At 41.2% G+C, this 72,089-nt stretch overlaps 1 protein-coding gene across 4 annotated transcripts; it reads left to right on the top strand.

Moving 5' to 3' along the window:
• The first annotated feature begins 21,306 nt into the window (after positions 1 to 21,306).
• Positions 21,307 to 62,104, top strand: Hmgn3 (high mobility group nucleosomal binding domain 3). Of its 4 annotated transcripts, XM_057768779.1 has the most exons (8): positions 21,307 to 21,491; positions 51,253 to 51,303; positions 56,758 to 56,787; positions 59,687 to 59,737; positions 60,841 to 60,954; positions 61,075 to 61,174; positions 61,289 to 61,404; positions 61,491 to 62,104. In XM_057768779.1, exons 1-7 carry the CDS (start codon positions 21,477 to 21,479, stop codon positions 61,369 to 61,371), a joined length of 444 nt encoding a protein of 147 aa, XP_057624762.1. In that variant the 5' UTR covers positions 21,307 to 21,476; the 3' UTR covers positions 61,372 to 61,404; positions 61,491 to 62,104. The 4 variants fall into 4 exon arrangements, with proteins under 4 accessions (XP_057624762.1, XP_057624764.1, XP_057624766.1 ...); XM_057768781.1 differs by lacking the exon at positions 61,289 to 61,404; XM_057768783.1 differs by lacking the exons at positions 61,075 to 61,174; positions 61,289 to 61,404.
• The last annotated feature ends 9,985 nt before the right edge of the window (positions 62,105 to 72,089 follow it).

Here is a 72,089-nt window from a genome sequence, read left to right as displayed (position 1 = left end):
TCCAAATATATTGCTTAAAATTTTTTCAACACTATCCTTGATACTAGAAGGAAATCGGAAAAAGTTTTACAGCACAGGGGCAGGCATTATGGGGAGCAGAAGAAACCCCAAGTGGGTGAAGTCCCGAGAGACTGTGTACGACTGACATAGGCACCGCCGTGGGAGTAGAAACGCGTTCCCAGGGTAGGGCTCAGGAGTACGGCAAAGCTTCCTGGGGTTCAGATGCTGACGAAGTGTGCAGAAAATGTAAGCTTCTTTCTTCGGGATATTTACATGTAAGACATAAGACAGGAGGCATTTGTCGCAAGTAATCCCCAACTCCAAAGGCCAACTCCCTGAGTTTGAGTCAGCGCCACCTCTTAATGCTTCTTCTCCTCAGGGATCCCTGAACTCTGTGGCTGGCTTTCTGATACATTAAAAAAAAGTGTAAAAATAAGTAATTAATCTCAAAGGACTATAGTTATCTGATGTGGTTAATTCCCCCATCCCTCTCTTTTACACACACACACACACACACACACACACACACACACACACACACACCTATCGGAGGAAGAAATTTCTATTGTGTTTCTAACCCATGCACCTTCTCTGAGCTCCAAAGTCTCACATAAACTTTGCAATACTCATTTCTGTTTGCATTTCTAACAGGTCCTGTATTCGTTTCAGTTTCCTTCTGCTATAGCAAATTACATCTTGTAATTGAAAAGAACTTAAAATGATTATTTTGTACTTCTATAAATGGGGTGGTTGGCACAGGCCTCAGAGGAGTAAAATCAAAGTGATGACAGAATGGATTCAATTTCTTGAGGCTGAAGACAAAACTCTGCTTCCTGCTTCCTCTAGTCTCTGGAAGCCAGTTTGGAGTCATGAGCCCCCACTTCATCTCCCACTGCATCTCTCTCCGACTCACTCTATCTCCCCCTACACTTTTTAAAAATAATTTAAGCTCTAGTTCACATGCCATAAAATTAACCTTTACAGTTGCCCAAACATTATTGCAATCCAATTCTAGAATAATTCCATCATCTCAAGAGGACAACCTATAACCCCTATTTCCCACTCCCCAGGTTTGCATCCCGTAGTCCTTGGCAACCATGGATCTTTTTGTCCCTATAGATTTGGTCATCTGGGACTGTTCACACATGAGGTAGCATTAGTTGTGTTTACAACTGGTTTCTTTTAGTTAGCAAAATGCTTTCAGAGTTCATCACCTTAGAATGAATAAATATTTCATTACTTTTTATTGCAAAATAATATTTCATTTATGGATACACTACATTTTGCTCACTTGGGCTGATTGGCACATAGATTGTTTCCATGTTTGGGCTACTATGAACATCCATATGTAGGTTTTGTGAGAATATATTTTCAATTATTTTGTGTATTCACTTAGTAGACCCATATGATAACACTATCATTGACTGTCTCTATAAACTCTCAAACTATTTTTTAAAATTTACACTCCCACCGGTAGTGTATGAGGACTACAATTTCTTTATTAGCTTTTTATTTTGTTTGATGTTGTACTGTAACCTTTTGAGACAGAGAGTCATCATACATCCCAGCCTGGCTGGTCCTCCTCCTTTCCCTCCCATGTGTTGAGATCATACACTACCTTACTTGTTACTTATTTCTTTTGATTTTCCTGTGCATTTGTTTATGTACATATGTGCATAGGTTTATGTGCACATGTGTACATGTGCAGACCAGAGATCATCAAATGTCTTCCTTGTTAATGCTCTTTCTTATTCTTGGAGTCAGGATCTCTTGCCGAGTCTATCAATAATCACTTCAGCTGACTGGCTAGCCAGTGAGCCGCAGGGATTCTGCCCCTCCCCAGAGTGGATCGCTGTGTGCCTTATCACATTCAGTTTTAAATGGATCTGGGATCAAATTTTAGTCCTCACGCTTGTGAGCTTTGCTAACAGAGCCGTCTTCGAAAACCATCCCAATGATGCTTCTCATCCTGGGTTTGATAACCCCCATTCCACAACATCCTAGTGACTATGAAGAGGAGTCTCATTATGGTTTTGATTGGCATGTTACAAACACAGTGTTAAGCATCTTTTCACACACTATTGACCATTTACATAAGTTATTTTTTATGAATGTCCCAAACCTCTGCTTCTTTCAAATACTTTCTTGTTTTTGTTCTATACCTTTGTTCTTGTCTTTGTTCTATACCTGAGTTTTATAATTAATTTTATAACATATATTCTGGAGTCTTCTCAGATAGATGAGTTGAAAATATTTTCTCTCAGAATACAGGTTGTCTTTTTACTTTTTAAATGATGTCTTAAGACTTGCAAATGCTTTATTTCAATGAGGTTCAATTTATCTATGTACTTGTGCTTTGGGCTTCAAATCTAAGATGAGTCAAAGGCCATAAAGATCCCCACAGGTTTTCCTCTAAGAATTTTATAATCTTACCTACGCCTATCTCACACATGGTGTGAGAAAGGGCTTCAGATTCTTTCATATGTGGGTGCCAAGTTACTGAAGCAGCATTCATTGATGTGACTGTTCCTTCCTCGTCGGATGGTGCTACAGTCTTCTCCAGAGTAGCTGACCACATATTTATGATTTTCTCTGCCTAACATTGTCCTACAGAACACCATCTGTATTGTTCTTCTGTAACTCTCACTTTGAAGAGCCCATTGAGAGTTACTGTCCCTCTGAAGCAGAGCCTGAAATAGGGAAGTTCAATTTCCTCAAACTCATTCACTTTTTCAGGGTTATTTTGACTACTCTGGGGCTTCTTGTAATTCCATATCCATTTTGGAACTACTGTCCATTTGCAGAGGAAAGAAAAAAGGCATCTGGGATTTTGTTTATATCTGTAATGACTTTTGATGGTATGTGTTGCTAACTTAACAACATCAATCTCTTACTCAGTCATGTCTGCCACTTTTCCACATATAGGTCTTTCATATCCCTGGGTAATTTGTTGCACTGTATTTTATTGTTTTTATTCTATTGGGAGGTTGTTTTCTTAGCATTGTGATTAGATCCTGCACAGCTAGGATATGTCAACATCTTAGTTTTCATCTTGGCCTTGCAAATGTGCTAAATTTCTTAGTTTGAATAGTTCTTGTGGGTTCTTTCAGGTCTTTATTGTAGAAGCCCATGCCATCTCCAGTAGGAGACTGTTCACATCTTCATTTCTTGTTGAACAGAAATGGTGATGACTGATACTCTTGACTTTCTTAGGTGATCTTTCAGGTGGTCATCATACACGTAACTTTAGCTGTGAGTTTTTCATATATGCCCTTGCTCAGTTTGAGGAGGCTCTCATCTATCTCTACTTTCCTGAGTATTTTGTCAAAAAAAAAAATCCTGCTGCATGTGGTTAAATGCTGCTTGTGCATCCATTGTTTGCTCTTGTGTCCCCTAAAATGCTCTATAAAGACTCATATTATCTGCTGACCCAACCTTGGATTCCTCAAATAAGTCTCTGCTATCATTGCATATAATCACAGATGCACATGGGTTCTGGTGAGCAGAATGCATTGAGGATTCATAAAGGCATTGACAACTACTTTTCTCGTGATGTTCCATCTGGATTTGTCAGGATGATAGAGGCTTTAAAGAATAAGTTAAGAAATGCTTGATTGGCTGGGCGGTGGTGGCGCACGCCTTTAATCCCAGCACTCAGGAGGCAGAGGCAGGCGGATCTCTGGGAGTTCGAGGCCAGCCTGGTCTACAAGAGCTAGTTCCAGGACAGGCTCCAAAACCACAGAGAAACCCTGTCTCGAAAAACCAAAAAAAAAAAAAAAAAAAAAAAAAAAAGAAATGCTTGATTCTGATTTTTGGAAGAGTTTTTAAAAGCTTGACACAAATTGCACATTGGTTATTTGGTAAAATTCACCAAGAAAGCCATCTGATCTTGGGCTTTATTTTCTAGAAAATTTTTAGTTTCCAAGTCAACTTTGTTTGTTATAGATGAGTCAGATTTTCTATTCCTTTTTGAAATAGAAGGCTTTTTTAATCTTTCTAAGAATCTATGAATTCTATTTAAATAGTCTAACTTACTGACAAACCATTATATGTTCTTTCAACGAAATCCTTGTGATCTCTGTGAAGTTGATAGTAACACACACACGATTTTTTCCCAGTTTTACTAATTTAAGTCTTCTCTCAATTATAGCTCATCTAACATTTTATCAAATTTATTGTTATCTTTAGAAAACCAACTTTTTCTTTTATTGATTTTTCTGAATTACTCTTCTACTCTGGATTTTTATTGTATCTTCTATAACTGTATTTCAGTTATAGCATTTTTTTGTTTGCTTTGGATTCAGTTTACTCTTAATTTGTCTTGTTTCTGAAACTGGAAGCTTTAGTAAATTATTGGAGCAATTTCTTCTTGAAAATGTAGATAAATTTATGTATAAGTTGTCCTCTGAATGTTCATTTCACTGGCTACCATATATGTTTAGCATATTGTGTTTTCACCTACATTCACCCTAAAGCATTTTTTAATTTCCCTTGTGGCTTTTCTTTGACTCATTGTCTCTTTTGATGTATGTTGCTTAATTTCTGTAATGTGTAACTTTTGTGAATTTCCTTCTGTTTCTGATTTTCATTTTCATTTCATTGTGGCCGAAAGGACAGAATTTATATGGTTTCAGTCTTTTGAAAGTTATGCTTGTTTAATGGTCTAACATATGGTCTAGCTTTGTGAACTTTCACCAAGTGCTTGAGAAGAATATTTACACTGCTATTGTTGGAAGGAGTGTTCTACAGATCTCTGTGTCATCTGGGTTGTATCCAGTCTTTCTCAAGTTCACTTTCCTGCTAGCCTTTGTCTACTGACTATAGGGACTTTAGTTCTCAAATCCTTATATATTGTTGGACTGTCTGGGATTTTCTTGCTGTTATTGTTGTTGTTGAATTTTGTCAGCTTTTGCTTCAAATATACTGAGCCTCTGTTGGTACATATGTGCATAGACATCTATGTCTTTATTTGCTGTTGGCTCCTTCTAGACTGACCTTTGAAAATTATAAAATCCTGGTTTTGTCTATAATAGCAGTTTTTGCTTTAAAGACTATCTTGACTACTCTTTAGATAACCACTGAAGATAAGTATTTCTCTCTCTCTCTCTCTCTCTCTCTCTCTCTCTCTCTCTCCCTCTCCCTCTCCCTCTCCCTCTCCCTACATCTCTCCTTTTTAGCCTTAGCATACAAAATATTAAGTCTCACTGCAGAATTTCCATGCACATATGTCATTAAGCTCTGTTTTTATCCATTCCCCTCCTCGTTGCCCTTTCTCCGCCCCAAACCGCTCTACCTGCCCTTTCCTCCTCTACTTCTACATCACTTTTGTTCTTCTCTGTTCCCTTTCTTTTAAGCTCTTTCTCTCCCCTGGTCTCCATTCGATTTTTCTTGAGTTATGGGCATACATGTGTACACGTGCAGACACACACATGCACACACACACACATACACTAAAACTGAGAGTATAAATTAAAGAAGCGATTTGTTTCCAGAGTCTGGCTTATTTTACTTAACATAATAACTCTCAATTTTAAGATATTTTCCTACAAATGTCATGATTTTCTCTTTTTCTTTGTGACTGAATACAGCTTCATGTGTACTGAATTTTGACTCATTCTTCTGTTGATGGACATCTAGGTCAATTCCATCTCTTAAAAGTTGTGAATAGAGCAGCCATCAACATGGATGGTATTTGAGGTAGCCCTTTTTCATTCTTTAATTTTAGGCTTTGGTGTTGTTGGATCTAAAGAGACTATTGTAAGCAATATATAATCAGATGAAAACTGAAAAAAAATGTTACCTGTCAGTCTCTGTCTTTTGAATGGAAAGCCTGAAAAATTGGCACATTTAAGTGTTGATAACATAAGACTTACATATGTTATTTTCTTTTTTTATACCATGTCTTTGTTCTCTCCAATTGTTCACAATTGTCTTTCTTCATGTTGAGTAAATAATTTAGTATACAATTTGTTATCTTTTATCACTTATTATCTACTTTATATTTCTGAACCTTAGTTATTGCCATTAACATAGTTTCTATTCTTTCTTTTTTTCTTTTTTCTTTAGAAAGAGTATCACTATGCAGCCCTGCTGGCCTGGAATGTACTATCCTCCTGCCTCAGCCACCAGAGTGATGGTATCACAGGTGTGTTCTACCACATCCAGCTATAATGGATATCTTAAGGTCAACTGATTAACAACCTTAATTCTATCTATAACTTTAATTCTTCCTTGGAATAACCTATGCAAAATAAATTTATCTATAGACTCTAAAGATTGGATATGGGCATTGTAAAGGGCCCATTGTTCTGCTTACCACAGGTAACTAGAAGCAATTATGTCTAAGACCCTTTTATTAGGTGTGTGCAGCTAAACACATGAATTGACCCCTCAAAATAAACAAATGAATCATAAGGTTCTGATGTATTTCCTGTGTTCCCCATCTGGCTGGATGTCATCAATATGTAGCAAGACCTAGAAGTCATGAACAACACCTTCCTCTCTCTCCTTCCAAATTATTTATTACTCTCCCTAATAAATTCGCAATCCACTCTGTGTTCTGCATGGCTGCTTCCAGTACCTTAACCTAGGTCTTCATTATCACTTCATATAAAGCCTTATGAACACCTTTACCATAATTTCCTGTCCACAAAATATTAATATTATTAATATACTACATATCTGGAATTTATGCATAAAGGAGTAAATATAAGACTTACTCATTTATTCACTGTAGGAGTGGGAATGACTAGGTACAAACCCAAATTATAAGGTAATTCATGTGTCTGCAAATGATTGGTGCAGTGGGTAAAGGTGTTTGCAAGGCAAGCCTGATGACATGCACACCATGGGACCTATGATCCCCAATCATGCATACATACAATAATAAGTAAATAAATACTTTTAATGTAAATTTAAAGCTACTGTTGAAGGTGTAGCTCAATGTTGGTTTACACCCAGCATGTGAAAGGCTCTGGATTCAATCTTTGGCATCACACTAATAATAATAATCATCATCATCTTTTAACTTAACTTTAAAACTATTACATTTTAGTTGAGTATGATGGTACACACCTACAGTCCCAGCACTTGTGAGGTAGAGGCAGGAGGATCAGAAAGCTAAGATTATCTTCAGTTACTCATAGTTTTGAAGTGAGCCTTAGCGACATACAACCCTATCTCAAGAAACCAAAATCAAAAGCTAAAATAGAAACTTATTATGTACTGACTTTTAGAACAATTTAAATGCTTATAACAATTGTGATGTACCAAATTAAACATGTGAGCAATTCTCACTAATAGATTATTTTTAAAAGCCATCCATGGTAATTTGAGTCATTCAAATTGTATTTTCCAGCAAAAATATAAGTATTTTAAAAAATTAACTTCTTGAAAATTATTAGAATTACTTTTAGTGAGCTTAACTTTTAATTTTTGCTTGATATGAGAAAATCTAACATATTTAACAGCTAGAATCCTATTCAGATATTTTTGACATTTTAAGCATCTGTCAAAACAATGAGTCAACTTTAACCAATTAAATATTATATATAAAACATATCATTTTAATTCTCAAAGCTCAGTGTAAAAGTATGGGGATTGTGCTGGCTAGTGTCTTGTCAGCTTGACACACAAAATAGATTTTTGGAAATGGGGAAAAAATGTTCCTTCCAGATTGGCTTGTGAACTGCCCTGTGCGGCATTTTCTTGGTTAATGATCAGTGTGGGTGGGCCCAGATCACTGAAGCAAGTGCGCCCCTCTGGGCAAGTGGTACTGGACGATATAAGAAAGTAGGCTGAAAAAGTCAGGAGGACCAAGCCAGGAAGCAGCATCCCTCCATGGCCTCTGCTTCAGGTCTTGCCTCCAGGTTACAGCCCTGTTTGAGTTTCTGTCTGATTTCCCTCCGCGACAGAGTATAACCTGAGAGTTATGAGATGAATAAATCCCTTATTCCCCAAGTTGCTTTAGTCATAGAATTGTATCACAGCAACAGGAACCCTAAGACAGGAATCATATAAAGTATGCGGAGCAAAAATAAACACTTGTAGTCCCATAGTGGCCAAGCCAAGGCCAGCCCAGTAGAAGGATTTCACTGAAAGGTTAGGTCAGAGTTCAAGTACCTTGTTTGACATGCATGCATCCCCGAGTTCAGTCCCCAGGACTTGAGGAAAAAGAGTTAAATACTGAGGAGTGACATATTATCAATTAGGACAGAGAACATTGGATGATAACAAAATGCTGGAATCACTAAGTTTGTTGTTGTTCAGTTGTTGTTTTAGTGGTTGGTGTTTTAGCCCTGTCTGACATGACATCATATTCTGTGGGAAAATGATTTGTACCCTCTCACTTGTATTTTTTTTTTAAAAAAAAAAGGGGGGGGGAGTGCTGTGGGGTAATGGTTTTACCCTGTAAAGATTTGTTTCTTGTACTTGTTTAATAAAATGCTGATTGGCCAGTAGCCAGGCAGGAAGTATAGGGGGGGCAACCAGACAGAAAGTAGAGGTGTGACAATGAGAATTCGGGGAAGAGGAAACAGTCAGTCTGCAGCCATTAACCAGCAGCAGATGATGCACACACAATGTAACTGCCTCACTAAAAAAGGTACCAAGCACGTGGCTAACACAGACAAGACTTATGGGCTAATATAAGTTATAAGAGTTAATAAGAAGCCTGAGCTAATGGGCCAATCAGCGTCTATTTAAAATACAAGTGACAGGGTACAGACCATTGTCCACAACAATCATCCCTACCGAGAATTGATGGTTTACAGCCATCTTAACTGTGCATTTTCCCAAAATAGTTACCCTATAACTCTCCACACTTTCTTGCCCCTCTGGTCAGCTCACAATGCTGCTCAGGATTTCCCAGAACAAAGCAACCAATCACTTGCCTCCTTCAGTGCTTTGAATTGCTCTCAAAATAAGAACAAATGCCACAGCACTGTTGAATCATACTCAGCCCATCTTCCAGTCTTCTTTCCAGCTCAGAGGCACAGATCTCCCTTCCACAGAACCGAACTGAGTCACGGGGATACTGTACATGCTGTTCTGCCTGAATGCTTCTCTGCTTTCCTTGCTTACTTTAAAGCACTTTCTTTAGACTTTTACTTAATTAAATTTGCCTTTAATAAGATGATATAAACATAACCTCCTTTCAGTAGCACTCATCACCACTGGAATTTCATATTTATCCGGCTCTTTATTCATTCACCCATTCATTCTCAAACAGGGTCTCATGATGCAGCCCCGATTGGTCTTGAATCTTCAGTGTTCTTGCTCCTGCCTTTCAAGTTCTTAAGATCATAACATCCAACTGTACCACAGAAAGCTGTAAAATCAATTTTTTTTCTCATCACTATCTCTTCATTGTCCATCAGAAATTGGCACATAGGAGTTGACTACAGCATTTGCTGAATAAAGGCAAAGTTGACTCATCGCATTTTGAAGTGTTTGCTAATTAAAAGAAATACAATGTCAATTGCAGTCAGACCCTACCAACCAGAATAATAAACTATGATAATCATTAATACAATTAGACATGGTATTTTCCTTAAACTGCATTCCATTAATCTTAAAGGTCAATTTAACAAATTGCATTTGACTGAGAGCTGCCACACTGTCACCTCAGAATGCAGGCAATGACAAAGCTGTTCCATATACAAAATTTCTCTCTGATATTTCTTGTCACATCCTGAGAACTAGCCATCCCTTAGGGACACCACGTGACTCTTACTTATCATGGTACAATTCTGTGGTCTCAGACAATGCAGGATTACTTGGCAGGTTGAGGGGGTCTGTAAAAAGTGCTGCACCAGCATGTTGCTTCCCAGGCTTCTGTTGTGCTGTAGGCTGTAGATGACACTCCAGCACACAAGCATGCAGGCAGGAGCAGATCCCACAAACCCAGGTGTGAAAGCAGTCACTAACCTCTATCCATAGTAAGTGCACATCATACCCTTACAGTCCAACTGTTTCATGCTGCCCGTGCTGAGGGCTGCATAAAGTACTGAAGACTATTACAGGTTTTAGTCAGAAACTTGGGGCATAAGCCAGCTTCCATCACTAACCAATTGCCTGACTTAGAAAATGCCAGGACCTTCCCTGGACGTCATTATCTCCCTTCTAACCACAGGTAGCCTCTCTCTCTCTCTCTCTCTCTCTCTCTCTCTCTCTCTCTCTCTCTCTCTCTCTCTCTCTCTCTCTCTTTCTCCCCTCTCTTTTCCCAAGACTAGAATCTAGATTCTATTCTGTCTTCAGCTCCTTTGGTGTTGCAGTTTTGCATATCAGATATTTACACTATGATTCATTGTCAGGAGCCATTCCCCCCTCCCAAAAAAAAATTATTATAGGGATCATTGCCCTGAGAAGTTTGCAGAGGGCTCCACTTCCCAATTGTATTGAGAATTGTTTTATTGACAAAGCCTATCCCACACCCAAATTGTCTGCTAATAGAGAGCTATCTTTTGGCAGAGCCCGCCTCACATTCCAAACTATCTAGAGAACTAGGTGTGTCAACTCGTGAAATCCTGGCAGAGGAACCGTCACCTGACCGATAGTAACCTCTTGGCCTACTTGACCGACGTGGACCACGTGGCAAGATCCCGTGCCCCAGTCCCCCAAGCTCCTCATCCAGGGGTTATATAAGCTGCAACCATGACTCTAATAAACGGAGGCTTTGACAAGAACTCTGCTTGGCCTTCTTCCTGTCTCCTGCCCATGTCTTCTCAGGTAGCACCTCTCCAGGACCCTGGAATTACTGGACCTGCCAGGCAGGTTACACCCCTAGACTAAGTAACCCTCCAAGGCGGTCAACAATTCATAACAGTAGCAAAATTATAGTTGTGAAATAGAAGCAAAATAATTTTATAGCTGGGGGTCACCACAACATGAGGGACTGTACTAAAGGGTCACAGTGTTAGGAAGTTGAGAACCACTCAATAGCACTGAGCTTGCTAGGCCAATATGCTATTATTGACCTACATCCCCACCCTTTAAGAATTTATGCTATTAGTTGCACCTGCATAATCCAGGAAAATCCCCCATCTCAGATCCTTACTTTAACTATATCTGCATAGCCCTTGTTTTCTACATGGAAATCCTAGAACTTACGATGTCCACCATTGGAGATAATTGTTCTGCCAGTCATAGCTACTTGTATTTGCAACATAATTTTCCTTTTCTTCAAAAGTAGGAACTCCATGTTATTAAGTTTTCTTCGATGAATTTGATGGAATGGGGAAGTAGAAATGGTAAGTTCAGCTTTCAGAAGTTTCCGCAAAAGGCATTTCTGTCTCTTTTACACTTTCTGCTGTCCCAAATGCACATACGTTAGATGAAGATGGATCTAGCACTCAGCCAGTGACACAGAAGGCAATGTAGATGAGCATGGCCAGGCGATGAGAAAGCAGACGATCTCCATGGGTGGTAGAACCAGTGTGTCAACAGTTTCAGTGCTAAGGAAATTCACCTCCTCTTTTCTTAGTCCCAGTTATCTGAGGGTTTAATGCTTTCAGCCAAATGCAGTCCTCTCATATATATATATAGACTGCAAAGGGGCCAACACACTGAAATTCAGAGGCAAAGGGAAATGAGAAGAGACTTGGGATCTCCCCAAGCTTATACCAGTTAAAGGAGCTGTGGGCATAGACTTTCAGAATTCCAGGATTCTCCCTTTGGCAAGGTTTTACTTAGTCCTTGCCTAAAATGGCCATTGAGACTTGATATATGCCTGCCTTAAAGGTTGGACAACCTTCCCGACCTACTGTGTTGGGATGCTGAGTGTTATTTTAAGTCTCAGAAAACCATGGTCACATGTAGTCTATATTGGAGCCTTCTAATGATGAAACTGTCCTACAAACTTATGCTTCCTCGACTCTCTACCTACTTTCTAGATACAGTTGTGTATTTTCCTGCCCCAGTGTCTGTCTTAGTCTGTTATGCTCCTTCCACCTCAAACTCTCTCTCCTTTTATTGGCAATGGCACTTTTCTGGGCCATTTTAAGTCTTTTCAAGTCATTTGGTTCACTGAGGAGCATGACGGGACATCACAGCTCATGTGATCACTGATCTGACTTTTGTCAAATTTTGTCAGCTTTTGTTTCTCAAGCAGTAATTTTCTTTTTCTTCACTTGGGGTAAGAAGCAGTTGACTCTTCTAACCTTATGAAGTCCCCCAATTTGCAGACTCTCTAGTCTCTTTCATTTATCCTTACAAACTAATTCTTCTCTGAACATATATATCTTTTGTTCTTGCAATAGCTTATCAAGCGAAACTTGGAGCAACCAATAAATAATTGATAATCTTATCTCAACCTTTACCCTAAAATCAGTTGTGCCATTTGATTTTCCAATTTGTTGCCGACAAAAAGTGTCACCAAATGTGTCAACACTAGGAAATGTGGGTCTCTAAGCCACTAGTTCTCAGTGATAGTTTCTGATTCTCTCTGAAGCATCATTCAAACAAAGCATCCTACTTTAAAGTTTACCATTTAAAGACATACACACCCCACTCTTCACTTCTAAGTTCTATGTCACTTCAGGGTAAGGTGCAATCCAGTAGCAACAAATTTCCTAAAGTTCTAGAAGGCTAAATAAGATGTTTATGTTCTTAGATATGCCCATTGGAACGTGGTACTATCTGGTTTTAGGTCTACTTGACGCAAGTTAGAGTCACTTGGGAAGAGGAAACCTCAAATGAGAAAATGTCCCCATTAGATTGGCCTATGGGCGAGCCTATGGTACATTTTCTTAATCTGTGATAGATAGGTAAGGGCCCAACCCATTGTGGGTAGTGCCACCCCCAGCAGTTGGTCCGAGGGTATAAAAGAAAGATGGCTGAGCAAGCCTTGGGAAGAAAGCCAGTAAGCAAAACTTCACGGCCTCCACATTGGTTTCTCCCTAGAGGTTCAACTGTCTTGACTTTCCTGGATGATGGACTGCAGCTGTAAAATGAAATAAACCCTTTCCTCCCCAACGGTTTATTTCTTCCCCCATTGCTTTTGGTCATGGTGTTTTATAAAAGCAATAGAAACCCTAACTCAAACAAGTGGTTTTAAAGGCTCTGTTTGCCACAGGCATTCAAGGACATACAAAGACAATACATCTCTCTACACCCTCTCCCCCAGTCACGGCTTCAGCGGGAAGGAGTGCAACTCATAGAGCTGTAAATACTCGATAAGAAGTTCTATAAGCTGTGATCTCTCTGCAAAGAAAGGATGAGAGAGACTCGATGCTTAGTGGTTTGTAAAGTAGCTGGAGGAACTGAAGAATCAGACTCTAGGTTAGAAGGAAGCAAAACGAAAGAAACAGATTCTAAGTAGCTGGAAAGTCTCCCAAAGTCATACCTCAGACCTGGTCATCAAAGGAAGCCACACCTCTTCTGCTATCAAAACGCGCTACAAATCAAAACACTGTCTCAATTAAGAAGACACCATTTCCGGCATACAATAGGCCTGCTATGCCTGTTATGCCTGCAGAGAGCTGGAAGAGCCATGAGGCTAGTGCCCAGGGTCTTTACTGACACGGAAAAGCAAGAAGCAGTCCACAAATAGACGGAGCAAGTGAAGCTGCCTTTAACCTCCGTTTTTTATTTCTCATATAAGCCTGTCTGATTATCCATATGCAGATAACTCACAGAACCTAAGCTGCAACAGGGACCCCGGCATCTGGGTAGAACAAAGGTGACATAGAACAACTATCTAACACTTCTGTCTAACACAGGGCAGCGGGCCATAACGTGTAGTGGCTGTTTGCCATTTTAATTACCCTCTTCTACTCCAGTTTTAAAAGAATCCTGTTCAATGTATAAAAATAGGTTCTTGGAAATTCAGGAAAAGTTAAAAGTTTCTGGTGTTTTCTGTAGTCTAGGAAGAAATATACTTTCCTTCAAACAAAATATGTCAAGTACTATGTTCCAGGCAAATGTATATGACCATAATTCAGCAGACAACCACTTTGCTTTTCCTGTGCATCTGGGGATTGTTTTCAGATACGCTTCCCAGACACCATCTACGTGGGACAACTTTGATCAAACAGGTGTTTAGTTTTTATATACAGGAAGCGGTGTGCTGTTGAGTAATCCAAAGCCAGGACGGAGACTCAGGAGCTCAGCTTTCGGAACTCACATCCTTAATTTGTAACCCTCATCTCTTTGGACATCAGATGGCTCTGATTCTGACACTGGTAACAGTGTCCAGGACAGAAGGAGCCAAGGAGCTAAGGTTAAAGACTAGCTAATGGCAGGTGGTGTTTACACTAAGGCCCTGTGACTTTTTGCATGCATTTCATTACCACCAGCCTTGTCACTTAGCAACCCGTGTTTGCCATGGAGCTAGGGAACAAAAGTCTTTGTTTTGTTTTGTAGAACTATTCCCAAATCTAAATTCTGTTAGCGAAGAACTTTATGTTGGTACTCCCTCCTGATAAACAATTTTCTTCATTTTGCTAGATAAATAGTTTTAAAAAGCACCATGGAGAATGCCCAATTTAACTCTCGCCCTGGTCTCTCCTGAATCTTCCACAACTTCCCCCGTCCTATATGGACAACACTAACTCATATGTGGAACAGGCAGACTGCACAAGACCCAGGAAAGTCCTTACGCCTACTGCAAGTTCAGACCTGGTTATAAAGGAAAGACTTTTCCCTCTGTGGAATATCTTTTTAAAAAGACATTTATATTAAGAGTTTGGATCCACTCTCCCTACTCTGGTGTGTGTGTGTTGTGTGTGTGTGTGTGTGTGTGTGTGTGAGAGAGAGAGAGAGAGAGAGAGAGAGAGAGAGAGAGAGAGAGAAAGAAATGCATACTGTTCAAACATCCGCCTCTGCTTGAAAAAATTAATCCTTTAGTCTAATTTTTCACCTATCTTAATTGTATCAGCATAGTTTCAGTTGGCTTTTAGTTATTCACATCTTTGGCATATCCAGCCCAATATGCCTTGGCAATTTGTTTTGTTCAGGAAACTGGACCAATTATTAAGATAGTGCCAAACACAATGTTCTTCATTGTCATTTGGAAGTTTGGCTTGGCTCCTCCAAGCTGCCTCTGTTTTGCCATTGATGCAAGGTCCACTTAGGTTCCAAGATGTTGACTAAAGTGACCTTAACTCAGTGAGCTGGTACTTGAACCCACAACTGTGACTGCAACCACTAACACTTTTGATAAAACATTTGCTAAAGTTGCAAGATTGTTCTTGTCATGTAAAGAGGTAAATTACTGAGATAAAGCAGACTATGAAACACCTTTTCCAAAATTGTGTGTATATGCATACATGTGTGGCAGAGCATGAGCGTTGTGGTGAGAAGACAACTTTCAGGAGTCTCTTCTCCCCCTTAACTGTGGGTTCTGGAGATCAAACACAGGGTTTTCAAGCCCTGCAGCATGTTGGTAGGGTCAAACACTGGTTTTGTGGGTCTTCTCTGAAAGACATGTTTATTGTGGGCACTGACAGGGATGGGTTGCTGGATGTATCTGTGAACTCCTAAGGATTCTCAGATGTTCTCTGTCCCTCCTTCCCTCTCTCCTTCCCTCCCTCCCTCCCTCCATCCCTCCCTCCCTCCCTCCCTCTCCCCTCTCTCTTTCTCTCTCTGCTGTTGCTGCTGCTGCAGTTTCTTGAGAGTAGAAGTAGGAGCAGAAATAACCATAGAAAATCAGAAAATTTTAGCAGAAGTTACATGACCTCATGTTTATAAAACAAAAATTTATCCAGACCCAAAGTCTGTATTTTGTTGTCTAGTGATCTTGCTGTGGTTCATGGTCTCTGCCACTTAAAGAACTACAAGACAGGAAAAATCTCAAGTGCAAAAGATAGCGGGTGGGAGGGGAGTGGACATGCATCTCAGACACAACACACAGAATGAGTAAAGAAAGGCTTGTCTTAGGGGTGAGGAAACGCACATACACAGTTCAGGTTGCGAAGACACACACAGAAAAGACCTTCTTCAAAGCAGAGGGGGGCTGGGGGTTATGCCCAGATCACAGTGTCCCCCAAAAACCAACAAAGAGACCAAGTCCCATAGGTAAAAGCAACGAGCCTTTATTCAAGTTCAAACTCAGATTCTTCATGTGTCCAATGTCTCAAGCACAGTTGGGGTAGGGTTTTTATCATAGAAAAAATTGGGGTGAGGGATTTCTAAGGTTCAGAACCCCTAATTGGCTGACATTTGTTTAGGAGTATCTTTGGGTGTGTGCTGGGCTAAGGGACATCAGGTGATCCCATCTATAATGGTTGGGACATTAGGAAGTTCCTTTGGAATGGTAGGTACTTTCCCTTGGGAGAGTCCTTTCCTGGGTGGTCTTTCCTGGAACCGGGTATTGCCTTAGGGCAATCTGAAACTCAGGCTTCTATTGAGCTTATCACAGCTGGGCCCCACATTGGGAAGCTGAAGCCCTGCCTGTTAAGGGAAGGAAGAACCCCTAAAAGACCTTTAATAGGGTGTGGTCCTGTTTGATTGTGGGTTGGCCATGACAACAGCCTCACAGAATGTGTAATTCTGCCAGAGGGTTTGGCAGAAACTCTTACCTGTTCTTTCCCCTAGGGAGATGGGAGCTATCTTTACTTGGTTGGGTCTTTATCATAATCCTTGGGGACTTCCCTGCACTCAGTTTCTCCTTTTTTAACCAATAGGCTCTTTGCATGGGACATATAAAAAGAGATGACTAAAAGATTGTAGCCCAATCCCTGGACCTAACTACAAAGGGTGTCTCTTTTATCCTCACATAGTCGTTTTGTAGTTACAAAGAGTGAATTAATTACACGCCTGTGGGTTCAAGCACCATCAGAAACAAGGAAAGACAAATGCACAGAGACTGGATTTAAAGGGACTTAGAGGTGGTAGAGATGAATAGAACATGCTTGAGGCAAGTTACCTGCACACAGGTTAAATTGGACTGAAGTTGGAAAAGAGAAAAGATGGTTTCCTGTCAGAGGGTCCAGAGGACCTTGCCTCTCTTGCAGCTAAGAGCTACAAGTGTTGGTCTAACTGTTAGCGTGACAACACTACGAAAAGCTATTGCTTGCAGGAATTTCAGGTCAGGTACCCTTTGAGGGTCCCGGAGCTGCCTTGAATGATTCAGGGAAAGACAGGGGTGCTTTTAATCTAGGGGTATACTTGGTTCATTCCTCTTTGGGTGTCTTGAAGCTAAGGAAGAGGAAGAGTGAGGGGAAAAGATCAGTACCAAGCCAAGCTGGAAAACTGAACAGAGGGTGAGGTCTATAGGTCCAGCTTCACTCATAGGACTGTGTTCCCACTTTGGGAAGATACTGAAGAGGGAAGAGAAGTTGACGTGCACTCCTTTATTACCTATGAGATTCTAAATCATTGCCCAGAACAACTATCCTCAGAGTGTCCACACTGTATTAGCCCTAAGAACTGATCTGGAGGTGACTTAGCATATACCAGACAAGATGCCACTTGATAAAGACATTCACGAATGTCTGCATGGAGGGTCCTGGAACGAGGAACAAATGTTCCAGTATTCGGTACATATGTTTTGAGAGCATAGACCTAGCCTACACGTCTCAAATTCTAGAGCTAGAACACAGGAACCTCAGCTGAAACACAGACTCCCAGGCCCAGTTGTTAGCATACTGGAGTTGGAGTTGAGGGATCGGTACAGTTAGCAAGTTACTCATTTGATTTGGATGGGTGGTTCTTAGACTACCCTGGCTGTTTTAGTCTCTCTCAAAGTTAGCATATCAACAAATAAGAGACTTTACCAGTAACACAAACAAAACGGAATGTTCTTGTTTGTCATGTTATAGACATATTTATATATGAGTGCCTTCTATGGGAAAGAATACATATGGGAAAGAATGTCTCCTTGTTATTGCTCCCTCATCAGTTCCTTTCTCATCTTCTGCCCGTTTGCTGTTGTTGTTGTTGTTGTTGCACTAGGATTTGCCTTGGCATTCTTTGACCCTTAATGTGACCCGGAATTAGAGCTATTGGAAGCAACAATACTACAAACTGCAGATCCGACTTCTCCAGCAAAAGCTAAAGGGAAGCTGCCTGAGCTTTACATAGGTGGGGAGGGACAGGTGAGAGGGGATTTGCAAAATAGTCTTTTCCTTTCAGACTTCCTTTTGATTTTTCCTTCTAGATTTGAAGATGCTGCAAATTTCTTCCAGAGGCAAATTACTAGAGCCCCAAAGACCCACAACGTTCATTAGAAATGTGTACCACTGTTAAATATAGTTTATATTACAGTACACACACATATACCAATTCACATGCACATGCACACACACACATGCAGCATGTGTGTCCTTATGTGCAAATAAATGGGAAATGGAATTAATCTCATTTTCTTTTTAATTACTTAAAATTCTATTGTGTCTACTAGCACTACTACATGGTGCTGTTACATTCTGTTTCCATTCGAGAATCTATTGTACATTGAGCACATCCTCTTCATGCTCCTCTCCTGCCCATTTCTCCTTCTCTTTCCATCCCTCTGGTCCTCTCTGCTTCTATAGACAGTTTCTCTTCTATCTGTTTCCTAATTTTTCCTTCTTTCTTCTTCAGACAGCACCTCCCTTGATCCATCCGTTGTCTAAGCTCATGAAGTATCTGCACCTTGTTGAGAAGCTTTCACTGTCTCAAAGGTTGGTCATTCAGAAAAGCACTAAAAATGTTCTTTGGGATACACGCAACAGCAGAGCCATGCTTGCCTCCTAACAGCATGATCTCTGCGGTCCCACACTTGGCAAGTTCAGGCCTCTTTATCTCTTAACCTGAAATTCTAGCTGCCATCCAGTCATTCTCTTTGCCTCCTCCTCTTACCCTCAGCACTGATTTCCCCTGTCTTGAAGGGTAATAAAGGCATAGCTATGGTGGGGGGAGGGTACACACTTCCCTTGCCCTGCTTAGGCAGGTGCAACTCATATCAAAGGAAAGACAGCCACTGCTGTTTGCAACTGAAGTTGTGATTTTCAATATTTGGAAATGAACTAAGAGACTCAAACACTCAAGGTTTTTCATAATCAGCTTTTAAAAAATATTTATTAATTTTATGTTATGTGTGAGTGTTTTGCCTGCAGGTGTGTATCCTTGATGCCCTTGAAGTCAGAGAAGGGTCTCTCACTTCCCTGGATCTGGAGTTATGGATGGTTATGGACTGCCCACAATAGGGGGGCTGGGAATCACACCCGGGCCCTCTGTGAGAGCAGCCAGTGCTCTTATCCACTGAGTCATCTCTCCAGTCCCACAATCAGCTTTGTTTATCCAGCTAACACGTTTCAATTTCATTGCAACTGTTTTATTCTGTGCACTAAACTATGATTGTGATTTTGTTTGCTACTCTTAACTATTTGGTCTTTAAAACTAGCAATGAAAGAAACCAACTTTCTGGATCACATTTTATTACCAGAGGGAAAAAGTCGCTTTATCCCTAATTCTGACACCTTTAAATCTCCATAAAGAAAACCAACAGGGTTGGGGTTGTAGCTCAGTGGCAAAGCACTTGCCAAAAGCAAAAAGCACAATTCAACCCAGATTACATTCTTAACACTACCCAGCCTCTTCCCCACACATATTACTAAAAATATGTTCCCTGGAATTTTTTTCTTCTTCTTCAACCATCAAGCACTTGGCAAATTAACATGACATGCCCTCCAAGACATATTCATTATATTTGTTTAATGATAAAATTATGAACCTCTAGGTTTTTGTGCAGCTCTAAAGCAAAGAATTGGTCTTACCTTCGTTATCTTGAATATGTCATCTACTGAATTTCAGAGAAAAAAGATCCATCAAAGACAACACGGACCATGTCCCGAGGAAGACTCGCTCTGACTGAAGAGGGGAAACGACGAGCACTAAGAAAATAAAAGCAGCAGGACACTGAGGGACAGCAGACAGTGACAGAAAGGCCCAGCTACACCAGAGTTTGTAAAGATGCACCAGAAAAGGAAGCCATTCCTTACCTCTCGAGCTTTCAAGGATTCCAACTCATTTTTTCTGAAAAGTAACAAGGAAAAGGTGACGTAGGCGTTCAAATGAGTTACCTGATGACTTGGTTGATACTTCCATGCAGACTCTGCGTGGCCAAAGTAGATCTCATCTTATGTATTGTAAGGCTTCAGTGCAATTTCCTATGATGAGACTTTTGCCTTGGGAACGATTCTGAGGCTAACTTTGCTTAGTTTAGTCTGCTTTCCCTGTAATTTTGTACAAATGAAATTACCCATCTCCGTGTCTTGTATTGACTTTCATTTTGTTTTTGCTACTTATTTGAGTAGGGATAGCTCATTTCTTTGATGCAGAGTAATACTCCATTGTACGGATTTATCACGACTTGCTCACCCATTCACTAGCATTTTTCCTGCAGCTGTTAAGATGACCTCATTCCTTGTTATAGTCACATGCTGATGACACGGATTGATTTTCAGATGTTAGACAAATTCTGTGTTCCGAGGGCCAACTCCCCGGTTATGTATTATCTTCTTAATGTTGTTGAATTTGATTTTCTAAATTTTTTGTATGTGTCTTTGCGCCTATGTTTATAAAGAGTGTTGATCTAAAATTCTCCCTCAACCCCACCACTGAGGTCCTTCACCAGGATGGAACTGACCCTTATAAAACAAATTCAGAAATGTATATTTTGCAATTCTTTATAGAACTTTGAGCAACATCACACTATACATGAAAGGTAACTTGGCAGGTGTTGTTTAAATGTACATACTTAAAATATAAATTTGTTCTTCCTTTTTTGGTTTCTCCCCAATCCCCACAACAAACACACTATATCCATTTTCACACAGAATTGGCCAAATTTGTATGTAACCTGTAATCGCAGATTAAAATAAATAATAATAATAATAAATCACAATTAGACCGAGGTATTTTTTATTTGTTAGAGGTAAGACTGAGAGCCCTAGAAACTGTAAGACTTCCTGAGCAGAGGCCCTTCCTACCCTGTACAGATCTGCACCATGAACACCCACTACACGTTTTTATGAGTAACCAGTGTACAAGATACCCTGTGTCCCTATTTACATTATAAAGTTAACATGTCATGTTAACATGTTAACTTTTCTTTTCTACAAAGGTGCATTCTGCTCTAATCCAAAGAAGGCGCGTGAAGCAATGAAACTCCAAGATAGTGGCCTGAAGCCTACTAGTTCAACTGGGCATGCTCAGTCGCCAGGCAGATTTTTTTTTTTTTTTTCTTTTCTTTTTTTCCCAGTGAAGTAGAAACTACAACTGCGCGTACTGGGTGAGCGGGGGTGGGCGTGCCCTCGTGGAATTTAGAACGTTCCCTCAGCCAATGGGGCCTCGCGACCGGCTGGCGGGGCTCGCCATTGGGGGACCAGGATGCGAGCGAGTGGAGCGCCGGGGGAGGAAGCGGAGGTGCAGGTCGGAGAGGCCGGGCTAGCCGAGCCCATTGCAGGAGCAGCTGCAGCAGCTAGGCAACATCCAGCGGCGTGCCAGGCGGCCCAGCCCGTTGCTTTACTTTTTGCTGCACCAACGTAGTCATTATGCCGAAGAGAAAGGTAAGTCCTGCTGGAAAAAAAAACTGATCGCAGGCCCTCGAGTGTGCTCGGAGCAAGCCCCCGGCGTTGCGATGGACGTAGCGATGCGCCTAGTAACTCAGGCACTGGGCACCGCTGCTGCCCGTTCCTTTTTCAGATGCCTGTTGCAGACCTCGCTGTTCCCGCACCGAGCTCCGAGTGTTACTTTCCCTCCAGGGTCGTGTCCTCCCCTCTCCATCAACTCCTGGCTGGAATGGTTTCCACCTCTTGTCAGCAGCAGCCAGGGCCAGTGTCCATCCCCCTCGCTGGAGTTTCCTCTTGGCAAACTCCAGGTTGTTCCAGGGTGGAGGGAAAACAACTGGAAGAGGCTCCCAGGTCAGGGAAATCAAAAAACGGTGGAAAGAGTCTGAGGAGCCAGGCGGGGTCAGGAGTGTCCCCCGGGCCATGCCCAGTGGGAGCGATGCGGGCGGAAGGCCGGGAGAGGGAAAGCCATGTTTCCCTACGCCAGCCCTGCTGCGCCGTGGACCCGTATGTACCCACTCCGGTGTCGGTGTCAATCACCGGCCGCGAGGGCGGGCGGGGCAGTGCGCAGCGCGGGGTAGGCGGCGAGGAAGGGGGCTGGTGCCAAGCACACCGACCCTGGCCAAGGTCAGGGGCCACCAAAGCCCTGACCGCTATCCCATCCACCACGCCACGCTTGGACGGGCCGGAAACCGGGGTCATTTTAGTGTCTTTTCTGCCCCTTGTGGGTTGTGTCCCCTTCCGCGGAGGGACATCACGAGCCACACGTGGGGTCACACAGCTTCTCAGGGTGGGGCTTCGACTTGTCATTGGACTGGTAAAGGAAGGGCAGATTTTTTTAACCCTCACTGAGAGAACCGGTGTGTGAGAATTGATTTCTAAAAACAAAACAAAACAAACAAACTAACAAACAAACAAAAACCTGCCCCAAAGCCACCTGCCCAAAGGATCTAAGTCAACCAGTGTGGCCATTAAAGTTGGAACTTGATTCAGATAATGCCCCGCTTTCCCCCAAGACTGCAATGATTTGTGTGTGTGGCTACATTATTTAAAACTATCGAAGTCTTAAATTTTTAGAAGCTTTTGCTTTCTTATATATTGTCACTGGAATTTGATTGTAAACGCTTCCACTCCTTTCAAATTTATTTTTATTACATTCATTTATTTTGTGTGTGCTGGGGACGCACTGGCACCCACATGTCAGTAGTAGATTCTCTTCTGCCATGTGGCTTGTGGGTTGTGGGAATCGATAGCAAGAGTCTTTACTCCTTGAGCCATCTCCCCAGCCTAGGCATCTCCATTCTTTAAAAGAAAATCAATCATATTAATTAGAAGGTCTTTCTTAGAGTTTAATGAGAACCTACCCAGTGTCTCATGCTGGGTGGAGTCTGCTGTGCATTATCTCATTGAATCCTCCTAACCACACAACTATTTTAGAATCATTGAGCAGGGTCTGAAGTCGGATTGCCCAACATTTCATTAGCCATTGGTTTATAGTGGGGCTGCCATCCATCCAAAGGTCTTATTGGCCACCATGGACAACTCTTCTCTTCCTTTAGAGATGGGTAGGGACCAGGAGAGTTTAGGAAATCTAGAGCCTTGTAGTTGAAGAAGCTCGTGGCATGCTGAGTAAGAGCTCTTGAGTCTCGTTGTTCAAGCTTCATTTGATGGCAGCATTGTTTTTCCAGCACTGTTGTACTAGAATGATGTCACTGTTTGCAGCCTTTTATCTGAGGTTAGTGACGAGCTGGGAATTCTAGCGGAATCAGAGGAACTAATTATCAAGACATGAGTTACAGAGGGAGTTGAGGCTAACTCTTTTCCTGGGGATTACTAACACGTTTGGTAAGCAGCAGGTCACATACACCCTTTATGAATAATGGCTCCTGGTTTGATGGAACTTTTCCTTGATCAGGGGCCACTGATGGTGAAACCGTCGCTCTTATTTTCTGTCACTATCCATCTCGAAAGGAAAAGGGAAGAAAAGAATGGAGGAGAAACTGGCTTTGTGTTTTACCTCTTTGAAAGGCAGGGACCCTTTATGGAGTTAGCTAATACTCAGTCCTTCAACTAGGGGCAAACGGGGTCCTTCATTAACAAGTCTTTTTAATGCTATCTGGAGGCCAAACACCTGATTTGCTACCTGAGCAGGAGCAGCCACACAGATCACATGGCTGTGATAGCCATGCCACCTAGTCATCAAGCCTTAGTGGAGTCTTGGAGTTGCTTGGAACTGACCTTAGAAACCACTGTCCCCAGGTGAAGCCTGCACAGCTGTGCAAGAAAGGGACTGCAGACAATCCACGCACAGGCCTTAGAGGTCTATAAAGCCAGGTGATTGCCGAAGGATTTGCATACTATAATCACCATATTTCCTTGTCTAAAAAACTACCTATTCTGCTTTGTAAATTAAATTGTGTCTGCATGCGCATGTAGATGTGCACACACACATACATACACACATGTCACATGGGTGGAAGTCAGAGCTCAAAGTTGGCTACCTACCTCTATTCCTTTCAGTCTTTGACCGAGCCTCGACCTCGTTGATTTGGCTAGACTGACTCTCACTACCTCTCCAGCACTAGAATTATGGACACACAGGCATCTGACTTTTATGTGTGTGCTGGGAATAAAAACCCATGCTTGAGGGGCAGGCACTTGGCTCACTGAGCCATTTCCCCAACCTGGTGATCAGGTTTAAAAGTCCCACATCGTGGTCCTTGGACCTCCCACAGGGCAGGGAAACCTGCTTGCACTGTGGGCTGAGGAGGGAGGAGGACTTGATTGGGGGAGGGGGGGAATGGAAGGTGGTGGCGGGGAAGAGGCAGAAATCTTTAATAATTAAATAAATTAATTAATAAAAAATAAAATAAAAGTCCCACATCATATTATCCTTGCCATCTCTGCTCCATGTTTCACTGTTTCATAGAGATGTTACTTAGCAGACTTCTACATCCTGCAGATCAAGAAGCAGTACTAAAATCAGTGAAAACATCTGAAGACCTAGCACTGTCTAAATATTGTAGGGACAGTTTGTTCTTCAGGAGCTTATATTTAATTCAATGAAGTGATGAGATTAGCAGACAGAAAAAGAGTTGACTGACATTTGGGCTTTTAGAGGTTACAGAATGTGCTGTTCAGATTGAAAGACCAAGGATAGATAAGAAGACAGGTTGAATTTGGGCTGGTTGGTCTTGAAAGTGTAGGTAGGACTCAAGGTAAAATTCAGCATCATTTTCTGTTAGCAGGCGTTTGGCTGCCTCTTCTTATTATACCCTAACACAATTAGGCCTCAGCTATACAACTTCAAGGCCACAATAGCATCTATATTATTATAAACTATTCTTAAGATACTTCTTTGTAAGTTTTACACACACACACACAGAGTTTGTTTATTAGTGGCATTAAACCAATTTTTAAATGACCGCAATTTATTTTAATTTAAGCAGTGCAACCCTTAACCCTTAACACTGTAATGTCTTTCTAATATGTAAATGAAGTTAAAAATTTCTAAGATTTAAATTTAATAATTTAAATTATTAAATTATAATTGTATATTAAATTATACAATTATATTATTGTATTATAATATTGTATTATACAATGAGTGGTGAGTGAGCAAACTCTCACGGACTCAGGTGGTGGTGGGACAATGACTGACTGAGTTCTAGACTATTCTGCCCTGACAGCCACAAATGCCAGCAGAGGTCATGTTGTGATCTCATGTTCTATACAGAAGCGTTACCAGCAAGGCCTGGATTCACTCCTGGCCTGGTCAACAAGCCCATTCTCATATCCATTTTGTTTCTGATTCCTTAACCCTACATTTGCTGTGTCTGACACATCATGCCAGAAGTTGTCTAGTACAGTATTGTCCACAAAGTGGACCTAGTATGCACAGTGATCTCTTTCCAGAAAGGAAAGTCTGCCGATTCCTTACCATATCAGCTGTAGGAGTTCCCTGGTGGCATTTTTCAGGTCACTTTTGTGTACTATCATATCATCTGTAAATAATGGCACTTTGACTTCTTTCTTTTCAATCTGTAGGTCCTTGATCTCTTTCAGTTGTCTTATTGCTCTAGCTAGGACTTCATGTACTATATTGAATAGTTATGGAGAGAATGAACTTTATTTTGTTCTTGATTTTAGTGGAACTGCTTTGAGTTTCTCCCCATTTATTTTGATGTTAGCTATAGGCTTGCTGTAGATTAACTTTACTATGTTCATGTTTGTCTCTTGTATTCCTACTCTCTCCTGGACTTTTGTCATGAATAGGTGCTAGATTTTGTCAAAGACCTTTTCTGCATCTAATGAGATGATCTTGTGGTTTGTGTCTTTCTGTTTGTTTATATGGTAGATTGCATTTACTGATTTTTTTGTACATTGTATGCATATCCCTGCATTTCTGAGATAAAGCCTACTTGATCATGAATGGTCTTTTTGATATGTTCTTGGATTTGGTTTGCAAGTATTTTGTTGAGTATTATTGTATCTATGTTCATAGGGGAAACTGGTCTGCAGTTCTCTTTGTTGAGTCTTTTTGTGGTTTGGACATCAGAGTAACTGTGGCCTCATAAAATGAATTGGGTAATCTTCCTTTTGCTCCTATTTTGTGGAATAATTTGAGGAGTATTGATGTTAACTCTTCTTTAAAAGTCTGATAGAACTCTGTGCTAAAACCATCTGGTACTTGACTTTTTTGATTGGGAGAGTTTTATGTAATGACTGTTTCTGTTTCACTAGGGGTTTTATGTCTGTTTAAATTGTTCATCTGATCTTGATTTGACTTTGGTAAAATTAAGAAAATTATCAATTTCTTTTAAATTTCCAATTTTGTGGAGTACTGGTTTTTAAAGTATGTCTTTATGATTCTCTGGATTTCATCGGTGTCTGTTATGTCCACCTTTTTGTTCCTGATTTTATTAATTTGGATATTTTTTCTCCATCTTTTGGTTAGTTTGGAAAAGGATTTGTCTCTTTTGTTGATTTTCTCAAAGAACCACTTTTTGTTTCATTGATTCTTTGTAGTGCCCTCTTTGTTTCTATTTTATTGGTTTCAGCCCTCAGTTTGGTTATTTCTTGCCATCTATTTCTTCTCTTGAGTGAGCTTGCTTCTTTTGGTTCTAGAGCTTTAGGCGTACTAGTATGAGATCTCTCCAAATGTGTGTGTGTGTGTGTGTGTGTGTGTGTGTAAGCATTTAGCTCTATGAATGATTTTCATTGTGTCCCCTAAGTTTGGATATGTTGTGTATTCATTTTCATTGAATTCTAAAAAGTCTTTAATTTATTTCTTATTTCTGTCTTGACCCATTTTTCATTCAGTAGACAGTTGTTTCTTTTCAATGCATTTGTAAGCTTTCTGTTATTTCTGTTGTTGTTTATATCCTGGTTTTTGTTTTAGTTTTGTTTTTGAGACAGGGTTTCTCTGTGTAGCTTTATAGCCTGTTCTGGAACTTGCTCTGTAGACCAGACTAGCCTTGAACTCACAGAGAGCCGACTGTCTCTGCCTCCCAAGTGATGGGACCAAAAGTGTGTGCCACTGCTGCCCAACAATTTCCACTTTAATTCTTGGTGGTCTGATAGGATAAAGGGGGTTATTTCAATTTTCTTGTATCTATTGAGTTTTTTTTTTTTTTTGTATCCAAGTATGTGGTCAGTTTTGGAGAAAGTGCTAAAAAGAATGTATAGTCTTTTGTGTTTGGGTGAAATGCTCGATAAATATCTGTTAAGTTCATTTGTTTTATGATGTCTGTAGGCTCCAGTATTTCTCTGTTTAGTTTTTGTCTGGATGACCTGTTGGTTGGTGAAACTGGGGTATTGAAGTCTCCCACTGTCAGTGTGTAAGGGTCAATATGCTATTTTCTCTATTTCTTTTACAAAAGTGGGTGCCCTTGTAATTGGGGCATAGAGGTTAAGAATTGTAATGTCATCTTAGTGGATTTTTCCTTTGATGAGTATGAAGTGTCCTTCCTCATCTCTTTTGATTAGTTTTGGTTTGAAGTCTATTTTACTAGATATTAGAATGGCTATACCAGCTTGCCTCTTAGGTTCATTTGTTTGAGATACCTTTTTTTAAGAGCCTATTCAGGCTCTTCTGGCTTTTAGAGTCTCCCTTGAGAAGTGGGGTGTAATTCTGATCAGTCTGCCTTTATATTTCCTTGCACTTTTTCCCTTACAGCTCTTAGTATTCTTTCTCTGTTTTGTGTGTTTAGTGTTTTGATTGTTATATGGGAAAGAACTTTCTTTTCTGGTCCAATCTGTTATTCTGTAAGCTTCTTGTACCTTATAAGCATGTCCTTCTTTAGGTTAGGAAAATTTTCTTATGATTTTGTTGAAAATATTTTCTAGGCCTTTGAACTGGGATTCTCCTTCTATTCCTAATACTCTTAGGTTTGGTCTTTTCATTAGTGTTCCAGATTTCCTGGATGTTTTGTGTCAGGAATTTTTTAGAGTTAACATTTTCTTTAACCAATGTATCCATTTCTTCTATTGTATCTTCAGTGCCTGAGATTCTCTCTTCCATCTCTTGTATTCTCTTGGTGATGCTTGCATCTGTAATTCCAATTTGCTTACCTAGGTTTTCCATTTCCAGAATTCCCCCAGTTTGTGTTTTGTTTATTGCTTCTATTTCCATTTTCAGGTCTTGAACAGTTTTATTCATTTCCTTTAACTGTTTGTTTGTTTGTCGACTTTCTTTGAGGGATTTATTCCTTTTTTCCCATTGTTTGTGTTTTCTTGGCTTTCTTCAAGGGATTTATTCATTTTATCAAATTATTCATTTGTGCTTTCCTGTATTTCTTTAAGGGATTTATTGATTTCCTCTTTAAGTACCTCCATCCTCTTCATATAGTTGATTTTAAGGTCTTTTTCTTATGCTTCAGCTATATTGGACTATTCAGGGCCTGCTGTGATAGGATAGCGGGGCTCTAGTGGAGACATATTGCCTTGGCTGTTATTGATTGTGTTCTGAGGCTGGCATCTAGGCATCTGGGCTTGGGGTGATTCTAGGTCTCAGTACTGATTTCTGGGTTTGTCTCTGTTGGGTGGGTGGATTTCCAGAGAATGTAGTGGTTGTGTGTTGCCATTTTCCTGGCCTGCTAGGCTGGTGTGTTCACTAGGAATGCCTGCTGGTGTTAGGGGCTAGGATGCAGGGATGAGTGAGGTAGAGAGGTGAGGAGGGGGTGGTCTGTGGGATCCACATGAGGTGTGGACAAGGAGGAAGGGAGGCTGCAGCTGCTATTCTGTTGTGGAGCTATGGATGACCCTAAGGATTGGGTCTGGGTGAATAAAGAAAAGTGGAGATCTGCCCATCCATCGTTAGAGCAGCTCACTTGGTCTTTTGGAAGATACAGCCTATGGTTGAGCAAGGGATGTCCACCCAAGTTGAGGACTGGGCCAAAGCCCGGGAGGAAGGGGGGAGGTCAAGAGGGTGTGATTTATGGATTCCATAGGAGGTGTGTGGTGGGAGCTGTAGCTGCTGTTCTCTTGGTGTACTAGGGGTGACTCTGAGGATTGGGTCTGGGGGAACAGAGAGCTACTTTGAGATTTTAATTTGAGATTTTTTTGTTTTTTAAGGTTTTTTTTTTTCTTTAATGGAAGAGCCCAATAGCATCGAATATGGAATGAGAGAGGCATAATTAGCAGTACTCAAGGTTTCAAAGTGTGTTTTTCAAAAGACTGTCACTTATTATAACAACAAAGATGGAGACTATAGATAAAATATTGATAAATTTGGCTACATATGGATAAATATTTCAATGTGGGAAAATTACTAAAAATTTAAAATTTGTGAATTAAAAAAAAACAGGAAAAATATCTGTACCAAGTAGCACTGAAACGAAGAGGTTTGCTATGTCTCGCATGTCTTTATAGAGATGATAGGTATTGTTATAGGAAAAACATGCTCAAATGAAGGTAGTCACTCTGAGGGCTGTAACTACTCTTGCAAAGAACCTGAGTTCGGTTCCTAGCACCAGTGTCTGGCAGCTCACAACTGTATTTCCAACTCCAGGGAATCTTATGCCTTCTTCTGGCCTCTATGGGCATCTGCACCCAATATGCACACACAACACAGCTTAAAAAATAAGTAAGTCTTTAAAAATATTTACATGTACTAGAAATCAGAGATATGTGTATGTTTGTAATTGACAAGATGTGGTTTTCTTTAAATGATCAGACTAAAAGAAGCACGATTCCCTCCTGATGAAGCATTACAGATTCCTTATACAAAAATTTATTGAAATTGGTTTCCTCCCCATTCATCTGGAGGGCACAACTCAGTGACTTTTCAGTGAATTACAGAGCCATGCAACCGTTCCCATTATCCAGTTTCGAAGCTCAAAAAGATACCCTACAAAAAAGCACGCTAACTCCCACCGTCACTGGGCTGCTCTTTTTTCTTCCTATAGTTGACTTTTCTGGAAATTTCATATAAAAGAAACTTACAGTTTATAGTGCTTTGTTTCTGACTTGTGTCCTGTTTTTGAGATTCCTATGTGTGGTAGTATGCACCATGCTCCATTGCTTTATTGTCTGTTCATACTCCACTGTACGGATCCACTGCCTTCTTGCTCGTTTCTTCAAAAGGTGAAAAGCATTCAGATTGTCTCAACTTTTGTCCACTATAGATAATTCTGCATATATTTGTGTATAAGTCATTGCATTGATAGATAATTTTTAATCATAATTTTTATCTTGGCAATATTTCAGGGAGTGGAAATGGAGTGTTCCTTTGCACACATACTTTGTACTATGCAGGTGTTTGCTTATGCATTTTAACTTAAAGCCTCATGAGCTTTAACTTACATTTCTATAGCCAGCGATGATGACCATCTATTCGTGTGTGTGTGTGTGTGTGTGTGTGTGTTTTCCTGGAGTGCCGCAGATCAAAACCAGGGTCTTGTATATGCTCATGTTCTGCTTCTGAGCAGCAATGCCTGTTCAGATGTTTTTGTCCATTCTTAAATTGGGTTGTGTCTCAGTTTGCTTTTTATTTCTATGATAAAACCCCATGACCAAAAGCAGCTGGGGGAAGGGTTATTTGGTTTATAGGTCACAGTCCTTCATCAGGAGACGCCAAGACATGAGCTCATGGCAGGACTGAAGAAGAGACCACTGAGGAATTACTGGCGATCTTCCCACAGCTTGGTTGCTTTTTATACCCACATCAGTCATTAGTCAGTGCGGACTTGCCCCACAGACTTGTCTAGAAGCTGGTCTATGGAAGCGTCTTCTAACTTCAGGGTTCCTCTTCCCATACGGCTCTAGATTGTGTCAGATTGACACACACACAAGCTCAGGTTGTTTATCATCATATAGACTTGTAAGAATTTTTATGTATTCAAGTTCAATTTTTGGTTTGGTTTGCTTTGGGTTTTTTCCAGACAAGGATTTTCTGTGTAGTGTTGTGTGAGAGGGCCTGCTTTTGGTCCCAGCCGCCCTGCTAGCTTACACCCGAAATAATCACACAGAAATTGTATTAATTAAATTACTGGCTGGTCTATTACCTCTAGCCTCTTATTGGCTAACTCTCACATCTTGATTTAACCCATTTCTAATAATCTGTATCACCACTTGACTGTGGCTTACCAGCATGAGTCTAACCAGCATCTGTCTCGGGTAGGAGAACCATGACATTTGTCACACTGTCCTTCCCAGAATTCTGTTCTGTCTTCCCTGCCTACCTGAGTTCTGCCCTATCAACTAGGCCAAGGCAGTTTCTTTAATAACCAATGAAAGCAACACAAATACAGAAGGACCTCCGACAGTGTAGCCCTGGCTATCCTGGAACTCTCTCCATAGAGCAGGCTGACCTCAAACTCACAGGAAGCCTCCTGCATCTGCCTCCTGAGTGTTAGAATTAAAGGCATGTGCCACCACCGCATGGCTAAGAATTTTTATATATTCAAAATATAAGGTCTTTATCAGGTATGTGGTTCTTAGATATTTGCTGCCTCCTTAGGTTGTAAGGCTTGACAGTAGATGCCTTTCCCAGGGAGCTGTCTGGCTAACCCTGCCCTGACAGACACCTTTCCCCTGGAGTTGTCTGGTGAACCCTGTCCTCTTACTTTTTCAAGGTTTTTGTCTAACACCTTGTATCTAAATCAACATGGTTATTTGATTATTTTTTTAAATTAACTTTGTTTTTGAAATCCTTCTAATTTTACTGAGCCATAAAATCCCTTATTTCCCCAGAGCACCAAACAGAGGTACTATACATGTTTCTTGAACAAGTGGGTCAATTAATTGTTTTTAAGGGAGGAAAATAGATAAATTTAATTATTTCAGACTGGGGGGGGGAAGATGCTTAATGTGATGCTCGTATTCATTGTTTTCTGGCCATGTGATTTGGTGCGGTTTACCTAGCCCCTCCTTCCTTACCATCTTTATCATTTTCTAGGGCTCGGTTTCCTAGTGTGTAAGGCCAGGATAATAATATATTCTGCCTCACTGTGAATTAATTGAGCTGGTGAGAGTACTTAGCTGGCATGGGGGGGGCAGTCATCACTGAGATGGTGGTAGTACTTAGTACAGTGTCTGGATGGAGGGGCAGTCATCACTGAGATGCTGATAGTACTTAATACAGTGTCAGGATGAGGGGACAGTCATCACTGAGATGCTGATAGTACTTAATACAGTGTCAGGATGGGGGGCAGTCATCACTGAGATGCTGATAGTACTTAATACAGTGTCTGGATGGGGGGGCAGTCATCACTGAGATGGTGAGAGTACTTAGTACAGTGTCAGGATGAGGGGACAGTTATCACTGAGATGGTGAGAGTGTTTAACACAGTGCTGGCATAGCCAGAAGAGTCAAACATGGGTATCATCAAAATGATGAAAATTTAATTATTAATAAAACCGTAATGAAATAATGGGCATGTCATCAACCCAGACTTCCATTTTGGGGGCGGGAGGGGCGAATGGCAGCTGACATAGATAAGGAGCAATCAGTTCTCACTGTAGATGGCTGATTAACTGGAGTTAGTGGTGGATGTCCAATCACCAAATCACAAATGCGTGGGTCTAAAAACATAAGCTTTAATCTTGGACATTCTCCTATGGTTGCCTTTTCTCACAGAAGAAAATATCCAAAATATATCTATATAATTAAGTTTATATTTAAATTTTTAATTTATAATTAAAAATCCCTTAGCATTCAGTTAAATAACCCTCTCCCCTCTATATTTCTATCTTAAAATGCTGTGTTTATTGACACCAAAGTTAAATAGGTTCTGCTTTCCTGTAGGATGCAGTTTGGCAATGGTTACTGAAATAATTGCCATCTAGACTGTCTGCTTTCACAGTACCTAGTATGTTGAAATGTGCCGTTGGTCTCCTGAGTAATTTAAAAATCAGTGTTGAGCATAAACAAAATCAAAATGTTGAGGTTTTTTTTTTCACCAGCTACTTATTTATTGCTCATTTCACTGTCTTGGAAGAGTTCACTCCAGTCCCTCTGTAGTTGCGAGTGAAGGTGTTTATTGAGTCCCGGCCTCTTACATCTTATGGGCATGCTCAGGAGCCCTGTAGGTGCATGCTTGGCCACACATGCAGCAAGTGATGCATCTATTCAGAAATGGGGAAACAAAGAAAACGACTTCTATCTTCAAAATGGGTTCCAACATTTAATATTTTAGGAGGAATTGATATCAGTAATTAGCATGAGCATATATATCATTGCTCACATTTAAATAACTAACTAGCATTATTGGATGTTGTATGTCTAGTCGTTTTAGATTTGAGCTATGTATTTTATGCTCTCTGGGCTCTTTAGTTATGAAGCTGTGTTATTAGAATAAATACATAGAAGAGGTGCTGTACTGCAGTTTTATAAACAGCACAAATGTTTACTGTGGCTGTGACATTCTGGGGACTTCTGTGAGTCAGGTCCTTTTCTTTCACATTGCTTTTGTAAACATAAACCCCTCAACCATTCAGTCAGGTCCTTTCGTGTCCACTGTACACAGTGAAGCACCAGAGACTGACATTTCTCTCAAGTCCTTGTAAACTGTGACTTCATTCCTACAGGTCTGGCTCCGGAGACTGCGACCTCAGGCACAGAAAGGGAGTATCAGGATTCAATGAAGTGAGGGTCTCATCTGGGTCACACAGATAGACAACGAGAGGACCAACATTTTAACCCAGAAATTGGAAATTTCTCACATCTGTTTATTTCCAATAACTTCAGCTTTTAAAATGAAAATGTACACCAAGGGGTTTAAAAATGAAATGATAATTAAATTGCATAAATAATTTATTGCTTATTTGTTTGAAATATTATATTTACTAAATCCACGCTGTTGCCATCACTTCTAGGCACCAGTCATAGAAAGTTAATAGCCAAGCTGTGATTATCTCTGCCTGAGCAAAAGGCTTGCTGCAGAGTCCAGGCCTGAGCTTGGGGGAGAAAACACATCATCATCAAACTGAGATATTTCGTAACGATTGGTCCATAAGTAGAGGTATACACAAGATAAACACACACACACACAGACACACACACACACTTCCCCACCAGTGTATTGGTTTCTTTTTATTTTCTCATATTCTACAATAAACTGATTTTGTATGTCCAAGATACACTGCTTGTGCCTTAGTTTGTTATATGTAGCTAGAGAGGTTTTTCTCTGTAGCTAGGAACATGAAAATACACTTGATTACTTTCCACTGGAGTCTGAGATTGCGGTATGAAGTAAAGCACCATTACTTAGATGTTGGATTTAGAAAATGGAAAGGTATTTTTAGTTTTAGAACGTACCAAATAATAGATTAATCCCTATGAAAATCTGTTAGACCTAGATAGAACTGGATGGATTTTTATTCTAATTTTTCTGGATTACCATTGCAGTAATAACAAACATAAATTTAAAAATAGATAAAGTAATATTGCTTTTGAATTATGTAATTAAATGACCACACATACACAAAGAAATACAAACTTTATACTGAAACATGTTTATTTTTTTTTATCTTTTTTCTTTCCTTTTGAGGTATAAGTTATACTTTTAAAAACACTTCATTTTATTACTAATATTATTATGGGGAAATGCCCCAACCTCTATGTGGACCTCAGAGAACAATTTTATGTTGGTTCTCTCCACCTTTACATGGGCTCTGGAGATCAGATTCACATCCTCGGGCAAGCCAGTTAAGCACCTTTACCCATTGAGCCATCTTGCCGGCCCCAGTCCCTTGCTGCTGCTGCTGCTGCTGCTGCTGCTGCTGCTGCTGCTGCTGCTGCTGCTGCTGCTGCTGCTGCTGCTGCTGCTGATGATGATGATGATGATGATGATGATGATGATGATGATGCCTCTGTTTCTGCTTCTGCTTTTGTTGCTTTTTTCTTTCTCCTCCTTTTCTTCTCTTTCTCCTCCTCCCCATCCTCCTCCTCCCACTCCTTCTTCTTTGAAATCTTCATTTTCAGCACAATTTTTAAATTCTGTAGGGAGCCATGAATACTAGACCTTGTTTCTCATTTATGTACTGATGGGGTTTAATTAAGATCTGAGGGGTAAGAAATCTACTCACAACGGGAATCGTCTGTCCATGTGTCTTTAGTCTTCTCTGTATCCTTATTCTTCCTTGTTCTCCTGTTCCACATTGTTCTTAGTTCTACAAACATTCCCAGTCATATATATCCTTAAAACCAGCAATTCCCCAGCCCTAGCAGGTTCCAGGACCAGAATTCTTTCGCCCCATAGGAAATCCGATAAGGGCTTTCACACTCACAGGTGTAGACCGTGGGAGTGGCTAGTACATATCCGGTGAACTTCTTAATGGAGAAAGTTAGTTAAGAAAAGAATTAAATCATCGGGGGATTTTTAGGGGGTAAGATTAGTGCACTACATTACTAGGTGATAGATAAAAAAGCTAAAAGATTTATTTTCAGTAAATTATGAATAGGGAACGGATTGTTTTTTTAAAATCAACACACCACTACTTTTCTCCCAGCAAGCATAGAGGCTAGCAGGTAATCAGGCAACCTATATAGTCAGGGAGAAGCTGATGGTTCTTGATCAGATAGCACAAACACAAGACACTGCAGTTTCTATGGGTCTAGGTCTGGAGTTAGACTTACTGCTCTAAGCTAAGATCCAGGCCTCTAAATTAGCAGCTCGAGGCTATGCTGTTATCAGCCATTCTGGTCGTGGGTGTTGTATGAGTCTTTCTCTGGGTTGCAGTTAATTCTCCCTTCTGCTGTCCTTGAGAGTCCTGAACTAAAATCATCAGTGAAATGAGGTGAAAATGAGCATAAGGAGTTAAAAATCTTTGGAGTGGGGTAAAACCAGAGCAGCAGCTTGGGCAGGCAGTAATTCTATGTCCTTGGAGATCTGTGACTATCTTAAATGGGAAGTTCTTTACCTAAACACTGACCAAATGCCTTCTGATAAAGATAATTGTGGGAAGGCAGATCTCTGCACTTACCTAAGAGAGAGGAACAAGGCCTGGAAGTGGGTAACTGTTCTAAACTAGGGAATTAATTCCCAAACATGTAACAGAAAAGACTTCAGGTACAGCGAAAAATATACAGCAAAAAACAGCCACTTTATTCACAAAGCGATAACGCGAAAAAGCCTTGCCTTTTGGTTTAGCCTTTACCAGATCCCTCGGTTCTGGTAAGTCACTTGTGAAAAGATGGCTGAGCAATTACTGTATAATGTTGCAGCTTTCAGCAATGTACTAAAGACGTGAGGTGATCAGAATGTTTTAGAGATGGCCTCTGGAGGAGCAGGGCAACATCCCCATGTGATACTAGCACTCTGGCAGCAGATGCCTGAGAATACCAAGCTCAAGACCTGCCAGGGTGTCATTGAAACAATAGCTCACAAAACAACAACAAAGCTCCCAACAAAACCCCTCCTTTCTTCTCCATTTCTGTGTATGAGCAATATGTAGAGTTTTTAAACCACATGTTGCAGTCTGGTTTTGCTTTATTACCTCCCAACAGCACATTTAATTTTATAATTCTTCTAAATCATGTACAGATTTCATCATAGTTAACTGATATTTAAAAAAAATAAATGGGAGATCATATTTGCTTACTATTTTCTAGGAGTTGGTTCATGTCTGGGCAAAGGAGAAAAGAGTTGACTATCTAGTAGTAACATCTCTGAGGGCCCTGACGTAAGCATTGAAAGATTGCCACTCTACCTGGACAAGGCTGCCTGACCTCTTGGAACCTTTAGTCAGCCTTAAGATGGAAATAGTGATGGAGACCGTTTGGTTGGCAATGCTGAGAGGATCAAACACAACAACAGAGCAAAAGCGTATCAAAGCTGTAAAGTGCTCTAAGATGACAGGGCCGTGCAGGGGGTGTGGCTCAGTCAGCGGAGTGCTTACGTGGTATGCATGAAGCCCTGTGTTCAGTCCCCAGCACTGCATAAACTAGACATAGTGGTACACGTCTGTAATCCCAGCACTCTGGAAGTGGAGGTGGAAGGATTAAAAGTTCAATGTCATCCTCAGCTACATAGGAGTTCAAGGCCAGCTTGCAACACAGGAGAGCTTACCTCAAAAAAAAAAAAAAAAAAAAAAAAAAAAAAAAAAAAAAAAAAAAAAAAAAAAAAAAAAAACAAGCAAAAAGGGATGATTTACTGCCTTTTTTTAAGCTATCATAGTGAGGTTTTATAAAAGAAAGGTTATTATCTGTATATATGATCATTAAATCTGAGCATTTGGAAGGTGGACCCAGGAGCATCAGTAGTTCAAGGCCAGACTTGCAATACCTTGAGTTCAAGGCCAGCCTGAGAGTCTCAAACAAAAACGTGGACACCTCAACAGCTATGTTTTGTTGGGGTACCGTTTGTTGTTATCTCAGGAAGCTGCGCCTGGAGGGCAGATGGAAATGTCTGTGATATATCACGTGTTCCTTGATTAGGCTGTATTTGAATTGTTTTCCTGAGAGCTCTTTGCTATCTGCATCCCAGGCTGGTAGCCATTTTGAATGCAGCTTCTTTGAACAATGAATATGCTATTAAGAATATGAGACCTGAATCAGTCCGCCTGCATCTTGATCCCAGCAAGACTCCCAAACAGAATCATCTTGAACAAGTCACTACTATCCTCTGGCATTAAATTCTCATCTGTAACATGGCTGTAATACTGTTTCACCAGCCTCGTGAGACTGTGGTGAAAACCGAGCCATTTGATCATTGCTTTGGACTCCACCATCATCCTCTGCACTGCCGTCCTCAATCTTTCCTGTGTGCTCAGTACCCCTGTAGTGTGTAGGACTTGTCTGCAGTGTAGCCAGCAAGTGAGCCACTAAGTCAGGTCTCTCTTTGTTGTACTAGTGAATAAATGTATATACAGCATGAGCCAGCCTAGAATCCAGACTTCTAATTTAGGCAAGAGCTTTCTCCATCATCCCGTACACACAAAACTAGAAATATCAGAAAGGGTAACCTTGGACAAAGAGACCACAGATAAAAAAGGTGTAGAATATTCTAAGTTATTTCTTTTGTATCGAGATATATATATTTAAACTCATGAAATTGACTATGCATTCATGAAAAAGGTATTTGTTTCTTTTTGGTTATCATTCATGTTTTGTTATTTATAAAATGTTTTTACCTTCCAAGAGAGCTTAGAAGATGGGTGTTTAGTTCATCCAGGCTTCTGAACAGATAAACAGAGTTCTTTCTCAGCTACTTTGAGGAAGACATGCTATCCTGCTGTGACCTTAATCACCGTGGGTAGCTGAAGCACAGGCAGGGGAAGAGGTGACAGAACTTGATGTGGGTTTGATCATTAATGATCTGAATGTGGTCCCTCGGTTCCGAGTGTAGAGTATCTCATGGTGACTGTACAAAGAAGCCTAGTGCCAGGCTGGGAAGATAGCTCCGTTATAAACTGTTTGCCCTGCAAGCGCAAGACAGTCTCCCCAGGACCCACGAAAATCCAGGCACACCACTGTGTGTCTGCAGTCCTGGCGTTCCTATGGAGAGATAGAGGCAGAAGCCAGGCACAAGCAGACCATCTCAGACCAGGCAGAAGGCAAGGGCCAACCCCTGATGTTGTCCCTTTGACTTTGATGTGTACCATGGCACATGTGCTGACATCCCCACACATACGACAGGTGCACATGTGCACTCACGTAAACACGAGCGTGCACACACACGTGCACATACACACACATGAAGATTACAAATAAAATAAAAAGGAGTACAGCTGCTTGGGAGTGTCTCAGACTTGGAGCTACAGAATGAACGAAAACAACCACAACAACATTAAACATAAAGTCTTGTGGCTTTGAACAAAACTTCAGTGTATTTTATGTCATAGAAAATTATTTCATTTCAGGAATGTTCTTGTTATTTAAGAAATTTTGTACCGGTTTTATTGCTAGTACCCTCATTTGTGGGGTAAATGATCTGGTGTCAGTTAGTCTATGTAAGTGTTTGCTGAGGCAAACAGGGTGAGAGATAGGCACCTGTCAGCCTTTCTCTTCATCGCTTATTTCCATTTTAAAGCTCCGGAATGGCTTTCCACTGCATTCCAGTTCTATTAGCCCAATTTTCTCCCCGCGGTGAATTTAAGACAAAAAAAAAAGTGCAGGTTAATCTATAAAGAAAATTGGAATAATGAAATATTCTTTAAAGTATCGACCAGTACATTGGAGGAGTCACCTAGTCTACTCGTAGATGAGGAGACATGATTAATAGCCTATTTCTATTCCGTGTCTCCTCTCAGCTTTAACCCATCGGTACAGACAGCCCAGAGGAAAATGGCTTGGTACATAAAGTGCTTGCTGCGCAAGTGTGAGGACCTGGGTTCTGGTCCTTAGCAGTCATGTAAAAACCCAGTGCATGAGCACGGATTTGTAATCTCCTAGCTGGGAGAAGCAGGGGGTGGTGTGGAGATCTCTCTAGCCATTTGATGAGCTCCAGGTTCAGTGAGAGAACTGGTCTCAAAAAATGAGGTGAGAGCAATACAGAAAGACACCTGACATCTATCTCCAGCTCTGTGGGTGTCTGTATGCGTGCACCACAGGTCCAGCAATCCCTAGCCGGGCGGTACTGGCGCACACCTTTAATCCCAGCACTCGGGAGGCAGAGGCTGGCGGATCTCTATGAGTTCGAGGCCAGCCTGGTCTAGAAGAGCTAGTTCCAGGACAGGAACCAAAAGCTACGGAGAAACCCTGTCTTGAAAATCAAAAAAAAAAAAAAAAAAAAGAATTCTTAGCCTTCCTCCTCTGTGTGGCTCATGACCCTGCACCAGGAAACAGGGTGGTCGCCGCCATTTCTGCTCGGTGAAGGTCAGCGCTGCCTGTTGGGTGCCTGTCTGTTGACTAGAAGCACTAAGTTTCTTGGCTTTTCTGCTGGAAGGATTTACAATGTGTTCCCCGCATTGTACTTGCGTGACTGCAGATCAGACCCCAGACTCCTTTTAAGAACCCTTGGTCAGTGGCTGATGGTGGCACGCTCCCTCCTCCAGCTCCTCGTACCCCAGCTGGAGAGGAATTCCTAATCCAGTTCCTTCCTTTAGGACAAGTGAGGAAATGATATATGTTGAACAGGAAAGCGGACAATGTATGAACCAGACTGATAGCATGTATTAGAAAAACAAAAATGCTAGCTGTCACCAGGGATTTGTGTCAGGGAAGAAGCACGGCGTTATTAAATTGGACCTAAACAACAAAATGGTTTTAATTTTTCTTCCCAATATGAGTAGCATTTTTTTTTAGAAACATTTTTAAACAGGAATCCAGGAAACAGTAGAACATACCTATTTATCCGCTGCCCAGATTTCACAAATTAGAATATTTTGTCTGTTTGCTTCAGGTCCTCCCCCTTGAAAAGTAAGCCCATATGGAGAAATTTTTCGTGTCCCCTGGCTCTATGGCCCTCCCTGGAGGTGACCACTGCCATGGTTTGGGTACATTCTGCCTGTACATGTGTTATGCTTTTACAGTTCATTCATATCTACATTCCCAGTATTAACCTGTACATGGTGTAAAATTTACAATTAAATGGGTATCCTCTGTTTAACCTTATCGGAGCCAGTGATAAATTGAGCTTTTGCTAATGACATAGCGTATGTTTTCTGTTCATCTTGTGATTTTGAGTTTTTTTCTTCTCTTCTGCCTTACCAGCCAGAATTGCCTCATTCACCTTCCTGATTCAGGTGTTCATAGCTGAGACTTTTAATAACAATTATTACATCTTATTATAAGAGAATCAGACATATTTTGGTGTCTGTTACCTTCCAAATCAATGCCAGCCCCCCAGTTGATTGAATTCTTATCCTTCACCCCCTTTCTCATCTCCTGAGGTTGTTACTGTCCAGAGACACCCCCAACTCCTCCCCACTTCCCACTCCTGCCGTGAGATTACTGAACATGTAAAAGAGAAAAGAACCTGAATTTCCCATTTGGGTTATATTTAATCAACATACACTTACAAACTGAAAAGATCTCAGTACTGGAAAATTTTAAGTGTTTTTGAAATAATCTGGGTAAAAGTATATATATTTTTAAATTCTAAATGCACATCAGATATTTGCAAATGAAAATTTAGTGTTTGGTAGAGCTGGTCTGTTAAGTGTAAAATATACAATGAATTTAAAGAATTTTAGGCAAAAATGTACAATATCACATTAATAATTCATATATTGGCTAGAGAGTAAAATGGCATAATGTTAAACATCCAGTCGACTAAGGCATCGTGCATGGTCCTGTTTCTTTTTGCTTTGTTAATGTAGCCCTCAGAAAATCTAAAAATACAGATGCTGTTTGTAACGTGATATAGGTTGGCGCTGGTCCCAGATTGCTGGTAAGACATTTAAAAACAAAACAAATAGTGGGTATTATCTGTGCATAATAATTATATTTACCAGGATACTTCTTTTAATTTTTTTCTTACCTGCCTGCCTTCCATGTAGATTCATTTTTCCCGTTTCTGAATTTGACCCTTCAGTAACAGAGCCATGCTGAAAGAAAGGCATTGTTGGTGGTGAACTCTGTGTTTGTAATCTGAACCAGTTCTGGAATGGCAGCCAGGTGGATTCTAGGCTGACACCGTGCCTAGACGCTGTGGACAGTACCGGCTGATATGTCTAATTGCTAGTGAGCAGTCTCTCTTTGCAGACAGCCTGCCTTTTAATTCAGTTCTTCTCCAGCTTTTCTTGTTTCACTGTCCATTTGTTATAGTGTGCCTTGTACTCAGCCCGTGCGACTCTGCTCTCTTCTCCACACCACTTATTTCTACCTCTGAGCTGTCTTAGAGAGAGTTCAGGTTTCTCAAGTGGCTACTTGTCTCTTCGTATCACTTTCTTTCTCTCCCCTCTGCTGTCCGTCTTTATTGTTTGTTGTTGCATTCTGGGATATTTGCTCCGTGGCAATCAATCATTTCTCTTATTGACCTCACTTAGAGTTTATGTATGGTTTGATTTTTTTTTTATTTCAGAATCTGTGAGCTGCTTTTCTTTTTCAAAATTTGTAAATGAAAGAAAATAAGATTTGTTTTCCCTTCTTGCCTGTTTGGTTTAGAACTTCTTATAGTTCGACACAGATAGTTTAATATAGAATATGTGCATTTTCAGTATCTGTCTACCTATCTGTTGATGGAGGGAGGGCCTGCTTTTGGTCCTGGCTGCCCTGCTAGCTTACACCTGAAATAATCACACAGAAATTGAATTAATTAAATCACTGCCTGGCCCATTATGTCTAGCCTCTTATTGGCTAACTCTCACATCTTGATTTAACCCATTTCTAATAATCTGTGTAACACCATGAGGTCGTGGCTTACTGGGAAAGATTCAGCATGTCTGACCTGGCAGCTCCATGGCAGCTCTCTGTCCGCCCTTCTTCCTAGCATTCAGTTCTGTCTACTCTGCCTGCCTATGTGCTGCCCTATCAAAAGACTAAGGCAGTTTCATTATTCAACCCATGAAAGCAGCACATAAACATAAGGACCTCCTACACCAGCTATTTTTATCTATTTATCATCTATCCATCCACCCACCCACTCATCATCCATCTATCTATTCTCTGTCTGTCTGTCTGTCTGTCTGTCTATCTATCCTCTATCATCTATCTATCATCTATCCACCCATTTATCCATCTCTCATCTATCTATCTATCTATCTGTCTATCTATCTATCTATCTATCTATCTATCTATCATCTATCCACCCACCCACTCATCATCCATCTATCTATTCTCTAGCTATCTGTCTGTCTGTCTATCTATCTATCATCTGTCTGTCTATCTATCTATCTATCTATCTATCTATCTATCTATCTATCATCTATCTATCCATCCATCTTTAAGTAGAAATAGTAAGCCAATGTGGTTCTCATCCATCTTATGAAGTATAACCTTTGCCAGTGAATTTGTTTTTTCCCACTTTTCTCCCAAAAATAATGTGGTTTGAGTTGGTGGTTTTCCTTTGCTCTTCTTACAGGCTAAGCACTTACATGTAGTTTTAAACTTTGTTTCAAATCATTTGATACCTTTTTTTAGTTCACCACTGTTGTGAGATTTATGCATAATGACATGCCTACCCGTAGTTTGTTTTCACTACTGCATATTGTTTTATTGTGTGTTAGTGTGTATTTTAGTGCCTTCCTGATGCACATTGGCTCTAGTTTTTAATTAAGCACAGCAATGTGTGTGATGATTTGTTTATTCCTTCATTGTTGGTGCTGAAACTCAAATCTGTTCATGGACATGGAGTTAGGTTCGTAGCCCTCAAATATATTTTTACACCCCTTATTTTCATGCTTTCTGTATTCTTGGATTTTTTTTAGTGTTTATCCTTTTGGAGGGGTGGTATGTAAGTCTAAATACATCTAAATTGTTTATTTTATTATTTCTAAGCCTTTAAATCTGACCGAGCAAGCAAGCATTCCTCCCTCAGCCCTACCCCATTTGTTTTCCTTCTTGAGAAATGATAGAGGTTCCTGGAAACTGCCCAGGATTAACCTAGAGTGAAATCATAGAGGCATGGAGGCACTTTACATAAGCAATTACTAAAACACACAAGAAGCTAACACCCTTTGCAGAGATGAAGCACATATGTAGGCGTGTGCACGCGCACACACACGCACACACACACAAATGGATTGCCCATGTTGGCCTTACCACTGAGTATTGAGGGAAAAAGGTGTTTTATCCCTGATATGTGGCCATGTAGTGTACCATTCCTGTCCTAACAAATTGTAACCCTAAGCTCTAATAGTAGCAAAAGGGTACAATAATGTATCTTGGCAGAATACATCAGCTATTGAGGAAGCCGGTCTTCAGTTGAGAAGTCAACCCTCCCACTGTAAGAGAGTCTCTTGTGACATTTGTTCTTTAGATGCCTTAGAACTTCTGGGTAATGGAACAAATGGATAAATCCAAGCCTGGGATTAGCACAGCTCTGAGGCACATGGTGGTGCCTATCAGATTCCTACCCAGCTCATCCTGCAGAGGGCGATGTTGTTCAGCTCCAGTCATACAGCACAGTATCTGGCTTATTTCCCACCAAGGGTACCTGCTCTTTTGAGATTGCTTTAGGTGAGCTGTGCTCCCTCAAAATAATTTTCCCATGCCTCCGGCTGAGTCATCCTGATCTAGTCACTGGGGATTCAGTGAGTGATCCCTCTGCCTCTGACTGGACACAGATCAACTTGCATTGATGCCTTGACCTGTGAGACCCTCTGTTGTGCCCACCTCCTAGCCATCCTGAATATCTCCAACCTTCCTTGCTAGTTCTTGCTCGCCGGGAGTTGAAGGAGCCTTGAAGATGTGCATGAGACCTTTGTTTGACCATGGTTCTCATGCTCTTGGGTGTTCTTGGTTCTCACCGGATTCACATATGCCTGATGTCCACCAGACAGTGAAGCAGGAACCTATTTGCCTGGCATTCCTTGCAGCCCGTGAAACGTTCCTCGCCTTGCACCTCTGCCCACAAGAAGTCACCTGAATATGCCGCTCATCTTCTGTCTCCTCCTTTCTTTGTCCTTATTTCACACAATCCCCTGGTGCAATTTGCTTCAGTTCCTTCACAGTTACAGTGCTGAGGCGTGCAGTAAGACAACCGTAATGAAGGTCTTTCCAGACCAGACACCTGGTCATCGCAAGCAACAGGATGATGGCCATTCGCAGGGAATCTGCATCTAAGAAAATGTGCGGGGGCTGGAGAGATGGCTCAGAGGTTAAGAGCATTGCCTGCTCTTCCAAAGGTCCTGAGTTCAATTCCCGGCAACCACATGGTGGCTCACAACCATCTGTAATGGGGTCTGGTGCCCTCTTCTGGCCATACACACAGAATATTGTATACATAATAAATATTTAAAAAAAAGAAAGAAAATGTGCGCAACTTTAAGGCTCCCCTGGATGGACCTTTACATTTCGTAATACAAAAGATTCTTTAAGGTCACCTCCACCTTCTATCGTACAACATCTGCATAGCAGTCGCATTCCCGAGCAGCTTCCTCTAACCTCTGGCTAAGGGATAATAAGCATGACCCTTCTTTACATTAGATGGCATTGTTAAATCATTGATGTAGAGACTGAGCCTCTGACTGCGTTGCCGGACCCAGCTCTTGGAGCCAGGATACAAGGCAGAGTTTTGAGCCCACAGCTTGTAATCAGGCTGCTGAAGCACGTTGACCCCAGAGAAAACATCAGGTGCTCCTAACTGGAAATGTGTCTGAGCTTGATAATAAAAACCCCTGTGGAGAGACTGCCGAGCAGCCAGCCTTGTCTGGAGCTGTACTATGTCGCATCTGTAATCAGTTTGCTCATCGGAAAGCATTAGCATTTTCATTCTTCATGCCTTTTTAACGCAGTGTCTTTTGTTGCATCTAATAGAAACATCATTAGTGGTATGCCCAGATCCGAGGAGTCCCCCAAAAACCAACAAGGAGGCCGAGTCCCTTATGTAAAACCAAAGAGCCTTTATTTTATGCAAGTTTGCAAACTCAGTCTCTCCGCATGCCCAATGTATTGGAATAGATGGAGAGCCCCGAGCTCAGTTAGAGTTGAGTTTTTATAGTAGTAAAGGTAGGGGTGAGGGGTTCCTGAGGTTCAAGACCCTTGATTGGCTGACATTTGTCTAAGGGTGTCTTGATGAGTGTGTGCTAGTAGGTGATCCTATCTACAACAGTTGGAACGTTAGGCATTTCCTTCTGATGGTCTGTTCTTGGGTGGTGCTCAGGTAATCTCAGTTTGTGTTCTTCCTGCAACCAGGTATTGCTTCAAGGTAAACTACTGAGACTCAGGCCTCCATTAAACTTGTCAATGGCTGAATCCTACTCTGGCAGGTGATAATGGTTGGAAATAAAGAACTTCCTTTGGGTGGTCTGTTTCTATTTAGCTTATCATGGCTGGCTCCTACAATTAGATCTATGTTTAGAGATTGATGTCTTGATAATATTGCCTGCTAATGCATGGCATATAACATTGAAGGCAGTGTTATGAATGTTGAGTTTATATAATGTTAATATTTTAGTGGTGTGTGTGTCTCCTTGTTTAGGGTTTCCGCTGCTTTGATAAACACCATGACCAAGAGTAAGCTGGGGAGAGCAGGGTGTGTTTCACCTTACAACTCTCACATCATCTCATCACTGAGAGAACTTGGGGCCAGGGTGGGAACCTGAAGGTAGAAACCATGGAAGAACGCTGCTTTCTGGCTTCCTCCACAGGGCTTGCTCAGCTTGCTTTCTTACACAGTTGAGGACCAGCGGCCTCAGGTTGGCATTGCCCGCAGTGAGATGGGCCTGCCCACATCAATCATTAATCACATTAATTGAGAAAATAATCCACAGGTTTACACATAGGACAGTGGGGGCATTTTCTCAACTGAGGTTTCCTCTTTTTAAGGCCCTTACCTGCTACAAGTTGCAAAACTAAGCAGGATATGTTTATATGTTATATACATTTATATAATACCAGCATACTTCTTTCTTAGCCATTTATCAGTTACAAGTAGAGGCATCCCTGATTGACAGCTACTGACTGGCCTGACCATCAGAAAATCTGGATGGATGGAAGCACTGAGTTTGTATAAGCTAGGGAGTTGGGAAAACCAATGTCTTCTGTTGAAGCTGTCACACGCTCGGACTTGCTGAGATGTCTTGCTGAGATGTTGGTGTCTAGAACTCAACTAACAGATACAACACAAGGGCTGTGAATCTGGCTTTCCTGTGCAAGGGTAGAGGACAGAAAAGAAAATGTTATATTTCCCTTCAGGACAGGGGAAGTTCTGTTTGGAGAGAACAATTAGTCAAGTGTGGGAAAAGGGCTCTAACCTTGTAGGCAAGGGAGCTGATAGAAAATGGTAAGCCACATGTGACCTAGGTCAGGGGACAGAGAGTATTCCCTGTAACCTTTGCCTTGAAATGTTTCGTTTTCCCCAAAGACTACTTACAATTTTTACATTTTACTTATTATTTTATTACCTAATTTTTATAAATGTATCATTAATTTATGTAGATCTTTAGTCTCTTATTTTATGCCTATTCTGATCTATGTTAATAGTTATAGTTTGGTTTTGAGATTTATTTTATTATTTATGTATATGTCTTAGTATTTATGCACATGTGTGCATGTACCTGTGGAGGCCAGAAGAGGGCACTGGATTCCCTGAGACTGGAGTTACAGGTGGTTCTGAGTCACCCCAACATGGATGCTAGAAACTGAACTTGGCTCCTTTGAAATAGCAGCAAGTGCTCTTAGTCACCAAGTCCTCTCTCTAGATGTAGTTTAAATAGCTCCTAACTATTTATTGAGCATGCATATTATTTCCAACTATGCCATATTAGGTATAATAGAAATACAACAATCTTTTTTTTTTTTTTGACAAAGAATTACTGGGTCATCACCTTGTTATCTCTCTGAGGTTTTTCCAGGTTGTTCTTTAAGAAGTTTTATTAATCTAAACAGTGTTACCAGCCCTACTAAGCAGCAGTTTTATGATCTACTTAATTTTGTTATCAGATGAGGCATGAATACAGCTGTTTTATTGTGCTAACACAAATACGGTGATGAATGTGAGTTTGCTATTTTTGTGGGGTTTTTTCTTTTTTTTCTTTTATTTATTATTCGTGTGTACATGTGCACATATGTTTGCCATGGTGCTTACATGAAGATGAGAAGGTGACATTCAGGAATTGATTCTCTTTTCTTTTTCTTTTTTTTTTTATTGATTTTTATTGAGCTTTACATTTTTCTCTACTCCCCTCCATGACTTTCCCCTCTCCTTCAATCCTCCCCCAAGGTCCCCATACTACCAATTTACTCAGGAGATCTTGTCTTTTTCTACTTCCTATGTAGATTAGATATGTGCATGTCTCCCTTAGGGTTCTCATTGTTGTCTAGTTTCTCTGGGATTGTGATTTGTGGGCTGGTTTTCTTTGCATTATGTTTAAAAACCACTTATGAGTGAGTACATGTGATAATTGTCTTTCTGTGTCTGGGTTATCTCACTCAAAATGTTTTCTAGCTCTGTCTATTTGCCTGCAAAATTCAAGATGTCATTATTTTTTTCTGCTGTGTAATATTCTGTTGTGTAAATGTACCACATTTTCCTTATTCATTCTTCAGTCAGGGGGCATTTAGGTTGTTTCCAGGTTCTGACTATGATAAACAATGCTGCTATGAACATAGTTGAGCACATGTCCTTGTGGCACGATTGAGCATCCTTTGAATATATACCCAAAAGTGGTATTACTGGGTCTTGAGGAAGGTTGTTTCCTAATTTTCTGAGAAATCGCCACACTGACATCCAAAGGGGCTGTACCAGCTTGCATTCCCACCAGCAATGCGGAAGTTTTCCCTTTTCCCCACAACCTCTTCAGCATAAGTTGTCATCAGTATTTTTGATCTTGGCCATTCTTACAGGTGTAAGATGGAATCTCAGAGTTGTTTTGATTTGCATTTCTCTGATGACTAAGGATGTTGAACATTTCCTCAGGTGTCTTTTAGCCATTTTAGATTCCTCTGTTAAGAGTTCCCTGTTTAGGTCTGAACTTCATTTTTTAAATTGGATTATTTGTTCTTTTTGGCAACCAATTTCTTGAGTTCTTTGTATATTTTGGAGATCAGCCCTCTGTCTGATGTGGGATTAATGAAGATCTTTTCCCATTCTGTAGGCTGCCATTTTGTCTTGTTGACCATAACCTTTGCTTTACAGAAGCTTTTCAGTTTCAGGAGGTCCTATTTATTAATTGTTTCTCTCAGTGTCTGTGCTACTGGGGTTATATTTAGGAGGTGGTCTCCTGTGCCAATGTGTTCAAGTGTATTTCCCACTTTCTCTTTTATAAGGTTCAGTGTGACTGGCTTTATGTTGAGGTCTTTGATCCATTTGGACTTGAGTTTTGTGCATGGTGATTTTTTCACTATAGGCTCAGGCATTCCTCACACACTCAGCCATTGCACTAACCCTATTTGTGTATTTTCTAAGGGTGCGCCAATCCTCTTGACCACCATTCATGCCATAGTTCTTACCTTCTAGTTTTATGTAGTCTTAAAATATATTCATTTGTTCAATTTTCTAATGAACCTTTTTGTAAGATTTATATTATTTTTATTTATGTCTCCCTGTGTGTATGTCTCTCTGAAATTCTGTGAAGATGAGCCCAGGTACCCACAGAGGTCAGAAAAGGGCTTTAGATCCTCTGGGACTGGAATTAAAGGCAGTTGTGAGCCACTGATGTGGGTGCCCAGGTTCAAACTGTCACAGGCGTGTGCGGTGCTGCCTCAAGAAATGGATCAAAATCTGCGAGCACCGGGGCACCTGACTGTCATGCTCAGGGTAGGACTGTAATAAAAACACCAGAACTGATGATGGAAAAATAACAGATAAGTTTATCAAAACATTTCAAAGCATGGTCTAGATATCAAAGTGAAGCAAATGCAGGCCGAGAATATGCTTCTGTGGTGACTGGGGCCTTGTTGAGCCCCCTGCTTCTCTTTATTATTATTATTATTTTCTTTGATAATTGCATATATAACTACTGTACTTACATGATTTCTATCCCTTCCTTCACCCTCCAACTTCTGTGTCTCCCCATTCACTCTCAAATTTATGGCATATATATAACATATGTGTATATATAATATAGTGTATACACACACAGACACACACACGTATATATCCTGCTAAGTTCAGTTTGTGTTGCTTGTATATATTTGATAACCTCCAAGGAGTTCAGCCCTGGGGAAGGCTGAATCTCCGACTCTTGGCAGTCATTAATTGCCTGTAGCATTTCATCCAGGGGTGTGCAGGGCCTTGTATGATCTCTTCCATCCATGTTGACTAGTGTTGTCATTGTGCTGGCTTTTTATGATGGCTTCTGTCTGCTACAAAACCCACTGCTTTGATGAGGGTTGAGACCAACACTTAACTGATTAAAAGGATAAGTATTTAGAATACAGTTATTAGTGATACTGATGCATGAAAGTGTCAGTAGGTTCTCCCACACAGTCCATAACCTTGCTAACCTAGGAAGATGGCATGGTTTCCCTCCTGCTGAGTAAGGCTTAAGTCTGCTTAGGCAGCTGTTGGTTGCTGCCAAGATGTGTACGTATGCCACTATTGCACCTTTGCGAATAACTCGATGTGCTGGCCATTGCCATGTTGTCATAGCTAGGTAGGACGATAATTGTTTGTCCCCCTTGGCAGGTTAACATCATCAGACACTGTAAGAGCCATCCCTCAGGGAGTTTTCCAGGTCTGTTCCAGAAGGATTCCTTCCAGTCCTGTGTCTGAACTATGTTGTATCTTCAGCAATAAGATCTTGCCTTCAAGTTCTAGAATGTAACCAAGGTCATTGGCAATAGCCTATATTGTTTTGGTAGTCTCTCAAACTCTCCTAATAACTCAAAGGGAGTTTTCTCATGCCTGGAACTGGGACTTTCGTTTTGTCTGTGGCTCTTGATTGAAGTATTATTGCCTCAAGTGATTTCACTTTAGTGTGTGTGTATTTGTATACATATGCTTTTATAATATCTGCGTTTTTTAAGTACACATGAAATATGTTTCCTTATAGCTTTTTAAAACATCCTTAGTGTGACTTAACTTCCTCCCTCTCTTTATAGTGTCCTCTGTCAACTCTCTGGTTAATTTCCACCCTTCATTTCCCCTCCAACCCCTTATGGCACTTTCATCCTCTGTCCTACTTTGTAAAGCAGCAAAGTAACTTGAACAAGGAGGTAAACAAGATGGTGGATTCCAGGTACCCCCCTCCACTCGTCAAGGACAGATGAAAATTGCTTCAGGTGCACGTACATTGCAAAGAAGGATGCATAGCAGTTCTTCCCCATTCCCCATAGGGTACGGGGTAGAGAGAGATGGCTCAATGGTTACAAGCACTTCCTATTCTTCCAGAAGACCAGAGTTGGGGGGGGGGGGCGGGGAGGCTAGGTAGATGGATATAGTGTTCGTTGTGAAAATATGAAGACTTGAAATTGGATCACCAGCACCTCCATGAAAGCCAGGGACTGCTGCACCTATCTGTATTCCCAGCTCTGGGGGCAGAGATAGGCAATTCCAGAGCTTGCTGGGTGGCCACCCTGGCCAAACTGAGTTCAGTGAGAGACCCTGTTTCAAAAAATAATGTGGAGGGCCAGTAGAGGAAGACATCTACTATCGACCTCTGACTTTTATATGTGCACACAGAGCTGAGTACACACACACACACTTAAAATACATACTTAATAAATGTCTTTTTCCCTGGTCCTAGGCATCATATTACCATGTACGTTTTAATCATTGTTTACATGATTACAAATTTAAATACAGTTCACTGAAATGTTTTTTTTTTCTAGTCTCCAGAGAATACCGAGGGCAAAGATGGACCCAAACTAACTAAACAGGAGGTAAGCACACCTTTGCATACTGACATAGCCTTGCTATTAAAATGTTTCATGTTTTCTGCATGTGAAGGAATGCCATTGCAAACAAATCCACTGAGGCTAAAAGCCAAAGATTACATGTAGTTCCGCTTGGCTTGGGCATATTTCAATGAGTACGTTGATGAGGTATTTTCCGATGTTGTTTGTGTTTCTACCTGTTGGTCCTGCTGTCTGTCAAAGTGGGTACTGAGAATTCCTTCTGGGGAGAGAGTAAGATAATAGGTAAATTCATCAAGGAAATCAGAGCCGGTTTTTTATAACAAGAAAATGAAAGGTTGTTGATTTCATAAATTTTCTGCTCCAACGAGTGAATTATGAATTCCTTTTTTGATTCTGAGTATTTACCTAAGAGGATTCATCTCTAAAGACAAAACTATGGAAAGATTTATAATACATCAAAATATTAAAGCTTTTGTTTTAATTAGGAAAATTCTTCAGTTATTCAGATAACAAATTAGTCCATGACTCAAAGATGCTTTGTTAAAATACAGAAACCTGGAAAGGCGTTAAGAACTTGGAAAACATGCATATGTCCGACCCTTGATGAGGATACTGAAAAAGATGTCTTAAGAAGTCAGAAGCAAGCAGTATCTATGATGACAGCTATTCCCTTTTGCATAGAGCTTTCCAGAGTGTGGAAAACTTCAGCTCTTACACTCAAACTTACAACCTAAGTGGGGTCACAAGAGAGCAAAAACAATATCCAGTTACAGATCCTTTGGTGGGGTGATTCATATTATGGTTAATAATTCAGAGGAATTCGCTGTGATATCCAAACCCCCACATAAACTTTGTACATGGAGATTCATTCTGCCAAGACGAAATCTTTACCAGAAGCTGTAAAGATGTAATGTAAAAACAAAGCTGCCTGCCTGCCCTTATCAGCTGTACCAACAGTGAGCCTCTGGAGATAATCAAGTCAGAAAGCACAGTCCAGCCACCACACACAAAAACATGAGGAACATCTAGAAAACGGCTAAACATAATTTCAGAACAGTTGGTGAAGTGTAACCTCAATGTTTTGGGGTCTAGGTACCCCATGCACACAAAGCATTTGGGTTTCTCTCTGAGGGTTGACATTTAACTTGATCAGTCAGAAAGCCTTAAAACCGTTGCTCAGAAGAGACGCTGGACTACAGATCAGTCCCTCTTCGCCAGAAGCAAATCCTGCTGCCTGGGACACATATAAAAGATAAGCATGTTTTATGTATATAAGTTAGGTATGCTAGCCCAAGAATTTTCATGCTTTATGCTTTTCTGGTTAATTATTTTCCAGTATATATTATATATTTTTATATCATTCTTAACAAAAGTATTTTGTAGACAATGCTTTAAAAAAAAAAAACTATCACGTGTCTTCAAGGCCTCGACACAGTCGTTTGCAAGTAAAAGGTCATCGGTTAGCTTGAGTGTTGACTAGTGCTAAAAAACTGCCAGGAGTGCACTGATTGATCTCCTCCAGCACCCCCCAAAGTGAATTGAAATTCAGTTCAAACTGAATTTTCCAGTTATGTCACTTCGTATGTCACCCAGGATGAACAGCTGCCGGCTACAAAGGGGGCTCTTCTTTTGTAGATTTCCCACTATGGCTGTGATATTTGGAAGGCATTGTAGAGAGTCCTGAGCTTCAGGAGACTGGACAATAAATGACCTAAACAGTGTATCGTGGCTATTACTCTCTGCCGTTTGCAAAACCTTTTCATTTCCATTCTTGTATCTGAGCTGTTCAATAACCTAAGAAGCATCCCCCTACCCCCCCTTCTCTCCCTCCTTTCCGTGGTGGAGATGGGACCCAGCACCTTGTATATACCTGCTCAGCTTTACCATGCTCCACCCCTGCCTCACAGCATTCCTTATCAAAAATGTATGATCACCTATAAATTCTCCCAGCACTGTGCCAGGCCTTGTGGGTCCCATGGTGAAAAACAAGCACAACTTTGCCTTCCTAAAGCCTCTGCCTTAGTATGGAAGAGAGAGTAAATAGTAGGACATTTGCTATTTAAAACAAAAAATTAGAGAGAAAATCAGGAGAAGAAATAGCGACTGGCAGGGGAGTACTGGCTCTGATAGCAATGATCCCTATTTTATCTCAAGGAGAAGAGTTCTTAAAAAAATAATAGAGTTTTCTCCAAATGTCACAACTTGTAATTAGCAGAGTCAGGGAAAACACCTGGTCCCCGGTCCTTATTGGCCCCCCACCTTTTGTACAGTGCTTCAGTTGAGTGACCCAGTTCCTACATCTTCATCTTCTCCACTGCCCAGCCAAGGCTCTCGTTCTTTCTCTGTCTCCCAGTTTTGCAAAGAAGGCTATTGCTACTGAACTTCTCGTTTGTTTGTTTTTGAGTCTCAAAAGCAACTTGACTTTCAAGTTTTGCTTTAGAAGAACATGCTGAGGCTCAGAAGCAAAGGGCCGTCTTATAAAAAATAGGTTTGAAGCAATAATCAGCAAAGTCCAGTGATTGTTCTTGCATATCTCTCTCTCTCTCTCTCCTCTCTCTCTCTCTCTCTCTCTCTCTCTCTCTCTCTCTCTCTCTCTCTCTCCTTTGTGAGAGTAGATGTGTATGCTGCATGTGCAGCCAGAATATTGTCATAGACCCCATGTCATTCAGATGGGGGCGATCAGTCAGTCAGCAATGCTTACTGGATAACTCTGACGTCTCCAGTAGCTGTAAACCATGGTAATCTGACATCTAAACCTCTTTATTCCCTGTCTGAGAGCCAACCACTTTTCCTATGATTTCTCAATCAACAAATTAAGAAAAATTCCTTAACAGCTCCCCTACCCAGTTCTACCAAGTAAGGCTGAGCTTTAAATGAATATTTCAAATGCTTTAAATGTCTCAAAGAGGAATAAATAGCAGTCTAGTCTGTTTCATATCCAATAAATTTAGTCCAATCATTTATAGATGTTAAGGCTGTGGAAGCCGATGGAACTTTCCAGGAAGGCATCCACACTTGCATTCGTAAGTGGTACTGCTGACTGAATGAAAGGTTAGTCTCAGCCTTCACTGCAGTGAAAGAAAAAAAATTCCTTATGGTGATTGCTGGAAAGGAAGTTAGAAAAGGCTTTTCTTTTATGGCACCGACAAGCTGGTAAATTTTAGGTAGGAAGTCATAAAATAATTTTATGGTAAAGCATCTACATTTTAGAGTCTGGCTGGGTAAGATAGCCTATAGAAGACAGATGTAGTTTCAATTTCCCTAGCCTTTCTTTTGGAACACTTATTCCGAACCTAAATTAAGACTGTGGATCAGTCAGCTGGAGGCCCACCCTGTAGAACGAGCTCTGAAGAGACCATCCTTCCGGAAGGCCTATTCTGGGTGTGCAGATGTTAGTGTGGAGAGGCAGGGTTTCACAACTGGGACATCCTTCAACATGATTTTTACCTCTCTTTATTAAGATTCTGCCAACAGCAACTGGTTGGGAAATGGAAAGTTCTGTATCATGGCTAACATGTTTGGCTCCTTTCCATAAGTAAATTATATATGGTGTTCTGGCACTTGCTTCTTCCATTTGCCTCAACACTTACTCAGGGTCCCTGCTAGGCATCGACAATACTGAAATAGAAAAAGATGGTGCTTTGGGGTAGGAGATACAGACGGGAGATGAATGAAGTAACCAGTGAAGTGAAGCCAACAGGATGCTTGTAAGTTGACAGCCAAGCAGGAAGGGATTTGGGTAAGGGTCTATTTGCTTCCCTTCAGCAAGGAAGCTTCCACTCTTCTCCATGGAGAAGGTTGCTTTGCTGCTGGACTTGTTGGATGGTGGGAATATGTTTTGAGGCTACACAGAAACTTCAGAGCTGAGCTCCCCAGTAACGGGGAGGGAGAAGGCAAGGGGGATGCCTTTCTGTTCTTCCACATTCAGAAACTGTGGTGAAGCAAACACATGTTTTGCACAGCCGTAGTGGGATGTTGTCTTTTCTTCAGCAATCCTCAATCCGATTGACCATTCTGAGAAAGGCGTGGCAAGATTTGATCCTGACTCCTAGGGACTTGTGGGTGTGATGTCACAAGGCTCCCGAGAGAACCCTAGCAGGCATCTTGGTGCTTCCAGTGGGGAATGCCTCCCGCATCTTTCTTTACTGACCACAGTTGTGCCTCAGGCTGGATGCTCCTGCCAACCTGGGTAGTGACTGTGTCCCAGTCAGCAGCTTAACCAGCTTCCTATTGTGTGTAGACCCTGTTAGCCGGACTTAAATCCAACTCTGATGGTTCCTTAAGACCCCAAGGTTAAAACTATTCATGGAGGCCTTGGCCCTTCATTTCTGTCTGCGGATGAAAGGAAGATGAGTTGAGCTCCGCTTCGACTTTCAGCAAGGAGGTTTTCAGATGCAGTGATGCCAAGAACTATTTCTTCCAGTCTGACCTGACCCACTGACCTAGACTGACTTCAGCAAGGATTCAAGAATTTCTGCAATTCTTCTCAATCATGACATGAGTTCCCACTGACCGTTTTTGCTGACCCACTTAAGAAAAACGATTTGGAAGCATTTAAACTATCAGTGTGAGTCAGAGTCTTGTAAAGCAGTGTGAGTCAGGGAGAAGCCTGAGTTCATCTGCTCAGCCAATGTTCTGGATGTGACAGGCGGTGTCTGCTCTTCTCCTGGAGATAGCACCTAAGTGAAATGAGCAGGAAGTACGGAGTAAAGCCTGCAGAGAAAACCATGTTTGGTTTTAGGAAGCTAAGTTCCTTTACCCAGGAGAAATAGGTTCTCCTGGGTTAGTAAAGAGGGTCCATTTTTTTGTGTGCTGGATGCTTGTGTTATTTTGTGTTTTCTTTAGGGTATGATTGGCTATTAACTGGGGTGATCCTCAAAAGATTTTCTGAAAAACAGAAAAACTAAATTCAATCAGTATCTAGCTAATCAATTTCCTAAACTTTTGGGATTAAGAGATTAGTTAAAACCTGTTTTGGGTAGATAATTGTGTGATCTTGTTCTGGATTTGAAAAAAAAAATATCTTTCTTGCCTGTGTGAGATTTACAGTCATTGTTTTTCTCAGTGTTGCAAAGATAGGCAAATCCTGTGTTGGTTTCTGTGTAATTACTAAGTCTCTTTTACTAGCTTAAAGATTTTGATTCTGTTGTAATGAGACCATTTCTAAGGTAACTTTGTGTTCTGATGTCAAAGGAAGCGATTGTGGGTTAGAGCGGAGCCAGGATTCCTCTCTTCCCCCTTCTCCCAGTGCTCTTAGCTGGGAGGAACCACTTGATGGAAGCTAAGCCTGTATCTTACAGCAGCACTTTCTCTGGAGCACCCAGGGGTCTTGGTGTGTCCCATTACGCTAATCTGAGAGGATGATGGGTAGCATACATTTCACCATTTCAACAAAGTAAAATATATCAAGAAAGAATTTTAAAAACCAGCCTGGATGTTTATAATTGCCAAAACAAATTTTTTCCCATTCTTTTGTAGCCCACAAGACGGTCAGCCAGATTATCAGCGGTAAGTACCTCTGAGCCCCTCGATGTAGCTAGCTTCTTAGGAATGTGTACTCCCTTTGTCCCGAGCAAAAGGATGATTTGCTGGCATTTTCCTTGAGTTTATTTTCCTTTGGGGTCTCAGTTTCTAGCAAATCAGGCCTATGTTGCCAAGCAGTTTACTTGATTATCTGTGTCAGTGAAAAACAGTGGCCAAGTCCGCTATCGAGTATATAAAGCCCATGCTCATTGAAACTGCTAAATCCCTGAGAGAAGCAAGAGCATTAGGCAAATCCTGGTCCCCAAATTCCACACCTGTTAATATTGAAATGGATTCAGAATGTAGATTCTCTGCCCACAACCCATACTTTTGAGCATTTTATTCCTGGATCAGAATGTTCCTAAATTAATTCATAGGCGTTAGCCACATTCCAGTCCTGGGACATCTTTGAAAGAGTGTCACTTGCCTTTGTCTCTTCGAGTCTCCTTCAGCCATGTCCAGGGAGACGATGACTAGAGCTAGGATGTATAGTGGTACTGAGCCTACCCAGACCAGATGTGTGAGCCTGTGCTCCAGCTCCTGGCCAGTCCAGATGTGTGAGCCTGTGCTCCAGATCCCAGCCAGACCAGATGTGTGAGCCTGTGCTCCAGCTCCTGGCCAGTCCAGATGTGTGAGCCTGTGCTCCAGCTCTCAGTCAGACCAGATGTGTGAGCTTGTACTCCAGCCTGGATATGTGAGCCTGTGCTCCAGCCTGGATGTGTGAGCCTGTGCTCCTGCTCCTGGCCAGACCAGATGTGTGAGCCTGTGCTCCAGCCTAAAGGTGCTTCTCTCTGTTTTTTTGTGCTCCTCCTTGAGAGTCTGCTCTTCTGTTCTTCCTCATTCTACCACCTAACAAAGCCACCTGACTCTGGTAGAGGATATTGCCCCACCCCACACCGAATGTCACAGGCGCTGCTGGAATGCCCATAGAGCAGTAGCGTCAGTCACCAGAAAGACTCAAGAGCGCCTGCAAAGCTCAAGCCAGTTAAGAGAATAGCCCTTGGGAGTCAAAAGAAAACCGCAATTTAGAAACCTTTTCGTGAGCACCAGGAGCCAGCACTGTAAGAGCCCTCTGCGTGGAGATCATGTCCTGCGGGGTCACCACAGCGTCATCTGAAGCCAGCCATGCCCCATACTATAAACCTCTGAGGGCTGGGGAGATGGCTCCCCGGGTAAGGTGTTTGCCATGCAAGCCTGGGGAACCGGGTGTGGATTTCCAGCACCCGCCTAAGGAGCCAGATGCAGCAGTGCATCCGTGCCCATCCCAGCACTGGAAAACCGAGGTACGAGGGTCCCTGGGGCAAGCTTTCCTGTCAGCTGTGCCCATCGGTGAATGCCAGCTCAGTGCGAGACCCTGACTCAAAATATAAGATGGGGAGTGGTTGAGGAACACGCCTGACATGGACTGTGTGCCTCGTCAGGACATGACACCCCCAACTCCCCCTGACACACACACAAGCACACATGCATACACGCACACAAAGTCTTAGTTTCTTAGGACTAGCAAAACACTTCTGAGCCAAGGTGAACGTCTGTCTCAAGAAGTGATAAAAGTGGAAGCAGTTTGCTAAAAATCAATCAAGAAGACATCTACGCTAGTTTATCAAAACTCACAATAACAAATTTTAAAGTTACGAGACTTCTGAGCCATGAAATCTGTGTTTGGGAAGAAGACTGAAGGTTTAGAGGAATAAGAACACTGGTAAAAACTGTCTTGCATTTTAAGCACCACCCTTTTTTAAATTTGATTTTTTTTTAAGGGTCATCTTTTTCTTCTCCTTTGTTGAGAAGATAGTGTTATTACATTTATTTACTTGTGTGTTGGGGAGTCAGAGAATAACTTACAGGAATCAGTTCTTTCTTTCCATCCCATGTGTACCCCAGGGTTAGAACCCGGGTTATCAGTTTTGGCAGCTCCTTTACCCTCTGAGCCATCTCCCTGGCCCTCCTTTTTGTAGCTGAGACTGCCCTCCAATTGACAGTCATCTCCTGCCTCGGTGTCCAGAGTGGGTCAGTATGTCTAGCCTCCCCTCCCTCCCTTTTTTATTTTATTTTTTGTTCTAACAGCTGGTCTTTTGGAACTGAAATGCCTTCAATTAAATTTTACACATAAAGACTATATTCAGTATGAACTCTAGATCTTTTACAGACCCTAGAGGGAAACATCTTTCTTTCTTCACAGGGGACACCCTGGACAGCGCTTTCTATTTTTAAAACATTCTTTTAGTGCTCAGAGAAATGTACACATTTATTAGAGAAATATTTGACCTGAAATCCCTACAGGAAAAAAAAAATCTTAACTTTTAATAGACAGACAGGGCACCATAGTTATATACTTAATACAAAGCTCCAGAAACAAAGGGACCCAGTGTCTTGGTGTTAAGCGCCGTACTTTAAGCTGACATTGGAGAGGATGAAACAGGAAGAGGCTTGGCTACAGAACCTGAAATCTGTGTCGGGGAGGGAGGGGGATGTGGCTTTGAAGGACTTCACAGGCCTCAGCTTTGGTGACCGATGGACAGTGAACTTTGCTTGTGACATGCTGTAATTTCTGGTCTGCTGGGAAAGGGCTGAGAGTGAATTCATCAAGTCATTTAGCCAAGGTCTCTCCTCTCGCTGTGGTGTCGTGAAAAAAAGAAGTACGGGGATATCAGAAAGAGAAACCTAACCCTGCCCTAGAGAGCTTTACTGGACCAATGCCTAATGAGCTAGCTTCTTCTTATCTGCCCATCACCTGCAAACCCAGGATGAAGATAGCGCCTGGTACTGAAAGGGCCAGTTCGAGATGCCCAGAGCTGCACAGTGTCTTTTCAGCCCCTCTGTCTTCTTTTTGATGCCAATGGTGTCGGTTTCGGTATTTGTATGATTTAAATTATTTCCGCAGAAACCTGTTCCGCCAAAACCCGAGCCTAAACCAAGAAAAACATCTGCTAAGGTAAGTAAGAGGCATTCCCCTCTTCCCTCCCGTGGCTTTCTAAACAATGAATAATTTATTCATTATAATCCCATGCCGAAAAATCATCTGAGGAGAGAGATCCTGTTTAATGACTCCAGCTAAAATGTGCAGACTAGAGAGTTGTCCCCACCATACGGGCTTTCTTTAAAGATGCGAAGCGCCAGTTTTGTGCATTAGCAGGAATGTGTTTTCCATTTGGTCAGTGAGGGGCAGGGAGCACATAGCAAGTGGCCCTGGACAGCCTTGTGTGGGGAAGGGCCCGCCAGTGGGTTCAGCACGTGTTCTCAGTCACACGGTGGTCTGGTGGGGTTAGACCTGGCCCTGGACCCCACTGAAAGAGGGGCTCACAGCCTCATGTGACTAACTACTGCTAGATGGCCATTCCCAGACTAGCAATAAAAATGTGCTCATTTACTCTAGCAAATAGTGAGCTCCAGCGTGACACTGTGTGAGACCCGATCTGGGTGCTTTACTCAGTCACCCTCAGCTCGGTCTACGCTCCTGAAAGAGATATGAGCGTTCTGTTTGGCAGCTGAGAAAACTTGAAGTCCACTAATGCCAATGAACTTGGCCACAGTGACTCTCCTGTACCGCACCTATCAAAGCACCCACACTCTCTGAAACTGTGTGTGGTAGTGAATACAGATTTCAAAGCGGAGCTCAGCTCTGTGACTCAGTCATAAAATGAGCAGCATTTCTTCATCTGGGCCTTTATTTTCAGTGCCTTTCTGGTTGTGTAAGATGTGTAGCTCCACATGACTTGTCGCATCGGGGCACAACAGGAAAAGCCACAGCCCCTGGCGGGTGGGTTTTCCCCCCAGGCTTTTCCCCTTTCACCAGGTCCTGTGGCTGCCCTCTCCACAGCAAAACCACTCACGGTAGAAATGTCCCAGGAGTCACCATTGTCCCACAGACTAGAAGTGCTGGTGGTCTTAGCAAGCAACCTATTACAGTTGTATGGAGGTACAGTGTAGTTCAGGTGACACAGGCAGCTGTCATTGCATCCGGCTGGGTTCCAGCAGGGGCTTCTACCATCACTCAGCACCTAACACGTTCTGTTTCCCTGTGCTTCGATCCATTAGAAAGAACCTGGAACCAAGATTAGCAGAGGTGCTAAAGGGAAGAAGGAAGAAAAGCAGGAAGCTGGAAAGGAAGGTACTGCACCATCTGCAAATGGTGGCACTAAAGCTGAAGAGGTACTTTCCACGACCACCTCCCGCTCACCGACTCGGTGTCGTAAAAGAAATTGCTCGATCCTTCGGCTCTGGATAGCACATTCATGATGTTTCTCTTTATTGCCTGTAATGTTATTGCAGATCCACATCTCTCGCTCAACTGTTAATGTCTCAGCCTGCAGAAGTCCCCCACCCAGCACACTGTCAGTAAAGGGGCAGATTGAAACAGTCAGAGTTAAGGGTACAGTAGACACTCTGCATGTTTGCAGTGACTAGAATCAGGTAGTAGCTTGCTGTTTCTTATTGTGCCCACTGGAGCCCACAGGTAAGGCTGCTGTGGTTGTTTAAATGGCAGAAAGAATCAACGCTGCAAGTCTTGCCATGATGCCTTCCGGCCTTGTGTGTTTCCACCCAGAGTCGAAGTGTGTTTTAAAGTAAACCTGGAAGGAAAACGAGGCCACATGCTCAAAAGTGTGTTTCTTGGTGGGTGGACTTACCTTCAGTTATACTTATTTTAGTGGTAACTATATATTGTTTTCTTTCTTTTTTATTTGCAGGCACGGAGAACTGAATCTCTAGATAATGAGGGAGAATGAATTGTCGTGGAAAACTGGGGTTGACTTCATGTACCTCTTGGGACAACTTTTAAAAGCTATTTTTACCGAGTATTTTGTAAATGCTAATTTTTTAGAACTCTATTAGTTGGCATAAAATATATAAAGATGGACGTTTTATCCTCTTATGGTGATGTTTTTTGGAAATTTCCATCATCCTCAAGTAAAACAAATATCAATTTAATATCAGAAGCTGCGTGTAAAATGGATTCAGCATTCCATACCCTTGCTTTAAACATTTAGTCCTGTGCATACTGCGGTGTTTTTACTGTGCATATTTGAATTTTTCATGCAATTTTTCTAGAGCAATAATCAGTGGTGCTTTTGTGCCTAGGTTTTATGTGATTTTAATGAAATATGGATAGTTGTGGCCACCTGCTGACTATTTGTGGTTTCAAATAAAAAGGTTTTCTTGTCTGCAAAATGCCTACCTGTTTGTGCCTTTACTAAACTTAAGACGTGATTTGTTTGATTAATGAAGATGACGTAAAGAATGTCTACAGTTGGTACCACGGTGTTATCACTAGGAAGTCAGACGGCACTGTTTCATAATTTTGGGGGCCTTTAGCATGATTATTTTAATTAAACATGTATGACTGCTAGGGTAGAAGAATCACATATACCTCACTTTGTAACAGGCATGGCCAGTAATGATTATCATGTATAATAAAGCTTAATATAAAATAATATTGACGTTTATAAAGTCCTTAAAAACAAGTAGAGTTCCACTAAACCATAACTAAAAAAATAAATAAAAACAAGCTGGGTAGGGTGGCATGTGGGAGGGAGAAACAGGAGAGAGAGAGAGAGAGAGAGAGAGAGAGAGAGAGAGAGAGAGAGAGAGAGAGAAGCAGGAGGAGGAGGAAAGGGGAGGGGAGGAAGAGAAGAGAAAAACAAAATAAATCTGGGCTCATCTTTTAATGCCTCTCACTTTCAGAATAGCACCACATCAGATTTGTATAGGAGTGCTTTCCCTTGTGTGAGAACATCAGGGCTGCGAATGCTCTTGGTCCCGTATGGCCATGCTACAGCCTGTGTCAGCCCAAGAGGAACACTGGCCAGCGTGTTATTAGAGCTCCTTTGTAGGTGAGGAAATGGGAGTGCGTGACATAATGGAACGGGAGAATCCAGGCTTGACTTACTGATTCTCAAATAATGCCTTTCTGTCTGTGGAAGGGCATAGCAATGTTAGGGACAAAGGAGCTATTCTAAATGTAACTTATTGTTTATGGTCCCCAAATGTGAGCCCCACCCCAGGAAAGCTGAATGCTCAGGATTCTGCTTAGCTGGAAACATATTGTAAAATGGAAAATAGTGGCTACATAGCTCAGGGACTTGTGGAAAGAGACTCTTGGTCCTCAGAACCTTACACGTGCACAAAACAAAGACCCCTCCTGCCACATGCATTTTGGGCTAAGCACTTAAACTTATATCATTGTCCAAAATCTATCATTAGTTAGTTACAAGTATGAACCCCATTGTGTTAACAATGATCTCATGACTAGTATTCCTTGACTTCTTTCTGTGAAATGCGCCTGAATGCATGAGTTTGGGTTGTGCTGAAAGCAGCTTTCCCCTTAGAGAGAAGCACCTGCTACCCCGTGAATACTTTACAAAATATGTGTTCAGCATTCTGTTAATGCTCAACTGAAGCCCTTTGCTGGCTGGTGTCCAGTTCAGGACTGGACTAGCATGCCCATAAATTGACTTTTGAAGATTTACAGGGTAGTAGAGATGATTTTAAAAAGAATAGGCATTACAGTAATACACGGAGAAGTGATTGTGTGTGACTCTTTCCTCACGTCTGTGTCTCAAGCGATCGCTGTGCATTTGTAATGCACACGTGTTGTGTTTAAAGAGGGAATCTTACTAGGTTTTCTCAGCTAGTAAAGTATAATTGAAGATAGATCTCTCTGGCTCCATTTCTAAGGTTGCGCAATAACACCCTAGACACAGAATGTCTAAATCAAAGAAAATATATATTTAAAATATATATTTTACATCTTTGGCTGTTGCCCAAAAATGATTTCCACTCCTGCCAGTGGTATATGAATGGCACCACTCTCAGCTTTGCCAGCCTCTCACTTTGTCCAATCTAGTAAGTGAAAATTATCGTACAGTGTTTCAATTTTAACTTTTTGATGTTTAGTATCCATTTAAATCACTTCTGGAAATCCTGTTTTTGTCTTTCTGTTGAGATGTCGCTCTATTCTAAGCCATCCCTCATAATAACCATCAATGGTATGTGTCTAAGTGTGGGTACGCTCACCCCTCACCTCATCCACAACTTCTGGGAGTGCTGTGGAGCTAATGGCTACCAGAGTGACCTCAGAGCCACGGATGAGTTTCCTAGTACCTGAAGACTCGTGTCCACTTTGGCACAGTAAGAACACACTGCCCGAGGCCACAGGCCAAGTGTAGGAATGTCCACTGCTACCCCTTAGGCTAGTTGTTACACTTAAGAAAAGAGTTCCCCTTCTCCCAGACGCCTGTGGGTTGATTTGCTTGAAATGGCATCCATTCTGTGAATCTTGGAAGACTGAATCAAACGGTGCCCAGTGTAGGTGAGTTACATTATGTAAACAATCATGAGTGCACACTTAGAATTGCATTATGTATACAGTCACGACTGCACACTTAGAAATCTCCCTTGAGGCTGCCCAGTGGGACTCTAATGGAGTTAGAGTGGGCTTTAGAGGCACACAGCCCTGAAATTCCCTATTACTTGCTCTGTGATGAGGCAACGCATGTATCAATAGATAAACATTCTTTAGTGCACATTAACATAGATAATACATTTGTAAAATGATTTATTTTTTTCTCAGGTGTTGCAAGACTTTGCTCTCCTGTCTGCAGATTTAAGTGTTCTTTAGTTTGTTAGCTGAACAGCAAGAGGGAAGCCATCTCAGCTAAGCTACTCACATGGTAATGACTTTGAATGTTTTTCTTTTAAGCATGAATTCCAAACTTTTATTATTTTCTGTTAGTTTATTTAGAACATTGACTTTTAAATCTCTTAATAATTATAGTGATTAAGATAATAGATAGAATGTATTTAATATCCTGTAATAAACACGACATATAAATTATTAATTTGGGAGATAATTTATGTCCAGTAATACCATGTTCTACCCTCTAGTAAGAAATAAGCCCAGTTTTCCAGCACGAAATGGAGGGTCTGGCTCACTTTAAGCTGCATAATGCATCTCATGGGAGAAGTGGAAGTTTAAAAATGATCTTTTTACGTCACATTTCCTGACCTTTAAATGGGCAAGATCTCTTGAATATGAAACCAAGAGCACAAGAAATCAAATCAAAGAAATGGATGACATCTAAATTTAAAACTTTCAGGACAATGGATACAACCCACAGAATGGGAGAGAAACATTTCAAGTTATCAATCTCATATGGGTCTTAGAATACATTAATGTATTCCAAGATACAATTTTAAAAACCACTTTAGAAAGTGGGGAGGTGATCTGAATAGACATTTTTTAGCACATACTCATGGTCATAGGCTGTGAAGGGATGGTCAGTATCCTAGTCAGGGTTCCAATTGCTGTGATGAAATGTCATGCCCAATGCAACTTGGGGAAGAAAGGACTGTTCGTCACTGAAGGAAGTTGGGGCAGGAACTCAAACAGTGCAGGGACCTGGAGCCAGAAGCTGAAACACAGGCCATGGGGGAGTGCTGCTTACTGGCTTGCTCCTCGTCGCTTGTTCAGTATCCTTTTATTTAGAGCTTATGGCCACCCAGCCCAGGACTGACTCCACCCACAATGAGATGAGCCCTCCCACATCAATCTCTAATTAAGAACATGCCCTACAGGCTTGCCTACAGCCTCATCTTTCGGAGGCATTTTCCCAATTGAGGTTCCCTTGTAATACGAGCAGCGGGGCTGCGTCCCCGGCACCAGGGCCGCCCGCATGGCTTATGCCCCAAAATAATTACACGGAAACTGTATTCTTTTAAGCACTGCCTGGCCCATTAGTTCCAGCCTCTTATTGGCTAGCTCTTACATATTGATCTAACCGATTTCTAATATTCTGTGTAGCACCACGAGCCGGCTTACCAGGAAAGATCTTAACCTGCGTCTGTCTGGAGTGCGAGAATCATGGCGACTCACTGACTCTGCTTCTTTCTCCCAGCATTCTGTTCTGTTTATTCCACCCACCTAAGGGTTGGCCTATCAAATGGGCCTAGGCAGTTTCTTTATTAATTAACCAATGAAAGCAACAGATTAATACAAGACCCACCTCCATCATTCCCTCGTCTCAGATGACTCTAGCTTGGGTCAAGTTGGCATAAAACTAGCCAGGACAGTCAGCATCGCTCCCCACCTTTGTGAACCTCAGTGCCATCAGAGAAGGAAAGAAACAAGTTCAGCAGAGTATGGAGAAATGTGAGCATTCACAGATCTGTGAAATGGGAAAATGGTGTAGGGTTTTGGGGGGGAAAAGTTTGGTTTGTCGTCAGAAAGTTCAACAAGGAGCTCTCACCCATCAGTGCCACTCTAGGTCTAAACGGAAAAAGACTGAACACATGTTCAGACAAAAGCTTGTGTCTGAGTTTTCATAGAAGTATATTTCCTAATAGCTCCCAAGTGGAACATTCCACATGTCTGTCAATTTATGAAAAGGTAAAAAAATTAAGACTATGAAATATAATGGGATCCAGCTATAGAGAGGGACATACTATCACACAATGAACTCTGGAAATATGATGCCATATTAAAGAAGACGCACATGATCTGGGTGGTGGTGGCACACACCTTTAATCCTAGCTCTCGGGAGGCATAGGCAGGTGAATCTGTGAGTTCGAGGCCAGCCTGACCTACAAGTGCTAGTTCCAGAATAGGTTACAAAGCTACAGAAAAACCCTGTCTCAAAAAACGAAAAAAAAAAAAGAAGAAGAAAAAGAAAAGAAAGAAAAAGACACAAAGGCTACACGTTGTTCCCATTTATGTGACATGGTAGAAGATTCCATAGGAACACAGATTAGACTAGATGCCAGAAGCTGGGAAAGAACGGGATGGGTAGTGGCTGCTAATGGGTACAAGGATCTATGGGGAATGATGAAATTCAAAACTCACAGTAGCACAACCTTTCAGTTTATCAATAGCCACTGGCTTACAGTTTACAGAGAAATACAATTTACAAGGCTATTGAAAGCTCATGATTTCGGAATCATAAAATATGGGTTTAAAACATTTTAGATGGGTTTGTTTATTTTTTTATGTGTGTGAGTGAGTCTTGCCTGCGTGTAGGTATGTGTACCATATGCATGCCTTGTGTCTATTGACATCAGAGGAAGATGTCAGATCCCCTAGAACTGGAGTTACAGATTGTTGTGAGCTGCCATATGGATGCTGGGAACAGAACTTGGGTATTTTGCAAGAGCAAATGCTCTTAGCCTCTGAACCATTTCTCCAGCATCTAAGATCTGCATTTTCAATCCCAAAGCTACTCCTCAGGAATTGTATGAACTCAGACAGGTGATTTCACATCTACTTATCAATTTACTCATTTCTACAACAGAGATGATATCAGCTTGACAAAGCTATTAAGATTGAATGAAAGACCATGAAATCAGCTAGTATAAGTGCCTAAAATGCAATCGATCATAAATATCAGTTGAACTACACAGCCTTTGTAGGTAGGCTCAGGTAGAAAGAAGACTCAGGCTTCACCTAAAAGACAGTATGCTACAATAGTCAGGCCATGAACGCTGCAGCCATGCTGCTACTAATTCAATCTTTTGTATTACTCGCTGCCTACACGTCAATGAGCAATTCAATCAGTCTTTCTCTACCTTAGTGTTTCTATCGATAAATCGGAATAAAAGTATTTTTTCTGGATAGGGCATTATAAATCAGTGGCTAAGCCATATCGATCCTGTTAATTGAAATGAGAAGTAAGTGAGCCATCATTTCCTAGATGATGGGAAGGCAGAGTTGTTTCATTCTCCCTGTATCTCTTGAGCTTAAAATGTTACAGAGTAAATGCATGCTGTGCTGAACTGAATGTCCTCCTCAATGGACAGGGAAGAGACATTCTTGTAACCACTGCTATGTCCATTTCATTTGGTTACTGTTTATATAGACTTTTAAAACATTAATGCCATAACCTTAAGAACATCTTTCTGTTGGTTGTGATCCTATTTTTGTGACATATTTATTTAGACTCTGTACTTACAGATTTATTTTAGATCTAGCCCCAACTTTTTTCTATAAATATAAACTGTGATTTGTGATACCTTTCATTTTAGGTCATAAAGTACTTTACTAGTAAACAGAGAATATTCCCTTAGAGATACTATACCTGAACCTAGATTAATGGGTCTCATGAGTTCTTGAAACCTGGCCATAAACTTAAAAGTTGAGAAGAATCCCTGAGATCATCTGCTCCCTCTCTGATATGCCTCAACATGCCCCCTCCCTCTTAAAATAAGGCTAAGCAAGAGCTTCTCAGATTCACAAAAGGATTTGTCTACCAAAAGTCAGCTATGGAGGACCATGACGAGAATCCCAATTTGAAGGTAGAGGCAGGAGGATAAGAAGTTCAAGACCAGCCTGGATGACATGAGATCCTGTTCTATGTATGCATACACACACACATGCAGTTATCACCAGAACAACGATAGCAGTTATAAAGTACTTTGAAAAATACATTTATCTCAATCTTAACATTTTAAAAGATGTAGTTGTTTTATTTGTGTGCATGTATGTCTCTTTGTTTGTACAATACACATGAGTATATATGCTCATGAAGGCTAGGAGAGGGCATCAGATTCTCTAGAGCTGAAGTTACAAGCAGTTATAAATCCCCCCAATGTAGGTGCTGGGAACTGAAGTGGGGCCCTCTGTAAGAGCAGCAAGAGCATTTATTTAACCACTGAACCATCTCTCCCGATTCATAAAGGACCTTTTAACTCCTGAATCACTTCCGGTTATTAATCCCAGTTCTGTTAGGATTCAAGCATATGACCTAAGTCAACTCTGCCTTCTTGAGCATCTGAAGACACTACCAATCTATCCAAAGCACTACCACTCACTCACCCTAAGGGATTATGGTAATAAAAAAGGTGTCTCTTTTTAAATGTGCTGTATTTAAACAAGCCTTTCAAATTCAGATATTTGAGAAATGAGAAAAGGTTTTCAAAAACAATCATATTCTGGTTAAACACAGGAAATGCTTATTTTCTTATTCTGAGCCTACAAAACTGGCTCTAAGGGCCTATACCCACATTTTCCTCCCGTTTCCTCCCTGCCTTCCTAATTTTATCATATCTTATGTGAGTTCATTCCAAACTCTAGCTGAAAGATATTTTTCCTGGGCAGAGCACTCCAGGATTACATCAGAGTCATATTGTTAATAAAAATATAATGTCTTATATCAGGCATTTTGCAAGATAACGTGGAAATGTGCAATAGTGAGGTCAGTCTCTCTACTTTTATGGGCTTAGATTCTAGTGGAGAAGCCAACATTCATTATGAAGTAACACAAATAATGCACATTGCAGGAGCCATTATAGAATCCTAACCTCTCCACACTAACTCTGTCAGCCCTCTAATGGATTTTATTTCGAAAATCTCATGGCCCTAACAGATGTTAGCCATAAACAAACCCGCAGAAACTCAATAAGTTAACTTTCTGAATAACATTTTTTAAGTATTATTCATTGGGTTACCATAAAGTTCCTGCCAAAAAAAAAAAAAAATGACAATTTGGGTTTGGCATGATAAAGGTTTATTTGCACTTCTAAGAAATAATTAGCCATATTTCTTATGGTTAGTCCCCTGATGACCCTGAAAGTTTGAACAGCTGAACAGGTAAAATAGAGAGTTTTGGTTCGTAGAGACAGCAGAGAGGTGGCTTCATGTATAGAAACCACAGAGCTGGGACTGTCCGTGGAGATGAGGCTCCTTCAGATTCCAAAAGGATCATTTCCTTTTCCTGAGACACTTGTGAGCTCTTCTAGAGTAGGAACTAAATCAAAATAAGGTGATTTTAAAATGATCTTTCAGCTAGGCATGGTGACATACTCTCTCTGTATTCCCAGTACGTGGAAGATAGAACTAGGAAGAGAAGGAGCCAAGAACACCATCAGCTACAGAGAAAATTCCAAGCCAGCCTAGGCTATGAGAGACTGTTGGGGACAAACTTCAACAAGTATACCACTTACCAAGATAGAAAATGAAGATTAGAAAAATAATTAAAGAGAACAAAGACATGAGTAAAAATAATAAAACAGAACTATATAATAATATACAATAATAAAGCAGAAACATAGGATAGTACCAGGAGGGAGTTCCAGTGAATACTTAAATTCCCCATATCTAATTTTCCATACCTTTTTATACCCTAATACAACAGAGGGGAAGAAGACAAAAGACTGTCTTAACATGATACAAAGGACAACTAGAACAGATACTTGCTTCAGTACTTGAGACATCAAGCCATTAAGTCATGAGAAAAACTTTCTGTTGTTTAGGCTGTGAACCCACCCTAGACCAAGTATCCTAAAGGTAGCCACTCCTTAGGTCAAACCTCCTAATTCAAAAGGAACAGAAGCATGCTAGAATTCTCTGACCTTTGGCCAGGGTGGAGTGGACCTACCTGTATGGGCCATTTTAATGTTTAAACTACCAAGTAACCAAACCCTAGGTCAGGGTGTGTAGCCACATTTGTTAACAACTTTGAGCAAGCTGAAACTCTCTGACCTACAGACAAGGTGGAAAAAGCTCACATTTTTGGGCCTCAGCAAGAGATGATTGGGCCTTTGATGATGATGATGATCATGATCATGATGATCATGATGATGATGATAATAGTAAGAAAATAAGTTACTTTTTTACTCTAATGGAATAGTGTAAGAAACTGGGAATGAGTGATCCTCTTAAACACTGGTTTACACTTTGGACATACTAGCACCCTAGCTATTTAGAAGACTGAGCCAGAAAAATCCACAATACAAAATCACCCCAGGTAACTTAAAGAGACCCTTCCCCAAAATAAAATCACATTTTAAGTCTTAGGTTCAATCCCCATTGCAGAAAAACAAACAAGCAAACAAACAAATAACTGAAATAATTTGAACAATAATCAATAAAGTCGCTGTTCTATGGAGTCCTTTGCTCCAGAGAAACTACAACTCTAAGAGACATAGTTCTTTGGCTTTGCTCTTGGGATGCAAGATAAGTCCTTGATCATAGACCTTCCTGAATGTTTCTTTAAACAGTTAAAACTTAATATTAACTCATTAAAACTGAAATGGTACAAAATTTCCTGTCAATCAACAAGTACCTAAAGTGAGCCCTGCACTGGATAAGGGCAAACATTCTCTATCATTTCCATCACACTGAGTTACATTTCCTTCTGAATCTTCTTCTCACCCTCCTGTGGACAGGACACTCTGCCTCTGGCCAGATGCAACAGAGCCAAGGATTGCAGGCTGAAATCTCAGAAACTGTGAGTCCAAATCTTTCCTCCCTGTAAGATGTTGAAGTCAGATATGTTGTCACGGCAATGAGAAAAGAAATTGCAGACTCTATGGCGCATGCTCTTGACCATCACCTCACCCTTGAGGTGATCCCTGAAGCTCCTTATTGAACCAGGGGACCACCATTGGCTCGGGTAACAGAAAAGCTCCTCCCAACAGTCCGAAAGCACAATTTGATCAGAAAGACACAGAGATGCCATGACTGAAATTGGCATGGAGGCATCGATGTTGAGAAGCTGTGGAAATGAAGACGGACAGTATGCCTCACCATACAGGCATATACCAATCTCAGGAACTATTACACAAGCATATGTGGAAATATATGAGGCACACACAGTGCGGGACAATCCCACCAGTATTTGGGCTTGATTAAGGAAGAAATAAGAATTCTAGTTTCTTCCACATGAAAGAAAGAGGAAGAACGTGTTTTCTAGAAAAGGAGTCTAGCAACTAGCCAGGTTCCTCAATTAGTTCGTATTTCCTTTTTATTTAGCATATGGACTATCAGACTATTACATATTAAAGGATTATTGTTAGCTCTCCAATTAATGGCATCATGGTTATTAATATGAAGTACGTATCAGAGTTTTCAAAGGATTAATGGTTATTATAGCTGTTAGTTATTTTCAAATAGTTCATCAAAGTTATATATGGTAAAACACTGTATAGTTCCCCAAGGGGCACAGCAGGCCACTGTGGGTGGTTTAGGGCAGCAGCATGTGGGAGACCACAGCAGGCCATAAGGGGCAGCTGGTCCCACCACCCAAGGCTTCTGTGGGTTCCAGGTTGGTGGAAGGCAGCAGGTGAGATACAGAGACAGACAGGCACACCATGCAGAGAAAGTGGATATTTATTTAGTAGGTTATGGAGAAGAATGGAAAGGGGGAGGGGAGAAAGGGGAAGAGCAGAGAGAGGGAGAGAGAGAGAGAGAGAGAGAGAGAGAGAGAGAGAGAGAGAGAGAAACAGATGGGGGGAGAGGAGAGGAGAAGCTACTTCTTCAGGAGAGAGATGGAAAAGAAAGAGCTCAGGCTGGAAATAGA

Source organism: Chionomys nivalis, chromosome 4 (genome assembly GCF_950005125.1).
Source record: "Chionomys nivalis chromosome 4, mChiNiv1.1, whole genome shotgun sequence".
Lineage (NCBI taxonomy): Eukaryota > Metazoa > Chordata > Mammalia > Rodentia > Cricetidae > Chionomys > Chionomys nivalis.
This window is presented reverse-complemented; position numbering and strand designations above follow the sequence as displayed.

Excerpts from the sequence above, each read along its gene's own strand:
- Hmgn3 (XM_057768779.1), top strand. Across the intron at positions 59,738-60,840 it reads CAAGAAAAACATCTGCTAAG|AAAGAACCTGGAACCAAGAT; the intron begins GTAAGTAAGAGG and ends TCGATCCATTAG. Across the intron at positions 60,955-61,074 it reads GTGGCACTAAAGCTGAAGAG|ATCCACATCTCTCGCTCAAC; the intron begins GTACTTTCCACG and ends ATGTTATTGCAG.